This window comes from Urocitellus parryii, chromosome 3 (genome assembly GCF_045843805.1).
Source record: "Urocitellus parryii isolate mUroPar1 chromosome 3, mUroPar1.hap1, whole genome shotgun sequence".
NCBI classification, from domain to species: domain Eukaryota; kingdom Metazoa; phylum Chordata; class Mammalia; order Rodentia; family Sciuridae; genus Urocitellus; species Urocitellus parryii.
In genome coordinates, this window is record NC_135533.1 from 149,530,724 (window position 1) to 149,602,812 (window position 72,089).

Here is a 72,089-nt window from a genome sequence, read left to right on the forward strand (position 1 = left end):
TTCCACTCAGGTGGTGTGGTGAGCGAGGTGGTGTCAGTTAAGGTTGGAGAAGACTAGGGAGGTTTTGAGTTCTTGGTCGACCATGGGAAATCTAAACTGCTGCGGGGAAGGTATGTTGTCAGTGATATTTTCAAGGCTGTTTCTTCAAAGGGCAGTTAATGTTTACTGAATATATTTTCCTCTTGATTTTTTCATCTTCAACACTGAATCTTCTCTCCTGAGATTTAAGTATGTGGTGATATTGTTTTATCACTCAACTCATATATTTGCTTGTTCTATTGACCTGGTTACTGAAAATGTTTTTCTAAATTTAGAAAATGAACCATTCCTAATGCCAATAACATGTGTGCTCTTAAAGTGAATTACAGGAGGAGGACACCCACCTTACTTTCATGAGATGAAGGAATAAAGTGAGAGAGAGTATATGGATGCTAAGTAAGGCAATATATATCCCATGACAGGGCAATTAGAAACCAAACCCATCTCAATGTATATGAACATCTAAAAAGAATGTTAGAGAAGTCTAAATCAAGACATTTGTAAAAGAAAAGAGGACTGAGATTTCAGGAAAAGTTTCCAATTGGTTGATGACTACAGGATCCCAGGTGTTTGGGGACTACTGGGAAGGAGGCAAAAAGGACAGTGCCTTGAGGTCAGTGGAGTGGATGTCTGATAATGGAGGAAATGAGGGCCTCAGTGGTCTACAGGGGGAGGATCCTTTGGGGGAGGTTCACAGGTTAGAGTTAGTGGTGGTTCCATCTAGGCAGATAAGTCTCTGGCCCCTGGCCATGCAGGACCTAGGAAAAGGCTTGGAAAGCCAGGAGCAGGAATATGCCTGATCAGAGCTGGTGCATCTGGAGAAATGACATTTCAACCAGGCGTTGTCTGACTGCTCAGATGATGGCTCAGAATATTAGACTGCAGACATGGGGCAAGCCAGCTTCTGACATGGAAACAACAAAGCATCAGCCCAGAGTATTCATTTCCCTGATTAATCCCCACTAACAGGCCATCCAGGTGGGAAAAGCACAAGGAAACTTCATTCTGGGCACAGCTATCAAGTGGCAGTTGGTTTAGAATGTCCTAAGTTCTCAAAACAGTTGGTGAGCCCCAGAGAACTCTGATGATTTAGATGGTCAACTGCTCATCAGGAAGGCTCACTGGGAGGCAGCTGGCAGTGAGATGACCCTGGGGGAGGATGGCTACAAGTGTGGACTCTACCATTGACCTTCAGATAGGCTTCATTTGCATGAAATCATCATTTTTAAGTCAGTAATTGTAATGAAGAGACAGGAGCCTGGGTTATAACTTGAACATTTTTCATGGTGTCTGCTACTGAAACCTCATGCAAAAGAGGCCCGAAGGAAGGAGTATTTGAAAAGAACTGAGAAGAGTTCTGGCTTCCTGGTTCTAGGATATATGCTAGAGGACTCAATTGCGCAGGGATTTCTGGTCCCAGGTAAATAGCTACATTCCTGTCCCACATCCACTGCTCATCATTCTTGTGAATCTGGGCAAGTCACATTAAATCTCTAAATTACAAACACCTAAACTCAAAATTGTGGTGGACAGACTCTGCTCCACCCATCCCTTTAGGCTGATATGGAGTCACAGGAGGTCACAGATATTCTCCATGAGCTTTACAGATATCCATCTGTAAAGAATGAGGAATAGACTTTCTTGACCCATTGCCCTGGAGGATGAACTCTGTTTGACACCTCTCTGTTCAAACACTGTCAACGATTGAGCTTATTTTTCCACACATTTAATGAAGTGTCCTACTTAATGACAGGACACATTAGCACCCATATGAAGCACTAGTCCTCTTAAAAATGCATGGATGTAATCATTGTCAGCCTTATACCATTAGGTGGATCAGATGCACACTTTTTGCAAACAATTGAGAAGGGGTTTATTTAACTGCACAGGTATTTAATTTTTGAGTTAGAATTTGAACAAAAGCCACATACATAACCACAGCCTCTGCTGATGGTCACTGTTTTCTCTGCCTTTCTATGATTCCGCCTTAGTAATTCTTTTTGACCACACAATATTGTGTTGGGTTATAGACCTCACACATTGCAATGTTATCCTAAAGCTCAATATGACTCGGGTGCTTTGCTGCACCAATGGTGAAAAATGAACTCAGTAGTGTGAAATCTAATAACATTCAAATCCCTCCTTCAAAATTTATTAAACATAATTTTTGTTATTTTTAAAAAAATTTTTATGAGTTATTCGTGGACCTTTATTTATTTATTTATTTAAATGTGGTGCTCGGAATCAAACCCCGTGCCTCACACATGCAAGGCAAGCACTCTCCAAATGAGCCACAACCTGAGACTCAGATTTTATTATTTTTAACTCTGTTAACAGACTGCAAAAAATACATCAGAACTTTTTTTTTCTAATATTCAATTGTAACATTGTCCCCCCTGCTCTGCTAACTAATACTCTACTCTCACCTTCTATGATCAATTTTTCAGTTTCCACAAAACAGTGATATTATACAGCATTTATCTTTGTGTCCTAGGCCTATTTCTGATAACATAATCATCACCTCTTCTTGTTGAAAATGACAGAGCAAAAAAATACAAGAAATATTTAAGTTTCTGGGCATGCTATTAGTGTATAAATATATACTTGAATTCAAAGCTCAAATTATACCCCCAGATATTTACAATGATCACTTATCAATTAAAACTGGTTGAACTGTTATTTGAATTATTATTGATGACCCTGTGTTTTCTTGGTAGCAACTTGTCAACAGCTCTGTTTTATCACATTTCCCAGGCTGTTGCCTCCCATGTTGGAAGAAATCCCCCAAAGCGGAAGACTTACGCAGGCCTTGGTCCAGAGGAGTCCGCCTCTGGCCACCAAACAGTGTTGTGTCAAATGAAAAGTCCAACAAAGGTACTGTGGAAATCCTGAAATTGTGTCCATTCTGCAATAATGATTCTAGTTGATTCAGAGTTCCGATTCTTCTTTTATTTAACATCTACAAATTTACATGCTTTGAGTCATTCAGCAGTGCTATAGCTCCAGAAGTAAAGATCTAGCTACCTTTTAATTTTGTGCACTTGATTCTTTCAACTGTTGATGGACATCTGGGTTGATCATACAATGTATTTATAGTGAATGCTACAAACATTGAAGTGATTGTATCACTATAGTATGCTGACTTGTAGTTCTATAGAATAAGCAGGGAGGGAGTGTAATAGCTGAGTCCTATGAGTTCCACTCTTGTACTTTTCAGGAATCTGCACATTGCTTTCCAGAGTTGTCATAATAATTTACAGACCCACCAACATTGTGTCAGTGTACCTTCTTTCTCCTATCCTTCCTGGTATTTCTATGCTTATCCAGTTTTCCCAGCACTATTGGTTTAAAACATAATCTCCTCTCTAACATATATTTTGGTGCTGTTGTCTGGTATCAGGTGGATGTAAGTATCAGGTGGGTTGTCTCTGTGTGGTTTATTCTATTCAAGGATCTTCATATCTATTTTCAGTTCAATAAGATACTGTTTTTGCTACTCATCTCTGTAGTAAAATATAAGATTGGTTATTACATTTTCTTGCTCAGAATTGCTTTGCCAAATAGTTGTTATTAATATTATAAAATAATAATAAATATAATAATTAATATAATAATATTATTATTATTACTATTGTTATCATCATCATCATCTCAAATGAATTTCAGGGTTGGTTTTTCAATACTGTAAGGAATATCATTTGTAGTTTGAAGGCGATTGTATAGAATTCATTGAACCTGGATATTGCTGTTGATATTATGGCCACTTTGACAATATTAATTTTGCCTATCCAAGAACACAGAACTTCTTTGCCCCTTCTGAGGTCTTCTTCCATTTCTTTTTCAGTGTTCTATAGTTTTTGTTGTAGAGATCTTACATCCTGTTTGGTAGATTTATCCCCAGGGCCTTTTTTATATTATTATAAAGGAAATGGTTTTCTTGAATTCTATATCAGTTGCATCAATGTTGGAGTATAGTGACAATATTGATTTATTTGTGTTGATCTTTTATCCTGCTACATTGCTAAATTTATTAGTTCTAGAATTCTTCTGGTGAAAATTTCTGGGCCTTCTAAATATAGAATCATGTCACCAGGTAATGTGGACAATTTGAATTTTTCTTATTGTATCCTATTAATTTCCTACTTTTGCCTGATTGTGCTGACATTACTTCAGAAAAATACATTGAATAAAATTGGCAAAAGTAGACATTCTTTTCTTGTTCTTGATATTTGAGGAAGACCATTCATTTTTATCTCTGTTCTGTGTGATGTGCTTTGGATATCTCATATATGGCTTTTATAATATTGAAACGAAGTTCCTTCTATTCCAGGTTTCTCCTTTGTTTTTGAAATGAATTGTTTCTCCTTTTTATTCATTAGCTTTCTACATCTATTTTATGAATCTTGTTCTTAATTCCAACTATGGGTGTGCTAGTCAGCTTCCCCCCCACCCACTCTGCTGCCCGTGGAGCAACCTTTCCATGCTTCCTGGGCTTATGGTCTGGGCAGCTATTCACAGCAGCCCATTTTTACACCAGCTCCTTCAAATTCTCAATCCCCTTCAGCTGGTCCTGGGAGGCACCAGACTCAAGGAAAGGACCAGAGCTTTCCTGCCCATCTCTGACTTGAGTTCCCCTGGGGAGAATGCTCTCCATGCCTTTTGCTCTAGCTCAGCCAGGCAAAGCCTAGGTGCTGTGGCAGGTGCCTTTCAGGTCCATGTGTGCCTGCCTGCTCAGATCTCCCAGCTCCTGGCTCCTGCAGTGGCAGCATCAGCTTGGCTGTGTCAAGGTGGCTCCTGCCTTGCTCTCTTGGGACAGCAGGAATCACAGATCTCCCTTCATGTACAGTGTGCAGTGCAAAGAAGCCTCTTCTTCAGCCAAGAAAACGTTGCCTCTGTGATCTCAGGATTTTCACACTGAATCTGTCTGTTTTATTTCTGTGCATTTTCCCTCTTTCTGTGATCTAGCTGTGCCACTATTCCTGCTGCTGCTGCTGCTGCCACAATCAGCTTGGATCCAATGTACTTTCTTTTTTTGTCTTTGTTTAATGTAGCCAAGTTTCTGATTCTCTGAGACTCCCTGAGTGTCCACTATTGAGTTTTAGTGAAACCCCTCTTTTGCCCACCTGAGAGGAAGGAGTATTCACGCTGTTTGCATTACAGGTTGTGGAGCTGCAAGAAATAAAGGTTCTCTCTATCTTAAATTTGCTTCTGTCTTGTAATGTATTATTTCGTTTGCTTGAGTTTTTGACTTTATATGGCTGTATGATTTTTTTCCATTCACTATTAAGTTTTGGTGACTTCCTTTAGTTCCCCTCTCACTGAGAAGCAGTCTTCTTGCCTTCTAAGTCTGGCACTGAAGAACTGTCGTGGGTGCATCCTTCCTCCAATTTGCCAACTTCTCTTCTCCTGACAGCAAATTTGCACAATTTCTCAACATGCCAAGGAATGTTTGGGGCCAAAATATATTTCATCTTGATGAATACCTCATGTAACTTGAAAACAAATTTTATTCTCTCACTGTTGTATGAAGTATTTGTGCAAATGCCAAATAGATCTATGTGATTGATCATGGTTTTGGTAAATTCCTAGGGTTGCCATGTCTAAGTACCAGCTTTCTTGGGTTGAAGTAATGCAAGTGTACTATCTTAGAGCTCTATTCCCTAGGAATCCCACATTGACCTGTTAGCAGAAACATGCTACTTCTGAAAACTTTAAGGAAGGATTTTTTCTGCCCAATCTTAACTGTTACTGGTTTGGTGGCCATCCTTGATCTGCTTGGTTTTCAACTGCAGCACTTTACTCTCTGCTTGCATCATCACATGGCATTAGTCTCTAATGAATGTGCCCCATCTTCATGAGAACAGATGCCCTATTTGGGGAATGGGTGCACCCTGTTCAAAGAGGATACTTTTTAATTGCTAAGATCACAATGACTCTCATTTCAAACCCAGTAAAATTTGTAGGTACTGTTTAAGTTCTAACTTAACCATGTTTAGAACTTAAACATGTATTTGCGTGGAAGTAATTTGACCCATAACAGAAATGATTGATTCAAAAGTATACTTTTTCTTTACTTCCTGATGGATCTGTCAAGTGTTATAAAGGAATACTGAAACCTTCTAGTGTAACAGTAGAATATTTAATTTCTCATTGTAGTTCCTTCCATTTTTTGTCTATTTTGTTTTGTTTCCTGGTATGCTCCTTCTCTTGCCATTCAGAAACAGTCATGTTTCAGCAGTAATTGAGCCTGTGTGTGTTAAACAACCATCTCCATACACTCTAGACCCATGTCCACAGTTAAGAAGCCCCTGGAGTGTTTCTTCAGCAAAACGATATACTGACAGTTACTCTATATTTCCCTAGATTGCTATAAAGTCATCATGGAGGTGGTATCTGTTGATTTGGGAGGAGACCAACAAAATTCTGTTGCTGAGGTAATGTGACCCTTCTTTGTCTAAGATATAAGTGTTGTTTTATTCCTTTTAATTCAAATTCCTGCATGAAAATATGACAGTGTTCATTATAGGTGACTCATAGGTGGTGGAATTACAACTGCTCATCTATTCCCTGTGAGAATGATTCAAGATGACATTCACATATGAGAACAACCATTGTCAAATGATTGTAGTGAGCATTTTCTTCAGTGGCACTTTTCCTTGATAGAAAAAGAATTTTGTGCATGTCATCAAATTGTACCTGAGAAATCCCTCATGCAAAGCTCATGTCTTTTCACAGATGCCCTCTGCCTTACTTTGTGATCTTTGCCCCAACTGCTGTTTCCCATCTAGTTAACTAATGTCACCATAGCCAACAGTAGACTTGTGAAAATGATCTCCTGCTCACACTGTCTTCCTTTCTGTAACTACAGGTAGCCTCTGCAACAAATGACCAAAGTAAGTATTCTCAACTCCCTAACATGCTGAGGAAAACCTCTGTATTTAGATAGGTCAGACATTCCTTCCTGTTTCTATGTAAAAAGTTATCCTGGATTTAGATTTTGTTTGGAAATGAGGATTGGGATATGGTGACAAAGAGATATGCAGTGAAGGATTGTGGCCATCTACCATGATCCTGAAACAGCTGTCTTTTGGGTGGTGTGCATTTATGTGAATGAGCATGGGGCGGTATCTCTGAGCATGTCCATGAGTAATAATTGTGTATGTGTTTGTGAGGCTATGGGAGCTTCCTCAGAAATTCTCTTCTAACATGCCCAGAACAAGCATCTATTTTTCTAAAAATAAAAACCCACACTAATGTATGATTTGTTTGATATAATTTCTTCCCACTTCATGACACCCAAATGTAAAGTTGTGGTTACTAGCCCCTCTCTGTAGATAGAGATGTTGCTGAGCCAAAAGTACAGGTTCTTCACTCTGTAAGTGAAAGAAGCTTTAAGAATTCAGGAAATTATCCTGATGGTGATGCTTTGAGATAGGGAACTGTATACATCACTTAGCTATATAACACATTGCAGGTGATTACAATATATTAGTATTAACTAATCTCCTACAGAGATGTGAAATATTTTGCATACTTTTAAAGTGGCCTCAGTGGTCATCTCTAGAGACAAACATACCTCTAAAGGTACAAAATAAGAAACACACATATCACACCTGGTTCCAATCTACTGCAAACCCAAAGGCTGTGCTTCTCATTCATTCTTGTTCTTATCTATGCTGTATATTTTCACTGATGTCCATATCAAGAAATGCCCTGAACTATTCATAAGCAATAAATCAGTATACTAATCGTTATTCTGCATCCTCCTAGTTTCCCCAAATGGCATGGTGGAGTTCATGCCTGAAGAAAGCGAGAGTAGAGAGACCCCATCAAAAGGCATGGTAAGGTTGCTTATCTTCCTCTGAAATCCAAGTGTTGCTCTTTAGTTTCTCTTTCTCTTATAATATGATATGGATTCCTTGAGATGACATACACAATTTCCTGAGTGTGCAGATTCTCACCGGGGTGTCTGTTGCCAAATGAGACCTCACTGAAGGCAGCATTAACAAGAAACAGTATCAACTACACCCTGTATGATTGCAAGCTTTGTGCCTGGCTGTGGTTTTCCCTCCTGGCCATCGAATTCCTTAATTATCACCTAATATAGACCTGTGACACAAATCCCCTAGAAAAGCTTGTGTCATTTGGTGAGAGTGCATTTGCTATGTGTTCCCTTTATTTGCCCACATTCTCATTGGATTTTCTAATGTCACCAAGTAAACAAAAGACTTGAGCACAAGGTACAGAGCATGGCTTGATCTTCATAGTGACTCCTTTTCGTATTTACAGGAGGATTCAAGAGGATCCACAGTTGGTATGTATCCTGGCCTCACTCTCTTCCTGTTGCAAAATGTAGATGATGCCAAGAGTCAGAGAGTCTTCCTTCCTTTTGAGTGTAGAGTCTCAATGATTCCACTACCTCCTTAAGAATGAGAAGTGAGGGGGTTGCGGTCCAAATTAATTAAAAAAAAATCTATGGCATTCTGCATATTTCCTTGAAGCACCTGTGTGAGTTGAGCAAAGTGGTTAGGTCAATGAGAGTTTTATACATGTGTCTCTGTGTGCATTCATGCAACATGATTCTGAGTGTGCCTTTGTGTTCATTTTTGCACATTTGTTGTTTCTCTAGATATATACATGCCAAGATGCCAATGTCCATATGTTTAAACAAAACAAGCCATCTCCATTAGATCATGATTTTGTATATGTGTAAATAGATCAAACTGTAAACTTTCCATGTGTGCAGTTCATCCACACCAATACCTCAATTAACATGCAAAACATTTCCCATCAAAACCCAGAAAATTTTCATGACACTCTATAAGGAAAAAGCTCGGGTTCATTCCTGTCACTGCACCAGTAGCAACTTCATTTAATAGCAAACCTCACCTGTCAGTAGGCCCTGTATTTAGTCAGTGCATGTGATTTTTCACAACACTTCACTCATGAAAAATTTTCCCATTCATATACATTTTCTGTGAGAGGTGTCAGAATTCATCTTCCAATCCCCATTCTAGGCACAAGTTTCTGTACAGGGCCAATCCTTAACAATGACCCTCAGGTCCACCAATACACTATGCTCCCTTATGGTGAGGGGGTGTCTGAGACAGAGGAGATACACAGGCCAGAGGTTACTGTAGCTAAGGAAGGGCTGCATGTTCCAACTGACACTGAAAGCTACCTTATTGGGTCTTTTTGTAGACATTTCTTTGTAGAAACATGTTTTATCTGGGTGGATTTTCATGGGGCCTGATCAGCACAACTGCAGCTCATCTAGTTACAGAGCAAAAGGTGGGCTCTAGTGAAGATCCAGCTCAGCACAGCAGTGGTGTCCGATCCCTAGTTTGGATCTGTGCTGCCCCCTGTGTGGCCTGCAGGATATCACACTGACAGTATATATGATAGGTCTTCATACTGTCAGTCTCAAATGCTGTCTAGGTCCTTCTATTCATACATACATGGATACTGACACTGACTGGTCACCGTGAGGGTAGAACCTCTGTGGTCATCACTCCTTCTCATCCCTGAACCCCTCCCTGGGCAGAGTGTCTTCATCTTAGTCCATGTCATCATTTGATAAATGCAACTCTATGCTAAGATCTCACTTGTCAGGCATGTGGGGCTCTACAATGAACCAGGTATCCACCTGGGATCTGACCAGGACCAGCCAGAATCAGTAGGTAAATTAGGAAGATAGCATTGTGTCCAAGCTTTTCACACACATATCTCATGAGCTCTAGGTGGGACGTGCTTGACCTTGTGCAGAGCCATCTGGATCTTAATGTTGACTTTGTTTATGTAGATTCCTCAGGCCCTCAGAGAGTTCCTGGCACTTTTCACTTTTGCATGACTCCACAGTCTACTTATAAATGGGGAGTATGAGGAGTGAGAACATGCTGGCAAACTGCTGTCCAAGGAAACCCAGGGGAAGGAAATTATTGCCTGCTTCACCTTTGAACTCCAGATCTTGGCCATCCAAAATAACAGTATTTTAAATTTTATTTTAATTTTAAAACAAAACTTTCAAAGTGGCCAGTAGACCCATGTGCATAAAGCAGAGAACATTTCCTTTTGTCTTGTGAGCAGCTGGTCTGATGCTGGCACAGTATATATTCTGGTGTTTATATTCCTGAAACTGTTGGCATTACAGTTTGCATGTCAGCTTGGTCTGTTTCAAGGAGACAGTGATAATGTTCCAATGGAAGAAAGTAGTTAAAATTTGACTCCTTACAGCTCCACTCTCTCATTAGAAGGTTTGCAATTGTTTGCAGCATCCTTTTTGAGGCCTCTGACTCCCCAGAACTCAGAGAGGGTCTGAGAACCCAGAACAGAGATGAGGATGATCCTGACTATTAATATTAGTATCACTATGTTTTTCTTTCTAATAAGGAAACCCAGAAACTGAATAAATTATACAGTTGGGTGTGTTTAGCTTACAGTTCTGGAGATACAAAAGCATGGCACTGGCAAACACTTGGCTTTAGTCAATACCCTCTTATGTGCATTGCATGATTGGTGGCGTCAGCAGGGATGCAGGTGCAGGAGGGAGACATCACATGGGGAGACAGGAAGCCAGCAAGGATCAGATGATTCATTTGCTCTTCTTATATAACAGGATCTAACAAGGGTTTGAGAAATCTATATTCTTACTTCTGACTCTCATACCGTCAAATGTCCTCAACACCTCCAAGCAGACCCTTCCTCACACAGATTTCACAAATCTCATTGTGGCCATACTGAGAACCAAGCCTCAATCACACAATCCAGTGTGGGATAAAACACATCCAACCCTAGCAACCATCATAAGCTTAATTGTGTAGAAGAAAGCATGAGTCAATCTTAAGTAACTCTGTTGATGGTGTCTGTGTCTCTAAAGGTTGCATATGGAACACTGAATATGATTCTAGCAGTGATGAGGAAGAGCCTGCAGGTAGGAACAGCCCTTGGGGTATGGCAAAATGGGAAAGGTATCCTGGTAGGGTTTGAGTTCACCTACTCATGTGGGAAATGAGAAATGGGAATAAAATAGAAATAAACAGAAATATGTGTTATCTTCATAAAAATAAGAGTTAGTAGACCTTCTGACATCCTGTTCATAAGAAGACAACTTTTGCTTTGCCAGTTACACACAATCTTCCATGTTAAGTCCCATTCTGTCCTAAATTCACCTGTAATAAACATCAAGTAGCTTGGCTTTCGTTATTGATTATTTTTTTGCATCATGCATGAAAGAAATAAGATCTGCACTTTAGGTTTGACCGACAATGGAAAGAATCTAGTGGGACATGCTTTCTTAGAAGCACTTTGAAAACCTGTAATTGAAGCTCTCACTTGTGATAAGCAGTGAGTATGAAGTCACAATTCCACTCTGAATGTTCTCTTTTTAGAGCAGCACTTTCTCTTCTGTGTTTTGTCTATTTCTGGTTGAAAATAAACTCCCAAATGTGGGAGACTTAAAAGAAAATTCTTTCAGTTCTCCTTGAACAGGCCACTGTGTTCTCCTGTAAAAGAATGGAGAGAAGTTCCTCCTTGAACATGTTTCTCACCTCCAGTCTTCATCTAATTCCCAAGCCCTGGGACTAGGAGGAAAATCTGAATTTGCTTGTATTTAAGAGGCCTAAGTCCAGAAAATCAGGGAGACTGTGGCTGCCTCTTGGAGGAACAGGATGACACAGAATCCCTACCAAGTACAGTGGCAGAATGTGAACTGGAAAAGAGCTCTTGGGATGCTAGATCTATTTCTCATTGAAGAGGTGAGGTGATGGAGGCCAGGAGACAGGAATGCAGACAAGAGGAAGAATGGAGAGCTTTGACTGTGGGTTCTAGAACACCAGGAAAAGGAGCAACTCAAGTTCTCACCTTGACTTTAACTCTGCCTTTCCTTTTTCTAAGGCTACATCGTCACCATCATGGCCATGGTCCACAGAGAAGACATAGAGGAGGAGGAGGAGGAGGAAGAGGAGGAGGAGGAGGAGGAGGAGGAGGAGGAGGAGGAGGAGGAGGAGGAGGAAGAGGAGGAGGAGGAGGAGGAGGAGGAGGAGGAGGAGAAGGAGGAAGAAAAGGAGGAGGAGAAAGAGGAGGAGTAAAGGACCAGAAATCTGTACGTAATTGATTTCCTATTGGTTCTCTTATTTATCCTTTCTTATGTATAGCTTTTGTAGCTTTTATATGTTTCATATTTCCCACATTTATGACTTTTCTGAATGTGCTATCCTCATTCAGATCTTTGAGGTCCTTGGACCTTTAATTTCTGTTAAATCTCTCTGCACTAGCATTCTTTGTCTTGCCCTGGTTTTGACCACAGGCCACACCACTGAATCATGCTGAGCAATACTGCATGTCCATGTACTGAGCTTGAGTGCAGGGGGCTTCAGAAATATTGAGTTGTTGCCTGATGCATGAGACATAAACAATCTGGTTCTATTTTACTGACCACTGAATAGCTGGGTTCTCCTGCCTTTGCTGGTTCTGAGCATGCATGAATTTACCCTTCCTTTCCTAGGTCAAGATTACACAGTTGGAAAGTTGTTCCCATAACATGAATTGTTTCCAGGGGCCCTCTCCTGGTTTAAAATGTGGGCTCAATGCAGCAAAAGTGATGAAACAGTTTAGGAAGTGGCAATTTGAGTGTGGAAAAAATGGGAGGGAGAGCAGAGGTCAAAATTAAAATATTCTCCATTGGTTTCTTAAATTTTTTTGTTGTACTTTATGCAGTGAATCAGAAGAAATTAGAGCACTCAAGTGTCCCCAGTTGCATGTGACCATGGCTATGCAAGGGGAGGTACAATTTGGTTAAAATCAGTGCATGGAGCTCTCTGAAGATACAGCTAAAGAGGGTAGGGCTGGAGGAGCCAGGGTCCTTGCTCCACTCTGTGTCATCACAGGTGCTGCTCCTCAGGGTCCCAGGTGTGTGCTACTCAGCCTTTACACCCAAATGTCCTAGAGAACCCTTCCCATTGCCTCCTGTTTACTCTCTATGGGAGCAGCTTCAGAAGAATTTCCTCCTGAGGACATTCATAGACACTCTTCCCACAGACAACACTCTCAGCTGAGGGCAGCATACCAGCCTCAGTGCTCCCTGCCCAGACCCCAGGAGAGATTAGGGCCCAAATTCATCTTGCATTTCCTGAGAACAATTGTGGTCCTGGCCACTCTCTGTGGCCAGCAACTCATCCAAAGTGACCTTTTTACCTGATTCTGTGTTATAGACCCTGTAAAACACCTGGGAGAGAAGTAATTTCGGCCCTGGAACACAGGAGAGTAATTTCGGTCCTGGAACACTATAGTGCACAGCACCTGGAATTAGCAAGACTTGGAGCAGGAGTTGTTTTTATGGTTCCAAAGACATAACAGTCTGTTATGTATAGAATTTACAGTTTTGTGTGTTTGTTAATAATTTTAATATTAGTCCTTCTTGATAAATTTTTATATAGAATTATATTTCCTTGATAAGTGTTGCTTTTTCAACTCATTCTATAAAATAAGACAAACTGAAAAGAGGTAGATATGCCTGAGGTAGATCTCAATGAATTACAAAGTAGTTACCCTGGTGACCCCCATCACCATCAGTACTCTCCTCCCATACCCCTCAGTTTGCTTTTTAGGTTGTTTTTCAGGTTGGTATTATAACATTCACTAAATTAACAATGTGGGTGAGTAGGTGAAATAAAATGAATAATTATATTGCAAGCTAAGTGAAATCCCAACTAAATTTCATAAGTGTTTAATTAATTGATCCATTCATTAGCTAACTGAATCTCAAGACACCCAATATAAGAAAGGGCTGGGAAACAATTGGCAATTTTCATTTATAAATATTGTGGTTTTACATTTTTGTATCCTTTTCTCAAGAAGAATTTTTTTTGTAATATATCACATACATATAAAACAAGTTGGAAATGTACATTATAAACTTGTACCAATGGTGATAAATACATTAAATGACATGTTTCTCATTGGAAATAGGTTGGGTTCTATATAGAGAGAGCATGAAAACTACCAAGATAATAATAAAGTCTAGACAAAATATAAATGTCTGCTCTATGGTAACATATAGGCATCACTCCAATCTAACCATCCTAAAATTACATAATACTGTAAAAAATGTCTTAAAACTATATACTTTAATAAGAAGTAAATTCAATAAAGAATGATGATACAGGGATTGGGATTATAGCTAAGTGGTAGAGTACTTACCTCACATGTGTGTGGCCATGGGTTTTATCGTAAGCACTACATATAATAAATAATATAAAGGCATTGTGTCCATCTGCAACTAAAAATGTTACTTTTTTAAAATGATGGGCTGGGGATATAGCTCAATGATAGAGCACTCACCTAGCCTATGTAAAGCACTGGGTAAGATTCTTAGCACCACATATAAATAAATAAAATAAAGGTTCATTGATAACTAAAAAATATGTAAGAGAAAAAGTACTGAGATCCAATGCATTCAGATTTCAAAATTCATGCTTCTTTTTCATTGATCCAATATTTTGTCAACTAAGTTTTCAAAAATTGTTCAGAGCCAACATTACTCATAAATGTTACTCATCTATTATTTCATAAATATACTTTCCCAATAATAAAACATACAAAATATTTGATAAACATACAAAATATTCAGATTAAATATATTTGACATGAAGATGAAAGAAATCATAGTGTCATTTTTTACTGTCAATGTTACCTGCTGCAATGACCACAGGCAAGGAAAGGCAATAACCATTTAAGTGATCAGCAGGCAGGCATGGTCAGGTCATTACTGGGCAAAGAGTTCAGAGATAAGAAGTTCATAGGTGAGTTGCCAGTGTCAGCTCCACCTTCAGTCACAATCCTTTGGAAAGGACGGACACACACATTGTGCCTTCGAACTTTAGTAGGACACTGCACCTCATACACCATTGGGTTCAAAGGGCACTCAAGAGCTGAAGTGGCTGGTGCCAACGTGTCAGGTATTTGTAGGGTGTGTAGATCAACCCAGCCTCTGGCCCTGGAGGGGCTATCACAGCATCAATGTGAGGAGTTCCTTTGGGCATGACAGAGGTCTGTATTTGTCTGATCAAAGGTATTATGGTAGGGTCAGCTGGAGACGAGTACTCAGGGTCACTGGTGAGAGAAAAGGTGCAGCCCCAGGTGTGATCCTAGGAGCAGCCTGGGCTGTTGCAACAAGAGAAAAGGCAAGGGTAGATGATTTAGTGTTGGCACCTCTGCAGGTGTCATTCAGAATCAGAAGTTTCATCAACTGCATCTTCTTAAGTTTGCCCAACACAGTGACACATCATGGATGTACCTTGTTCTCAAAATTTTATTAAAGATGGATAAAATAAAGGTTCTATAATTTTAACTCAGTTTTAACATTTTTCCCATTCTGCTGCAGGTACCAGTATTTGCTTCAATTCTTCAATGGCCCTCTATAGTTTACTTTGCTCTATTCTGAACAACTTCCACAGTATTAGTACATCTGAATCTTCATGTATATGCTTCCAATTCAGTTTGCTCTATCTTGCTCCTCCTTCTCTTTATCTTTGAGACTTTGCCTATGGCCATTGTTTTACCTCCAGCTTCTGCCTGTAGCTCTTTGGCTGTGAATCCTCCGGGCCAAAGATCCTACCAAGAAAATTAAAATCTAGATATTTTGGATTTTTTTTCCCGAACAGAGCACAGATTTTAATTTCTCTGGTTGTAGATGATGCAGAGTCACTCCATTCATTAAATCATACCTACAAAGGGTAGTAATGTCTTTCTCATTCAACCATCTTGCCCCCATACACCCTCCCCTCCACCTCCTCTCCTCTGCTCAATCCAAAATTTCCCATTATTCTCTTGACTTTCCCCCAGAATATTATGGACCTGATCCACTTATCAGAGAAAATATTTGGGCTTTGGCTTTTGGGGAATGACTTATTTTGTTCCATGATATTCCCAACTCTGTCCACGTATCTGTCAATGCTATATTTCATTCTTCTTTAAGGCTAAGGAATATTCCATTCTGCAAATGTACCACAGTTTGTTTATACATTCAAATGTTTAAGGGCATCTAGATTGTTTCCACAGTTTAGCTACTGTGAATTAAGCTGCTATGAACACTGATATCACTGCATCACTATGGTGTGATTTTAAGTCATTGGTGTATACATCTAAGAGTGGGAATGCTGGGTCAAATGGTGATTCCATTGAAAATTTTCTAAGGAATCTCCAATCTGCTTTCCAAAGTGGTCACACCATTTTGGAGTCGCAAAAATCAGAATATCCTCTACAGACACATTTAGTTTCTCTCATAACTGAATAATAGGCCCCACATAATTAGAAAATTTTGCACTCCTTTTCTTTTTTGTACTGCCATTTAATGTGTGTACGTGACTTTATGTAGTCTGCTAATTCCTTTCTCTGGCAGCCGATGAAGGTGGTGGAAGATCCCTCAGAATTTGGACAGGATGCTCAAGAGCTTCTTGTCTTTCACCAACTGCATCAGGTTATCTGGGATTACCATTTCCCCTGACCATATTCCAGTCTCCACAGATCACATTACCCTATGCCTTGGCACCAATTCCAGAAAGGAGGTATGGGTGGGGGTAAACCTGGGAACTGTCTGCTGAGGACCTAGTGTACCTCTCTGCACGGGGTCCTGCTCTGGGCACAGAGCTGAGGCCCATGGAGGCTTCTATATGAGCTCCAGTGAATGTTGATGAATGTGTATGTATTCCAGTGTGAGGAGACCCTGTGACATATGCCACAGTGGTTCTGGTCCCCAGCTGTATGGACAAATGGACAATCTTAAATTTATCCTCTCTCTCTCTCTCTCTCTCTCTCTCTCTCTCTCTCTCTATATATATATATATATATATATATATATATATATATTGAAAGCCACAGCCAAAGGGGCCCCAGCAAACTTCCAGCTGCCGGCTGATGATTGGCTCACAGCGGCCCCAGCAACATCTAGCTGATTGGCTCCTCCACGGAGATGCTCATTGGGCTGTTTCCCTGCCCTTTCAGACCACGGAGCTGCTCATTGGGGGATTTCTTTGGCTCCGCCCACACAACCCAGCCAATCGGCCTCAAGAGCAGGAGGATTGTGGGAGGTGGTGAGGTTTGTGTGGGTGAGAGGCTTGTGGAAGCCAGTGGTGGCAGTTGGGCTCTGAGGTTTTTTTTTTTTTTTTTTTTTTCCTGAGGAGCTGTTTTGCTTGGCGTTTGTAGTTCTAAAAATAAAGTTAGTTTCTTTTGACAAGTGGCTCCTGAATTGTGCCCAGCCAGACTGCGGCATATATATATATATATATATATATATATATATATATATATATATATATAGAGAGAGAGAGAGAGAGAGAGAGAGAGAGAGAGAGAGAGGACTTGTGATAGGAGACAAAATCTGCTATTTAGGGAAAGGCCCCTAGGAGAATCCCAATGTAGATCATGGGAGTTTGGGAACTGTCATGTCACCTGCTCTAGAGAGTTACACATCTTTTGAAGAACAGCTCATGGTGCAAAGCCTGTTGCTGATAGGCACAAAACAACATCTGTCATCACTATAATATGAAGCCAGAACTGTGTGATTTGCCAGTGAGAAGGTCAACGAGACTTAGCATCATGGATAATTTGCATCTGGGAAGGAGCAAGAGCAGGTCTCCCTCCCAGTACCCTGCATGGGCACATGGTAAAGTCCCCATGTTTCCAACTTCCCAGTACCAGACACTGTCCCAGGAGTCCCATATGTTTGTCCTATGGGAGGAGGTGAGGCTTTGGGTAAAAAGTGAGTGCGACACTACTGCTACCTGAGGACTCTGGTTCAAAAATGTCTAATAATAATACCATGAAAGCAGATTATGCAAAGTCTCTTAACCACTTTAAATTAAAGAGGCATGCATAATTAGTTTAATAATGTTATATAACCCACTAGAGCAAAGAAGTATCATTCTTTTTTTTTTTTGAATTTTGAGAAAAATAATTTTATTTATTTTTTTTTATTGGTCATTCATAACATTACATAGTTCTTAATACATCATATTACACGGTTGATTCACTTGGATTATGAACTCCTGCTTTTACCCCATATACAAATTGCTGTATCACATCCGTTTCCCTTCCATTGATTGACATATTGCCTTTCTAGTGTCTGAAGTATTCTGCCGTCTGTCCTATTCTCTACTATCCCCCCTCCCCTCCCCTCCCCTCCCCCCCTTTTCTCTCTCTACCCCTTCTACTGTAAATCATTTCTTCCATTTGTATTATCTTGTCTTACCCCTCCTTTCCTCTTATATGACATTTTGTATAACCCTGAGGATCGCCTTCCATTTCCATGCAATTTCCCTTCTCACTCCCTTTCCCTCCCACCTCTCATCCCTGTTTAATGTAAATCTTCTTCTCAAGCTCTTCGTCCCTACCCTGTCCTTGTTTACTCCCCTTATGGAACCACCATTTGACCCAGCTATTCCCCTTCTCGGTCTATTCCCTAAAGCCCTAACAAGAGCATGCTACAGGGACACTGCTACATCGATGTCCATAGCAGCTCAATTCACGATAGCAAGACTGTGGAACCAGCCTAGATGCCCTTCAATAGATGAACGGATAAAAAAAATGTGGCATTTATATACTATGGAGTATTACTCTGCATTAAAAAATGACAAAATCATAGAATTTGGAGGGAAATGGATGGCATTAGAGCAGATTATGCTAAGTGAAGCTACTCAATCTTTAAAAAACAAATACCAAATGACTCCTTTGATATAAAGAAGTATCATTCTAACAAAGATTGGATGAACACTTATTTATGATATAATTCATATTCTTTTTCTCATGTCATTTCTTTGAAATAAGTTTTATATATTTATTTTACATGTCAATTTAGACAGTAAATTTTTCTCAGAAATGTTTGATCTGTTTTCTGTTTTCTCATTTACATTTTTTAAGGTAGATTTACTTAATGAAATAACCGAAGTATGAGTGGTAATTTTCTAACCACTGAGTTTTTAACAGAAATAATATTTACCCTTTGATATTTACAACCAGATATGTAAATGTGATTTGTGTTTATTAGAATAAATTTAACATTGAAGAAAATGGATGTTTGTTTCATAATTTAAGTAGTATAGTAACACAACACTTCTAAATCTATATAGTATAATTGTTTAAAATTTTTATTCTTTTTAGATATACATGACAGTAGAGTGGTTTTGGATATATATGGAATATAATTTACCATTCTTGTGGTTAGACATGATGCAGAGTTACACTGGTTGTGTATTCATATATAGAGACAGAAGTTATATAAAGAATCTAATTTAGGGGTATAAAAAAGCAGTCTTTCACTGTTCAATGTTACAAGCTTCTTCTATTTTCACATTTATGTTCACAGAAATTCAGTGTTTCTTTTAAGTGACCGTTTTCACCATCACAGTTTTACCATAAAGAAAATAAACTCTTGTTTGCAAAGTCTAAAGGTATTTTGGTGCCAGGTCATAATCAACACGATGAGGTGGTTCTTGAATTAATTCAATTGGTGTGTCTCAGGTGGCTTCCTTCCCTAGACATGTTTTCCCAAGCAGGTCATGAACACAATGCCCATGCTTTCATGAATCCAGAGTATTCATGTGGTCATGACAACATATTTCCACTCACAGAGGTGACCTGCCTATAACCAGGTGGCAACAGCCTAATCCAACCCTGAGTTCTAACATGAGATTATTTCCTATGGGAAGCAGCCAGGTATCTCAGAGCAGATTGATATGACACTAGACCTTACATCATGGCAGACTGACATTAGTTCTCAGTGAAACATGCATTTACCCTAGAGGGAGCTTGTTTTCCTTGCCTGCAGTGCTTCTGCCAAAACTGTTATCCATGGACTTAGTGAACACCTTAACCACCATTGTGGTATTCAACATGGGGCTTCTGAGCACAATGCTTATGTCACAGCCAATAAAGGGGAGCAATCAAGCCATATTCCTGCCATTACTACTCTTACATTTCCCCAATGTCCTAAAACACCAGGTCTGACAAAAAGGTTGACTGGCTTTTGAGGAGTCAAGATGAATCTTGGTGAGTGGTTACACCCATATCCAATACATGATGTTTGTGGAATAAGCAGTATTCCTGAAGCTAGAATGAGGGCCTGGCACTGGGAATGACTCCACACACTAGTGACTCAGTAGCACAATGTTTGCTTCCCATTTCAGTAATTGAACCCTATTATTGAACTAGTGAAGAGGACTTAGTTCCAAACACAGGACACAAGAATGACTGCTGTAACCTGGGTTTAAGCCTCTATTTTGCTACTCATGACAAGGAATCATTAGACCAAGTTGTGGCTATGAGGTCATGATTGGTCCTGATAATCAGGGGAATTATTTTGCCATTGCTGACTCAAAATAAGGAGGCAATGCATGGAAAGAAGCATGTTCTCTAGTCCTTCCTTGGACTGCAGTTAAGGTCAGAATACCAAGACAATCCAACTCAGCAGGGCTACTGGTACACCTATGTTGTATGGAGTGATGATTTGTGCCTACCACCTGGCACTACTAGCCAAAGATCAACACTAGCCAAAGCATTTTTTTTTTTGGTGGTCATGGGAATTAGAATAGACAAGTGAGAAATTACCAATGATAATCACAGGAATTAGATTCTATGGAAAATATTTATTTTAATGAGAATGTATTTGAATATGTTTTTCTTCCTCTGTCTGATTCTAGTGTCAACTAACATAGGTGTGTTAAAATTATGTAACTATGCAAGCCCGGTGTCACATGCCTGTAATCCCAGCTGCTTGGGAGACTGAAACAGGATCATGTTATGAAAGAAGCCTCAAGAAAAGCAAGGCACTAAACTATTCAGTGAGACCCTGTCTGTAAATAAAACACAAGATAGGCTTGGAGATGTGACTCAGTGGTCTAGTGACCCTGAGTTCAATCCCTGGTTCAAAAGGGAAAAAAAGTTAACATTTTATTTCAATATTTAATTTACAGGATATCATAGGTGGAGGACAAGGAACATACTTGAGGTCAAAAAGTGTATTGTATTCTCTTGCTTGGAAAAGATGCACATTTTGGGGGTGGCAGTTTGATGGGTCATCTTATTTCATGAAGCCTGGATATCATAATTATGTATAGGTGGAGACTGAGTGATCATGGAAGTGGCAATGAGTTTCTGCTTGACACACGTGGAATATGGTGCCATGTTTAGTTAAAAATGTGGTAGCTTCAATGTATTTCTCAAAATTGATCACATGTATATTTCTGGTAGTAGGAGGAATGATTTCTGTTGTACAAGCCATGGAAGCTAGAAGTGAATCCCTTCAATCATGTGACTCATGCCTGCAAATGGGTGTCTGTTAGGCCACTAGATAGAGAGGAGTGGTCCGGTTGTTCACATGTCCTTGGATTCACCTCCAGCATGGTTCTGACGCTTCAACTCTTTCATAACCCAGAATAACTAGGACATCTGGCTCAATTTACAAAACGCAAGGAATGAGGGGTACTAGATGGGGCATCAGGATATTTACCATGGAATTTGGCAGCCTAGAGCAGCTTTCTGAATATAGAATGGCCTTCCTGGTTCATGACTAGTCAGGTAGGTTGTTGCTGTGATCAAAATCTGACAAGAAAAAATGAGAGGAGGAATTTTGTTTCTTGACTCAGGCTCTGAGATTTGTCAGGTCATATATGGCCATTTCAATTGCTGTTTCTAAACTGAGGCAGAACATCATGGCCGAATGACATAGACAAGAAAAACATCTTGAATCATGACAATCACGAAGCAGAGAGACCTCTGTCTCCCAGGGAAACCAGAAACAAAATAGAGACCCCAAAGTCTCATCCCAAAACAACCTCATTCAGCCAGTCTACCTGCATATAGTTAACACCTATATCATTGGATTTAACCTTGGTTAGTTTACACTGCACAACCTTTTCATTTTTTCCTCTCAAGATTCTTGCATTGCCTCCCCCATGGTATTTGTGGCACACCCTATATCCAAACCATAAGAGTCCCTGAGGTGCCTTTGCTGGACAACTTTCTTCATTGGTTTCTTTCCTCAAATGCACAGTACAGCCGGGCTCCCTGAGACCACTCTCGTTCATCTCTAGATTTTTGGGGTAAGTGTGTGTTTGGTCAACATGGAAGTTATGAATCCTCTGGGCATACTACTAATAGGAAGCCCCTCAAATCAGCTGTGGGGACAAAAGAAGAGACTGAGGAGTTGGAGGTTCAGCATTCAACTTGCTTCAAGCTGCTTTGGGCAAAATATCACCTTGACTTCCCTGACCGCCGGATAGAGTCACTTTCCAGGTGTTGACCCCTTTGCCACTTTTCCAATTCTTCTGCGCTGTTTTTGTTGTTGTTGTTGTTTGTTTATTTGTTTGTTTGCTTTTCATCTGGGTCTACTTCAGATGGGCTGCTGCCCTTTCTTGTTCCTGTTCAAGGGTGAGGCAACTCCCTGCTGAGAGACCACTGATGACAAGTGACTCAGCATAAGGTCACCATGGACTCTCACATTCCTCATAGTCCTCTCAGTATCTCCTACATGGACTTTGGTTTCATCTTTGGCATTTCATTTCATATTTCTGTTCTTGTTGACATGCTTTTATGCATTTCACATGTTATACATTTTTTACTTAATCAACTGCCTACTCTTGTGGATTGACCACCAATTTTAGTCTCAAACATTGTGTTTGACACATCTCATTCTGCAGTGTACCATAAGTGGCCACGTTTATTCTTATTTTTTAATCTTCCATGCTTTATGTGACATGTTAAAAAGCACCACAATCCAGTCCTGACAGACAAAACAAATTTAGGTCCCTTATTTTCTGTGAAGTTCATCAGTGTCACAGTTTCCATGGCTGTTCTTTAAAAATGAGTTGTCAAGTATTCCTCAAGCAGAGAGGATCCTGCCTCTGAACTAAGGTGAATTCCAGGTTCAGGGCTATAAACTGAGGCAGGTGAAAGTCAGTGTCAATCTGAGATTCTCCTCAGGGAGCCTGTCCATGTAGGGAGAAGTGACCAAGTGCCCCCTTCCCTCATGCAAGACCACATAGGAAATTCTTCCTGAGGAAAGGTATGTATGGCTGGAGGTGGGAGGAAATGCCAGAGAAGACTGTGCAGGCATCTTTGGAAGACCCTAGGATAGAGAAGCCTTCCCAGCATTGACTTCTGGACAGTGGTAAATAGTTCCCTGAGATTAGCAGGAGGCACATGCAGTCATGCTGGGAGAAGGAAATAGACCCGAGGAGCCCCATCTTCTCACACTGTGCTCCCTCCTACAGCATCTGAGCTTAGTGTGTTCTCCCTTATGAAATTCAACCAGCTGGTCTGCCATGCTTACACATACAATCAGCCTCCTTCAGTGCATTTCCCAGGTGAGGTCCTCTTTGTGCCTTGGCTATTTCCAGTGTCCTGGGGGTGACCCTGTGTTACTCAGACCCTCAGAATATCACTGTAATGTCACTGCAACCCCAGACACAGTTTAAATTCTCCTGATGTGCATTCAGGGACTATAGTTGGACTCCTCCTTTTCACCCCCAGTTCAGGAGTGATCCTCAACTCTGTGCAACCCCAGCTTCTCTTCTGGATTCCTCTGAATGCCCCTCCACTGACACTTGCTGGTTGAGGATTCACAGAGTAGCAGCCCCGCTCCTGAGGACCCCAAATATTCTGTCACCGGAGAGCCTATTTTCAGTATGTCCAGCCTCACTCTGTGCCAGTTGTGCCAAAATGTACCCTGTCCTGTGTCTCAGATTGATGGCATTGACAGTGCATAGGAAGTCATGGCAAGTCAAGTTCACATACCAAATGCTTTGTTTCTGTTAGAAGAGAATCCATCAAACCCAAGCCTATCTCCCCACATACAATAGTGTAGAGAAATTGTGTGAAACTTTGTGTGGATGTATTGAGAAACCAAGAATCATGTGTTCCATTTAATGTCATCACAGATAATGATACACTTCTGTCAATGTGCTGTTTTCTACATGTGTTTTATCCTTTTTTTTAAGATTTCTCACTGGTCCACTAGCAGCTTCCATTGTGATTGGTTTATTTTTCCCATCATACCACTTTTGTTACCTTTCATATCCTTTTATCTCTATTTGAAATTTAATTTTACAGTGGTTTCTATATGCTTTACATCGTTATCAACATAGTTTGCAATGATGCTACCTGAGTTCTATTACCATGTTCCCTCTCCTCCTACCCTCATCTATTCCTTCTTGTTTATGATGCTGTGGTCACAAGTATGATGTGCATACTGGCATTCTTGTGTTCATTTCCATTATTGATTCAAACTGTGAACTTAATTTCTCCTGTCTTTAATTCACATGGTAATATGTTAGAAACTAAAGTACCAAACTATATCATTGTTAGTATTTATGATCAGCTATGTAAGTACCTTTAGCAGAGATATTAATTCTTCAGGTTCTCAAGTTCCCATCTCTTACCCTTTTTACGTCTTAGGACTCCCCTCAGTATTGCATGCTGGGCAGGACTACCAGAACCACAAATGTGCTCTGTAACTGTCCCATTGGTGGTTGTCAGCTCTTTTTCACTGTGACCATTATACCTAACAGGAACAAGTTAGAAGGGAGCATTAATTTTTGGCCCATGGCTTCACAGGTCTCCATGAGCTTCTGACTCTATCACAGAAAAAGCATGGTAGAATATGTAGAAGAATAAAACTAGACCCTTATTTCTCACAATGCACAAAAATTAACTCAAAATATATCAAAGGGCAATGGTGAGCCAGGTCTGAGGATGTGTAGCAGCAGCAGCAGTCTAGGCCACAAGGAGAACAGGGGCGGAGCCTGCTGGGGCACCATCAGGGCAGGACAAAGTCTCTGAGCAGATGCCATTGCTATTGCCTTTGCACTGCTCATTCACTTCTGTGCCAAAGCAAGAATAGTCATGGTGGCCTTGCTCGGGATATGCAGATTGCATGTGCAGGACATGTTCCCCTCTTAAAGGAGCAGGTCACTGAGGTGCAGACAGGTGTGTATAATGAAGCTTCAGCACCAGGCCTGCTGTCAGTTCCGGGGCTGTTATGGGCATAGCTGGCCTTAGGCACCCACTGAGCATCTGGGACCAGGCCTTCTGGCACAAGGGAAAGCTGTTGTCTGCCACTGGGAGCTGTGGTGGGCGGGCTCCTAAACAGAGGTGGTGGAAGCAGCCCCGCAGTCAGAATGGCATGGGCATGACTCCAGGCAAGTTGGCGAGCCTAGCTCTGCTTATTGCCTCAGATCTGACTCCTGCTGGGCTTTGTGCTGGCCTCACAGGTTTGTCATGCCCCATGCTTCAGGGATGAAACCAGTGTTTCTGTGGCGCTGCACCAGACTGGATGACTGTGGGCACAGCAAAAGGATCCCAGGCCTGCAGGGCACAAGAAGATGTCTGGGGCTCAGCTGTGGCCACTAGGCTTGGACCAGTTGGTGGCCTCACATGACAGGAAACTTCTGTGTGTCGTAGTCATGACCACCCAGAAATACTTCAGACTCCTTCTGTGGCCGTCTTCAGAACAGGATCCAAAACAATTCATGGAATAGTGGTGTTTTTCTCTAGTGAGTGTTCAGACACATCTGTAGCAATTCCAGTAGTGCCACTATGAGGCATGGATGGTACTTACTCATCCCACAAGACATTTATGATGCTCAAGTATATGCATGAGCACTGCTTGGACTGTGATCTAGAAGCAGATGATGATCTTTACATCAAAGGAGATCATCTGAAGAGATTCCTGAGGAGCTTGAATATCAGTGAGCCCTGTTTCTCAGGCAGATAGGACTCAGCTCTACAGAAGTGTCATGGGTCTTTTGAGATGCATCAGCTTTTTTTTAATGAGAAAAAAAACAAAAGGGGTACATCTGAGATCTCCAGAACAGTAAGATTCACCAAGCTATCACATACTACCTGAACAAAAACCCAAGCTACAAGTACAAACTGCACGGCTACATTCTCAGTTGCCAAATTGCAGAGCAGCGTCATCACACAATACAGCTCCACTGAGAAATCAGCCTAATGAACAAATACAGAGACACAGAGATGCATAAAGAAGACCAACATCTGGGAATCCTGCTTCCTTCATGAGGTTTCAGGTCTGCCCTCAAGAGGAAATTCTGCAATGGGAATTTCTGAATGGGAAGAATTTGCACTTGGCTGTGGACCATTAGCCAACCTGCATCCCTCCCTTCCAAGGAGAATGGACTCAGCCTAGATGGAAGCCTTGGACGACATCTTCATGTAGGTAGTGGAAATGATCAAGGCCACCATCAAGACCCGGGAATGCATCATGGACTTAAAGGAGATACATTGTGGCTATCATCCTGTGGTGAATCCCATGTATGGGGCAGAGTACATTCTGAACCTTCTGCTTCTATGCAGGAAGTATAAAGGCAAGAAGATGACAGTTCCTATGAGTAGGCATGCATACCTACAGCAGATTTTCAGCAAGATCCAGTTTGTGGAGCATGAAGAACTGGAGACTCAGGAGCTGGCCAGCAGAATCAACCAGAAGTCTGGATACCTATACTTCCTCTCCAATTCCCTGAAGAAGCTTGTTCCTTTCCAGTTCCCTGGATCCATGAACAAAAGCAAAGAGCCCAAAGATGAAAATGTCATATACCGATGCCATTGTCTGGACGTTCTGACATGTTTGTGAGGTTTCTGGGAAACTTGGGGAAGACATGTCCCACCCCAAATCATCATGCCAAATTGGTTGTACCAGTTTTTAATTCTAACTCCAAGCCTGATAAGGCCAAACTAGTGGAACTGATGAGATCATAGCAGTAAGTATCCTAAAGGTGTTATGAAGATTTTGCCTGTATCTGTTGAATTTTAAATTGTTCTGGCCCTCAGAGTGGGCTCTTGCCATTTCATAACAAATATTTTCCCTTCTTCTGTGAAGTTGACCTGGTGTTTACCATGGAATTCGTGCAACAGTGTGGAGCCAATGGAGTTTGGGGCCAATAAACACATTCCCCACTCATCTTTAGACAGTGTGATTAAAAGATTATTCATGGCGGGAAAGTTACCAGGGACAACCATTTTTCCTTTTACTCAAAAACTGGCTTCTGGAGAAACCATGGGTTTGGCATGACTTGTACTTATAAGGGACATCTTGTCCAAGTGGGTGGCAATTTCCATCCATACTAGGGCTGAAGGATGTGGACATCTTCAACAGTGTTCTCAAGCAGGTTAGAAGATGTTCAGAAGCCAGAAAGCAGGTGTAGTGCATGTCCAATGCCCTCCTGTCAGCCATGACCCCAATCTGGATCCCAAACAAAACAAAATGTGCTTGGGGTCCAAAGCATCATCACATGGTCCCATGTAGTAGTTAGCTGAAATGTGACTGGAGAAAAGATGGAAATTGTTAGAATGATGAAAAAGCCAGCCTAATGTCTAGCTCTGCTGAACAAAACATTCTTTAGTTATCTATTTAAAAAAAATTGTAAGATCAGCTTTTGAAGTCCATGCAGGGATATAATTTCTAAGTGAGTTTTTACATAGGACTCATTTAACATTGAGCTTTTTGAACAAAATTGTGGTTAGTGTTTGCCTTTGAATGCATCTTCCTTTGAACATTATGTTTCAGACCACCTTAATTCTGATTTGAAATGTCTTTGATTTTTTTTATTTCTTTCTGGGCCTTTTCTCTACAGTCCTATGGCAAAAAAGAGAAAAAAACATAAACATTCTCATGAAGTATTATTGTAACAAAAAGAAACAAAACACTGTAACATTCTGTTTTGTTAACAATGCACAGTTTCTAACTTTTTTTAACAAGTTTTTTAAAAGCCATCTCAAGTTCTTGAGCTGGAAGTTGAGCAGTGAGTGCAGGCAGAAAGGTCACTGATTTGCAGTCTGGTCGTATGGCAGTGTTGAGATGGTGAAACCTTCAAGATCTGGGGCTTGTGGAAGGTCTCCAGTCATAGATGGTGTGCCCTTCAAGGGGATTATGGAGTCCCTGTTCCCCTCTCTTTTCCTCTTTTCCTTACCACCATGAGGTGGGCAGATCCTCTCTACCATGTGCTGCCCAACGTGGTCGACTTCCTTACTTCAGGAACAAAGTGATGGAGTCAACTGATCATGGACCAAAATGTCCACACCTGACGGGTGGAAGAGATCTTTCATCCACATAAGTTGATTATTTCTGGTGTTTGTTAGAATGATAGAAAGCTAACACTGCAGGAATGCAGAATGAGTAGCATATACATATATCCCTCCTCCTGTAACCACCCCTGCAGCCTTCCACCTGATGTCCAGCTTCCCCCATGAAGAAGAGCTTCATCACTTTCTGGCTCTCAGCTCCATATCACTGGTCTCTGCTGCCCCATATTGGACTGTCCATGTCAGGTTGCACTCTAAGCACTTGGATGGAGAGATTGAAGTTAAGGAATTAAAATCCCCCCCCCAAAAAAAAAACCAACATCCACTTTCAGTGTGGCTTCATCCCAGGTGTTTTAAAATGTCTGGCCCTCCCAGGTCTTGGCTGGTACTGGTCAAGTCCCAGGACACAGACTTTATACAAAGTTGCTGGGTGTCTTAGGCAAGAAAAACTCCCTCTCCCTTCCTACATGAAGTCATCAATAGAAGGAACTAGAATATCCATGTCAGGTCAGTGAGTGTGTGTTACCATATTCTACTAGGGGAGAAGAGTCTCCCAATTCCTAGGGAGAGCTGGGGTAGGGGACACTCTCCTCCCCAAATATTACCAGCAGAGGCACGGTTCTTAAGATCTTGGAGGCCTCTCTAATGGTGCTTGAATACACAGAGCTAGCCCCAAACTGAGAATTCAGAGGGTCAGAACCATTCTTATGTTCCCAGAACAATACTGTCATCCTCTGCCTCAGAATCCCCAATTCCTCACTCTACAGTGGGACAATGACATGACATGAGAAGAACCATTGGGGATGGCATGGAGCAGGAAGCTGAGGACACTTGGGCCTGGGAAGGATGAGTACCCTGTACTCACAGGGAGTCTCTGAGGCCTGTGAGTAAAGGAAGCAGCAGGAAGCTAGGGCAAGTCCTTCTGACAGAGGAGAAACTACAAGGGCATACCTACATGTTTCACCCAAGAGAGAAAATCCAGGCCCCATGAACACTGAAACAAGGGCCAGCTAGACCAAAACTCCTCTGTCACTGCCAGAATTCAGCTCTCAGTGTATGTCAGTCTGGAGCAGGGAGTGCGAGGGCCTCTAGAGCTGCAGCTGCAACAGCTGGGGAGGTCCCCTGCCCAGCCCCCTGAGGATTTCCAGGATCCAGCCAAACCCAAATTTCTGAATTTCTGAGTGTGGCCACCATGTGAGGATATGGTCTGTGGTGAGACATCTGCTGCAGGTGCAGGACCTGGTGGGGGAGGGGATCTGAGGCTGGGCATTGGTATAGCTGGGATGCTATGTGTAGGCACAGTCTCTTTTTTTCTCCCTGAGACCTGGGACAGTCCCTAGGGGGAACCACAGCTTCTGGGACCTGAGTAGTGGGAGAGTCATGCCCATATGGAGGTGCTCTGGAAGGAGCCACTACAGCCCAGACTCCTAAGATGGAACCTGCCACCAGTCCCCAGAATGTGTGGAGTCCAAGGCCAGAGGCAGGAGTGAGACATGCACCCCAACAGGAGAGAAGCAGAACTGTCTCAGGGAACTCCCAGGGGCTCCCCCTGAACCCAGAATGATATCTTTTATGCCATCTTTTTCATCTACAAGGTCATTGACATGGGGGCTTTATTAGCCTTCAGCATCAGGCCTGGCCCTCAGAAAAGGAAGAAAGAACATTGTGGAATGGAAAGATCCAGCCTAGAGATAAGGACAGCTGATCTTATGAGTTGAGGGAAATCATTCAGTCATGATCACCATCCTTGACCTTATCTCATTCTTCCTTCCCATCATGATCATCATTGAGTCATTTGACAGTTATTTGAGATAGAGTGATAAAAATTCATTATCTACATTGGGACTTTTCTGGGAGTGGAGAAGACACTAGTAATAATTATGTGAGTACAACAGGCACAAATTAGGAGGGTCTGAGGAAACCCAGGATCTAGGCCTAGAGCCCTTCTTCATAGAGCTGCTCTGGTCTAGAGTGGTTCTGTGGAACTATTGCCCTAACAGATTAGGTTTCAGATTCGAAGTAACTAGGCAGGTATTCAGGAAAAATCATCCAATCTCATGTGTCTGAGGATCCAGGTTGATTTGGAACTGTTCCTCATGCATATCTCATTGAGGAGCCTCAAGGGGGAGCATTGATTCAAGGCCAAGACATGTGGCTTCTTCAGAGCCATGGAAACCCATCCTGAATGGGGGATGAAGTCTGGGGTTTCTGTGAGATCTCAAGGATTCAGACAGCAGCAGGGAAATGCTCTGGAAATGAGGTGTGAGACAGGAAAACTGTCCCAGGAATGACAGAGACCCTGGTGAAGAAGCTGATGTGTCAGGAAGAAAGGGCCAAGTCCACTAACATTATGCTGTGTCATTAAATGTCAGTGGGCACTACAGTGGACAGTGCCTATGTCATCCATACTTCTAGAAGTTCAAATTTCTAGTTGGCTTGAAAACTTTGTTTTGGACCTGTGTGTTGGGAAGTACATGCTGGGGGCCATGAGTACTGTGGGATGAAGGATATGGGTGTCTCCTGTCCAGACCTGGAGGAGGATATTCTCCTGGTGCCTTTGCAGATCTCACAGGGGGGTTGGAGCAGATGAGAGTGTCACCCAGCTCAATTCAGCAGGAGCTGCTGGCTCTGCTTCTCCCTTCCCCAGGGACCCCAAACAGCCATTTGCTTCCCATCTCCCAGGCCAGAGCAGCCACTTCATTGTCCCTCTTCTACAGCCCCAGAGTCTGCTCCCTAGGGCTTCCCAACAACCACTCATGCCATTCTGGGCTATGACTTTTGCTGTAGAGGAAGCCAGTCTCCCTCCCTCTTCTGACTCTGTGAACTTTGTCTCAGCCCATGGCCATCAGCTACTGGATGCTGACATTCTTCCTTGTACATTGAGGGGCTTGCCCAGCATAGACCTGCCCTGTGTGGTGGGGCTGTTACTCCCTAGGGAAAATATAGGTCTGAGTTGGGCACAGAGATGGGAGCAGATGGGTGGGATTAGGTCTGGATCCACTGCCTTTGGGCTATGTGGAACCTGGATGGACTGTGTATGTCTCTGAGTTCATCTGTGAAATGGCAATCACAGCCCCCACATCTCAGAGTCACTGGAGGGTCACTCAGGGCTTGTTAAATGAATGTGTGGGTGAACTAATGATTAAATGACAATGAGTCACAGGGATGAGGATATGTGGAAAGAGCCTGGGGATAGGTCACCCCACAATTCACTGTGACCCTGACTGGATCATTCACTTATTGTTGGAGCCTCCATCCTCTCATCTCAGAAATAGGCACACAAATATCTTGTTTGCTTTGCTTTGTGGATCCATTGAGCCGGGGTAGACAGAAGAATCCAGGTTCTCCAACTCCACAGAACCACAAATATTCATATGCTCAGAATCTTCTCTTGGCCTTGTATAGGCACAGCCTGCATAGGAGGGAGAGTGACCCAACACACATGTGGTCTTTAACACCTATGCCACCTAAGCTGGCTTGGCCCTTACAGTCAGGCATGGGGGAAGACGTAGTCATCTTGGGTTGCCCTTGGGCTAATGGACCTAGGTGCTCACCATCTGTGTAGTTGTGGGACTCAGACGACCTGTCTTCACTCTTGGAACCTCTATCTCCTCATTCACAAGGTGTGGGAGTACAGACATCTGCCTCCAAGGTGGTCTGAATCACAAAATATAAAACATGTCAGATACCAGCTCAGCATTTCCTTGAAAGCAACCCTCAGCCAAGGTCACTTTGTTGACAGTTGTGGCAGGTGGGATCATATCTGCAGCAGAACTGGGAGCAACGTTACAGTGAAACAGCAAACATGGAGGGCTCAGTAAGGTCCAGTCCAGAACCCAGCTGAACCTCTGAGGGACAAGCTGCTAGAGACACAGCCCTTGTCACAGGGTGCCTGCCTCCAATAGGGACTCAGAATGAATGGTAACCCAATCCTGGGGCAGGGCTGCCACCAGGAAAGCCAAATTACAGCTTCCAGCAGCCTTCAAGCCCCAGCAAGGCTAAGGATTGAACAGGCAAAGAAGCAAAAGGCCCAGAGTACACAGGGAGCCAGTTCCCAATAGTCCTGACAGGGCAGCACCAGCATTGAGGACCAGAGAGGCCCAGCAGGGTGAGGAATTTCAAAATGGTGAGAGTGACATGGAGTGTTCAGGGCCAAGAACAACAGAGGAGGACAGTGAGAGAATCCTTGAGTCAAGCCACCTGAAGGCCATCAGTGCCATGGGAAGTGTACAGAGAGGACATGATTCTGGGCTTAACTTGGAAAGGGAGGACATGGAGTCCAGGAGTCCTTAGAGACATGCTGATAATGGTAGGAGCAGGAAAGTGACAGCCCAGTGATCTACTTCTGACAAATCACTCAGAGTCTCTGGGCCATGGTGTCTTCATTGTAGACTGAAGATCCCCATAAGATCTTCCTCCAAGAGCATCTTGGTGACAGAGAAGCAGACCAGGGGTCATGGGAAGAAAAAATCTCAGCGATATGACTGAAATCATAGTCCCTTCCCTGTGATCCTAGACAAAGTAGGGACTGTGGAAGACCAGACATGTGGGCAGGGTTGAGTCTGGGGTGGTCCCAGAAATACCCAGATTGGGGATGGACAGACATAGAAAGGGAGAGAAATTGGGGAGATGTCTTCCCAGATCTCCATGGAATTAGGATCAAAGCTGAGCTTGAGACTGAATGAGGGGCCCTAAGAATATTACTTCCTAATCCTGGAACCTGTGAATATATTATGGTCTGTAACAAAAGGGACCTTACCCAGGGGATGATGTTAAGGGGCCTGAGATGGAGGATTATGCCAATTTATCTGGGTGTTCCAAGGTAAGAGAAAGAGAGAGGTGGGAGGTCAGAATAAGAGAAGGAATGTGGGATTGGAAGGAGATGAGAGAGAGAGAGAGAGAGAGAGAGAGAGAGAGAGAGAGAGAGAGAGAGAGATTGATTGATTAGGGGAATGGAGAGAAGAGAAGAGGGATGAGGGAGAGAGAAGAGAGGAGAAGGAGAGAGGGAAGAGGGGAAGAGAAAGCCAGAAAGAGAGATTTGTAGGTGCTGCAGAGCTGGCTTTGAAACTGGAGGAAGGGATAGGAGTCCAGGGATGTGGTATCCTCTAGGAGCTGGAAAACATAAGGCAATGGTTTCTTCCTGAGTCCCTCGAAGGAGCCTGGCCTCCCAACACCTTGGTTCTAATCCCCAGGGTGCATTTTGGACTTCTGACCTCCAGACCTGTGAGAAAATAAATGCATGTTGTTCTGAGCCACTGTATTGCAGTGATCTATTTCAGCAGCCACAGAAAACTCCCAGAGGAGCAGGGCACTGATTGTGGCCCCTCCACAGCCCCTGTCCATGGTGACAGAGGCATGATCCTAGGCCCTGAGCCCAACCCTGCTAACTTCCATGGTAGAGTAAAGAGACTGGAGCTCAGGGACTGCATGAGCAGGTAGGGTGGGGCTGGGCCACACACTCACCATTCCTTCATGGTCAGAGAGTGGCTGGATCTCCAACCCTGCTAGTCACTGCCTCACAGAGAAAGTCCCAATACAGGACCTAGTTTTCCTGCTGATGTCCACAACTGAATGAAATACTCACAATAAATAATGGCTTCCCTGTCACCAAAGGAAGATGGCAGGTGACCTTCTGTGCCACACACTTTAAAGGATCACTATGCTCTCAGGCCACAAATTGGTCACCTGTGTGTACATCATAACCCAAGTCCCCTTAGTGTGGAAGCCTCAGGTAAAACACGTCTCCACCTGTAATTGTGGTGCAAGATGCCCTGTCTCATTTCCTTCCAGCAAGGTCTTAGAAATTATGAGCACCTGTTTCCTTGGGCACATGGTTCCCTGGGAGTTAGGAGCTCATTGATTGCACATGTCTGAAGTTCTTGGCAGGCCTTTTGTCTGGCAGTTTCCTTCTTAGCTTCCTCCTATTTCTCTTTTGTACCCACACCTACCATTGGATAAGGAATTGAGGTGAGCTCTGAATTTAAGAATTTGGGAAGCCAATGGCATTGGTGTGCCCTGAACTCTGTGGACAGCCTAGTTCTCAGGAGTGATGGGGAAGGTGAATATGTGTGGGTAGAAGCTGAGTTGGGCAAAGAGGAGGAGGGTATTCCAAGAGTCCATCCCTGAATAGAGGAGCACAATTTATTGCCCTTTATTTTAATTCAAGTGATAAGCTATCTGTGAGGGTCAGGGATTGTGGATACAAGACTTCCAAAACTGTTCAGGCACTGGGCTCACCCTCCCTATGCTACCCAGTCCTGAGCACATCCCCCCCTTCCCTGCTGCTCCTGCCCTGGCTTGAAATTCTGGCTTTGTGGCCTGGATGCCTATGGCAGTCAGTACAGCACCAAGAGGGGTCCAGCTGGCAAAGCCAGGATGGTAGAGAGGCAGAATGAGCCCTCCTGCAGTCCTGGGCCTGTGGCCTAGAATTTCTCCTCAGGGGTTCTCAGTCTGTGCATCTGGAAGAAAGGTCAGTAGAAGGGGGGGAGAGAGAGAGAGAGAGAGAGAGAGAGAGAGAGAGAGAGAGAGAGAGAGAGAGAGAGAATGTGTGTGTGTGTGTGTGTGTGTGCCCTCAGTGGAGGGAGTGTATGAGCAAGTAAAACCTACCCCAACCCTGTCATAGGGTTACTGAGGGCCCTAGGTACTTGGTTGTGCCTGGTCAGTGAAGTTCATGCTTCTAGATACCCAGCCTGGTGAGCCCTGACCTCTGACCCTCAAGCAGGACTGCTCAACCTTCAGTAGCCACCCATGGTATAGGCCCTAAGAACTCTACACCCTACCTCCTCTCCAGCCCCATGAGTACTCTCTCAGGGGCCAATCTCTGCACCTCTTAGTGTCCTTGCCCTGTAGCTAGGTGCACCCATACCTGATCAAGGTCACTAGCATCCTCCTTGTGACCAAATTCTAGATATTGCATTTGCTAACCACCATCTACTTATTCGTTCATTCATTCCTGGTCTGCAGACCCTACTCTGAACCAGACAAATGAAGGAAAGTGATCTTCCCCTAGGGTTAAGTGCTTTAAAGCACAGACAGTTACAGAGCCACCACTGGATGCCCAGCCAGCAGGGTGGGCCCACAGTCCCACACCCCTGTGTCTCTCTACACCATCTCCAGAGTGCATGGGCCTGGCTGGGTCCCACCACACCAGGTGTTTTGTGCTGCAGTTTCTTCTATTGTCACTGTATTTTAAATATTTTGCACATCAGAAACTATTCCTGTTCATCATGCTTTACTGGTATGTGTGGAATCCCTTCCAGAAAATGAAAGATAATTTACTTATTCAAACCTGCCTTGGCCTCTTATACTGGCCACGGCCATGTAGCAGGACTCTAGATGCAGCTCCCCTCTCGTGCACATAACCCAGCAGGTTCTCAGCTCTAAGGATGGCCATCTCTGCAGGGGTTGCTTCAGGGCCCCTTCTCTCCAACCCTCTTTACATAGCTTCCAGCCTCATTAGCTGAGTCTAATAGTCTTCCCTATCTCTGGGTCGAGTCCATGGCCTTGTTCTGCTGTGGTAAGATAGACTGAAATGATGGTGGCACTGACCTGCCTTGTTTGATGGCAGTCTGATGCTTTCTTCTGACTGTCTTGTTCTGATGGAGGCTGTCCATGGACCCTGATGACCCTCCTCAGGGTAGCCAGACCCAGGCAATGGGGCCAGAGGGCAGAGGTTATTGGAAGACCTTCCTAAGCAGCCTTGGAGAGATGCTGAGTGGACCCCAGGTCAGCCCAGTTGGACCTGGCAGGTAGTGAGTCCCATTCCGCACTCTGATACATGGACTTGGGCTGATCTGGGATGTAGGGGTGTTAAGAACTGACTTAGCCTCATTCAGATAGCCTACCTCATGCCCAGGGGTGCTCTTTGGCCCTCCAGTCAATACCTCAATATTCTTAACTGGCCCTCATGAATCACAGTCCATGGATTTGAAGCTTCACAATTGGCAGATGTCAAACAAGGGTTTTATGGTCAAATTTGGGATCAGCTGTGTTAAATCATGCTGAAACCCTTTCTTTTCTTCTTTACTGCAGGGCATCTCAAGGTCTTGTTTTTAGAGTAGGGAAGGTAATATTCTCGCTGATAAACATCCCTATGAGCCCAACTTCAGGGCCTGGTGGGCCCAGGTACCCATTTGGGGACCTGGTGACTGGGTTGCCTTAGAGAAGTGGTGAGATAGGTGGGCCATCCCACACAAACCTCCATCCATGGGGTTCCTGATGGGTGGAGGGACCATAGTTTTTACCATCAGTGCAAGGCACTGTGCAAATTTAACCTTTGGTTTTATGACTCTATTTCTTTGCAGCAAATGTCATGGTAAATGTCAGGCTAAGTCTGAAGCTGGGCAAGGGGCCCATCAAGAAAGAGGGTGGGGATGAGGAGGCTGAAGAACCCAGGGACTTAAGCCAGGGTGAGACTTCAGGCCCCTCACCACCTCCAGGGAGCCCTCTCAGATTGCTCCTTGCTTGCCTAGATCCCCAGCACTGTGTCCTCAATTTGTCCCAGCCATTGTGACCTTCTTAAGATGTTGCTTTTGTTTGCCCTCCTGCCAGCACCCAAATGGGGCAGGCTCTGGGACCTGCCAGAAGTCCCCCCTCCCCCACATCTGTGCAGTCATAGGATCAGCTTGTGCAGTACTGGCTGGCTGTGTGACCTTGGGTAGCACCGCCCTTCCCTGGTCACTGGAGGCCATATAATCCACAGCTGTTGACCAGAGATGGTGTTCCTGGCTCAGTGCCCTCATGAGTAGGAAATACTCCAAGTTCTGGAATTGTCAGGTGTGGGGCTCTGGAGGAGCTAGGTGGGGCTGCATGCAGAGCCAGGATGAAGATTGGCTTGGATCATCCCATAGCAGCCCCAGGGCCTGGAGTAGACCCTGCACCCTGTAGATGCTCAGTAAAAATAGTGAGTAACATGGAAGGCAGAAAAAGTCTTAAGCTGGCTGAGAATCCATGTTCACCATGGTTACTTGGCCCCCTATCCCTCCCCCACCACATACAGCTCAGCCTGTCTTGTCACTGGGCTCTGCACTGGTTCTCAGATCTGGAAGGTCGTTCAGTGAATGCTGACCACCTCCCTGCCTTATGTGGAACCTATGCAGCTGAACAGAGGGTCTCGGATTCCCTTGGCTACTTCCTCCTAACAGCTCCACATCACCCCTGTACACAGCTCACTCCACTGGGCATCCAGGATCCCCAAATTCAGTCTATGTGATATCATATCCTTTGTATTGGACATCCAACCCCACAATCCTGGCCTGCCCACTCTACCTATCCCCAAAGACAGGTTCATTTTACAAAGTCTGACCTTCTCCCTGTCCATTCCCTTTTATTCCTCATGGCAGGCCTGCCTTATTAGATCACCCCCTCCACCTCCTGGCTCAAGACCACAGACACCCCTGCCTACCATCTTATTTCCAATAAGATGGTATTTTCCACCCTTCCTGCCTAAACCCTCTCAAGGCTGCCATTAGGTGAAGCTTTTTCTCCTTACTTTCAGGGCCTGGGCCAGAGGGTCTCATGTAAGAACCTTTTCTTCCACCTTTGCTGGGGGAAACTCCAGGTGCTATTTTCTGTCACCCCATCTCCATGTCTCCCAAACAGTCTAACCGTGGCATGAGGGTGCAGAGAGCCATTAAAATTAGGGTGGATATATCTGCAGCACCCCGTATAGGGAGAGCCCAAGAAACAACTGTCAGTGAGAAGCAGCATTCTCACCAAAAATGCCTGGGTTCCTCTATGCCCCCGAGTCAGCTCTGAGAGATGCCAAAGTCAGGGGCCCTTAGGGCTGGCTGTCTAGCGTGGGCTAGTTGGTGTGCTTCCGTACATGGATGGTATGAAGGTAGATTCACTGGTGAGGGAGTGCTGCCTATAGTGCCTGGACCCTGAGAAATTCTTCTGGATGCTCTGGCCAGTTCCTGGGACTCCTTCCCATGCACTCTAGAAAACCTCCTATACTTCATGCCCTGAGCTTGGGAACTCACTGAGGAAACTGAGACTGTTGATGGCACTTCAGGCCCCTTAGTAGGAAATGAGGCCCCTATTTCCCTGAGCCTCCTTCCTACCTGTCCTGTTCCAAGGAAATCCAGGGTAGAACCCAGGCAGCCAAAGGAGATAGGCATGTGTATCCTACAAAGATTCCTGGAGCAAAAACCTCTGCTGGGCTGTGGAAGGCACATAGAAGGAACTCTTGTCTGGCCTCTCCCACACAGGTTCTTTTCCATCAAGGTCTATGCTGGCCATTCTATGAGGAGTAAAGCATTGGTTCGAGCTGTGGAGAGCCCAAATGGGACCTAAGTCATAGTAGGATGAGGGTGGGGCTGCATAGGTTCCAGGCAGGTCTAGCATCTGGGGATTCCAGAGGAGAGGGGTGTTTCCACTTCTCAGTGAGGAAACTGAGGTTTAGCTCAAGCCCCTGAACAGACTTGAGCCATAGGAACTTTGTGCTTAGAGGGACATTTGAAATTTTCTGTCTTAACAGTTTGGAGGCTTTTGTCCAACCATTCACTTTGAGTTAGTTTGGTTGATGGTGCCATGGGAGGGGCTGCATGTATTCCTGCCTAGTCCTGGTAGGAGGTCTGGGCAGTGGGAGGCTGGCCCACCTGTCCTCTTGGTATGGCCTCAACCCCAGAAGCTCTTTCCTTGGGCTGTGGAGTATGCTGCCTCCCCAGCTTTGGCCAGAATGACTAAGGGAAGATTGTGGGCCATCCCAAGAGGTGCCACACCCAGCTTTCTTGGCCCTACCTGTCTGCATGCTGTACCCAGCCAGGAACCTAGGAGTTGGCCCTAGTGTACCTCCCCTTTCATCAAGCCCAATCAAGTGCCCTCCCCATATGTTCTCAACTATCAGCTTCTCTCATCTACCCTGGTGGAGGCCTCAGTTCTCCCTGGATACATTCAGTCCCCTTTGTCCTCAGAGAGCACACAGCTGGCTAGTCACACCTTGCCCAGCCCCTATCTTCCAGTACTCACTGGCCTACAAGGAATGAGGTATGTGGCCTATGTGCCCGGGACTTGCCTCTCAGGTCTCCTTGAGGGCTAAAAATGAACCCTCCAGGGACATCTAAGGAAGCAACAGGACTATTCATATCCTCTTAGCTGGGAGATTCTCCTGCCCCACCTGCAGAGTCCATGAGGTCTATGATCTGGAGTGTGGCTTAGCAGGTTAATTGGCAGCATCCCCTGGGAGCACACCCCATAATCCTCTGTGGGATTAACAGGTATCATGATGCACATACAGTGGAGAGAGAACAGATCCTGGGCAGGTTCTACCATGAAGGAGTCTCTAGAGTCAATGACCTCTCCCCCTATTCTCTCAGTGAATTATTCCTGGCATCAGTTCTAGGTCAGTCCTGTGCTGGGCAGCAGAGACTCTGAGAATCTTGCAACATAGTCAGCTTTCAAGACTTCCCCAGGTTCCAAAGAGATGCTGCGAAAATCCATGAGAAAGAGCAGTGTTGGTGTGAGTGCCAACAGGGCTTGTGGAGAGAACTCTAGGGCCCCCACCAGGTCTCATGGAGGTACTGAAGCTGCTGGCCAAAGGGGAGTGGTCCCTGGCTGCCAGAATTCCCAGAGCAGAAGGCTAAAAGATGGTGAACAGCCCCCATTCTGAGGGAGTAAGTGAGGCACTGCATGAGGATGTGGAGGATGGGGTAAGCCTGGCCTTAGGTGGGGAGGGGTTGGGGGAGAGCAATAGATGAAGAACTTACCCTCCCACCACCATCCCAGCGGGAGGTCTGCCAGTGATTCTTTGTGCTCCGCGTGATGACACGTGGCCCCTGCACACTGGGCCGTGTCCAGGCTGTCTTTCATCTCCTTGCCTCATCCCCAATTTATGTCAGGCAGAGGCTGACACAGGACAGGTGTGACAAGTGTCTGGCTACCTGTTCAAAAACTGGCAAAAGAAAAACTCTCCCCCAAAAGATATTCCATCTACATGCCTCCCAGATGTCACCGGGAGGACCCGTCACGGCCAAGACAGATGGTGGCCCTAATGGACTCCATTCTTCACCTGCTGCCGGAGCTGCGATCCAGCCCCAAGGCAATGGAGCCCTCCTTGACACTGTGGCCTGCCCATTCCCTCCATACCCACAGAACCTCTGTCACAGTTGGACCCCAGGGTCCCAGCATCTCTACCCCCTGCTTTTAGGACAGAGCACATTTGAGCCTCAGCTTTGGCACAAGGCAGTAACAACTTTGTTCCTTTCTCTGGTTAAACTCCCTTCCAGTTAGTCATCCTAATCACCCCACCTGGGGTACCATCACTGTCCCAGGATGTCCAGGGAACTCTGGAAGTTGGGAACCCAAGCACTGAGGTCACATGACAATCTTCATCATGCTGTCACTGGGTTTCAGCTGTAATAAGGGCCCTTGGGGGTAGCAGGATGTTGCTCTGCAGTGGAAACTACAGGCCTATAAGCTCCCAATCTTAATGACTCATTTCCTGCTAGGTACCAGACATCATGTTCATTTCCCCACCTTGTGTGGGGCTACCAGGTCCAGTGTGTATGTAGACCTCACTCAGCCAGATTGATGCTCTGTCCCCACCAACTACTCCACAGATGGGAATGGATAATGGCCCCAGGCAGGCTTTCCACATCCATGGAGCAAAGCTGTGTTAAGATGAAAAGGGAGTTGGGAAGAGTCCAGCCTCCTGAGGGGTCCAGGAGAAGAGCAGCCTGGGAGGAATATGCCTGAGACTGGGGCAGGCACTGGAGGAGGGGAGTTGCCTGAGCAAAGCAGGCATGAGAAAGCCAGAGCCTCGCAGAACAGTTAGTGTGCCAGAGTTAGGGTTACATCAGATGCCAGCAATGCCCCTTCTAGCTCCAACTTGACCTTGGAATCTGGGTTTGGCTTTCTTCTCTATAGAGCGGGGACAATGGTGAAGGCTGCCAACTCCTGGGCTGATGAGCCAGGCATTTCCTCTTTGCATTTGCCCTGTATATATGTGGCCCTATAGCACCCTGTGAGGCAGATCTTGTGATCTCCATTTTCCATGTGATGGAATGAGCGCAGAGATACTGCAGGGCCTGCCCGAGACAGAGTTCAGGGCCTCCCTGCAGGGTTATAGGAAGGGACCTTGTGCTATAGAGACTCATGAATCACCCACCCTTTCACCTGTTCTAGCATTAGCATGAGACCAGACAGAATAAGCCAAAAGCACCTTTGTGACATTTCACAGCATGCTAGTCAACCATGATACTGCATGCATGGAGCCCACAGATCAGGGACAGTCAACAGAAACAAGCCATGCAGAGGCCTGTTAGGTTGAGCAGCAGGTAGAATGAGGTAGAATAGGCAGCCTGGCAGTAGACAGGAATTAGAGGGTGGATGTCAAGAGGACCCTGGGATTGGTCCACTGATGTGCCCCATCTGTATCCCTAGTCCTCTCATTTCACAGATAAGAAACCCAGGCTCCAGATGGGCCTGAGCTGGGTCACACAGGTGGGCTTGGAGGTATCTGAGTCTCACTGGTTTGCTGCAGCCACAATGAGGGGATGAAGGAATGTTCATAGGAGCAAGTGAGCAGGGCTTGGCTCCCTGAGGGCCTGGCCTGGCAGGGAGGTGTCACCGCTGGTGGGTGGGATATGTTTTAAATGTGCATTCTCAGGACTAGGTACTGAGGCATGGGCTGGGGTGCAGGGCACTACTCCTAGCAGGCTGAGGACTGGGAATCTCTGAAAGTTATAGACATGCAAGGGACATTGGGTGCAGGGAGGATATTGGGTGCATATCTGATCCAGACCTAGGCTTTCCAGGGACCCTTTTGTATTTGGCTAGAGGAGAAAGGGAAGGGATAGGGTGGCTGTGTTCTGAAATCGTTAGGACAATTACTAGGGAAAAGACAGAAGCTCTTCCAGGTTGGATAATTGAGAGCATCTGATGTAACTTGAGCAAGGGGTCCAGGGAGGGCAACTAGGAGGTAGGTGTGTCCTCTGGGGTGAAAAATCAGACAGTATAGATCCTCAGGGGTCACTTGGGAGGAATGAGTACAGTAAGGTCTGGGGATAGCCACTGATTCCTGGTGGCTCAGCTATGGCTACTGGTGCCTGTGATGGTCCCTTGGGCTTAGAGTCTCCTTTCTGAGGCTGGTCCTTCCTCAGCCCTAGGAGCATCTGTGTCCTGGGCCAGTAGACTGGATCAGGCTTCTTTTAAGAACTACAAGGGGGTAAGGTGGGTGGGAGAGGCAGTGCTGGGAGCCTGAGCTGACCCCCTCCTGAGTCCGGGACCAAGGTGCTAAGGAAATGAAGCTGGAAGTTCCCTGCCTCCACCTACTCCACAGCCCTAGGGCATCCCACCCTCTTTCCCTCATTCCTGCAGGAGCACCCAGTACACGTGTCAGCCTCAGGATGTAGGGATATAGCCAAAATACACTGACCTCCTTTTCTAAGGGCAGTGGCGTCTGGGCCTTTCACCTGCACAGATTTGATTTCTAATAAACAGAGTTATCACACACAATCATATAGGAATAATTTATCACTCATTAATAAAAGAGCAATTACTTATTCACATTGTCCTTGCCTGAGCACATAGCAAGCTCTGTTGCAGGAATGCACTGGGGTCTCTCACAGAAGTGGAAGATGCCTCTTCATTTCCAGCCAAGGTCAGGTCTAAGGCCCAGTGGCTGCAGACCCTATTCCAGTGGAAGGTGACCCCTGCTGGGTGACCCACCAGCCTGGTGGGGGAGGTGCCTTGTGACAGAGGACAGGAGCAGGCAAAGATGAGGAGGGGTCCAGGAGTGAGTATTTGTCAGGATGTTAGGGGCTGGGCCAGGTGGCCATGAAGGAACATCAGGCAGATCAAGGAGGAGTGGCAAAGAAAGCTTGAGCATGGAGAATTTTAGGCCAGAAGCTGCCCTTTCAAGTGTCTGGATTGCAGAAGCCTCTGTAACCAAGAGCCCAGAGTGTCCTTGGAGACCTGATGTGTCTTCAACCACACTTGGCTGAGTTGGGGGTCACAGTGTAGTGTGCAGGGCTCAGAAGGTGCCCCAGATGCCAGATACCCAAGGCTGTGTGTGCAGGGGCTTTTTCCTGCTGCACCTCGGAGACAACACTTTCTAACCCACATTTGTCTCCACCTTCTGGAGGATGCACTTTCCTTTCTTTTTTATTATCTATAAAATTTCTGTTATAAACTCCAAATATGCATGCTTTTGTTTTTAAACAACAACATTTTGGTCAACAATATCTTGCACAAGGTTAAAATCTCTACCCAGCTATTGATCTGGAAAATGGGTTTGTTCAACTCCTGCCTGCAGTCCTCCCTGAAGGCAGCCACTGTTACCCCCATTTCCTTTGTAAATGATGACCTTTGCATTTCTGAGGCTCCCACACTAGCCCCTCTCTTGCATGGTCTTTGGTTTTTCCTGGGGTTTATACTTGACTTTGTTTTTGGGTGTTTTGTATTGTTTTCCCTCTTGTCCCATTTCATGAGCTTATTCTTTCCCATGTCAGAGTTTATAGTGGGTTTCTTATTTTCTCCCTGGAAAGATCTCAGGCCCTTTTCCTGCTGCCCCATGAATTCCCTTAACCACTATTAAGGTTTCATCCAACTTTCACTGTATGCAATTTTTTTTCCTCTGGGTTTACAGAGGCTGAAGCACAACTCCAACTAAACATTCTAAGGAAAATATAGTGAAGAACATTCTCTGAATCCTCCCATGGCTACAAGTTTGTTTAGATGGATTTGCTGGCTCGAGAATGCCATTTTGAAAATGGTGACCCCTGAGTTTTGAAGCTATTACACTTTTGTAGTGCTTTGGCATCCAATTTGGTGTGGGGAAGTCTAATGCCACCTTGCATCTTTTGTGATGACTCTTTCTTCCTAGGGCTTCAGGCCTGTCTTGAGTCCTGTGTTATGAATGCACAGTGAAGGACTAGGTTCTCAGATTTTGGAAATTTTCTGGTATTATTTCTTTGACTTTTTTTTAATCTCTATTTTCTCATTTTGCTCTTTATGGAACTACCCTAAGACAGATGTTTGACCTATAGTTGTTTTCTGAATCTCATTCATTTTTTTCTTCCTCTTTTAATTTTTTCTTTCTGAGAGATTTCCTTGACCTTGTTTTCCAACACTTCTATTGATTTTTTTTTAATTTTACCAATTCTATTTTTAATTTCTAGACATTCTTTCTTGTTCTGGTGGCTCCTTGGTCATAGCACATGGTTCTTCTTATAAATCTCCTTCTATCTGAAGGCGGATACTAATTAGATTTTTCTTCTAGTTTGGGGAGAGATCGAGCTTATCCTATGATAAATTTCAAGCATCAGGCAGGAACTATCCAGGGTACCCAAAGATTCTAGTGATGAAGACCCCTTCTCTGAACATTTCCATAGGGGAAACATTTCCATCATCCTGTTTCCTGCCTTTCCAAGGGTGTGCTCTGTGTCACCATCATCTCAGGAAGGGGAACAACACATGTCTCTAACATAGATCACAGTGTCTAACATGGTGGTGGGAAGAGGAAGGGGACCACCAGTGTTGTATGAAAAGCAGGAGCAACTTAATGCTGAGTGAGGGTGGGCATCTCTCAAGGTGAGGCAGGCTATGCTGGGCTCTAGATTTATCTGCCAGGTTCCTTTCTTTGCTGAGACTGAAATTGGAAAGTGACTGTAGGTATGTTTGCCATGCAGCCTGGCCAGCATTACCTCCTCCAACTTAGACACAGCTGAGCTCCTGCCTGCATATAGCAAGACCATGGTCACACCAGAGGGCTACCTATACTGGACTTAGGTACCAGGACCCAGATTGGCCTCTAGATAGGCAGGACACTGTTCACAGAGGCCAGACTTAGGTGAGAATATGTCTGAGATCCTGGGGAAGTGGGTGCTAGCCCATCATCATCCTCATATTGTTGGTGTGAATACAGACAGATGGGGCTGACAACGTCTCCAACTAGTCTTAGAGGGGGTACAAAGGCTGCATCTGAGTCCAGGGCTAAAGAACCATCCCAGGGTCTACCCTCTGCCAGTCCAGGAAAGGAGGCCTGGGTTAAGGAACAAGTGCTTTAGGGCGTCAGGGTGCCCAAAGTGGCTGCTGTTCTCTGCTGTTTGGTCTTTGGGGATCGTAGTTGGCTCTGATCATAATGGAGGGGTACCCTAGGGCCTCAGTTATGTGCCCTATCTCCTGGTCTCTCTGGTGCCCTGCTAGTGATCTTGTCAAGCCTCAAGACTGTTGTTTGAGGAGAGGTGATGATTGTCACCTCTTCACTGTGCTATGGGAGAATACACTGTGGGAATGTCATGAAATTCCAGAAATAAGAAATATCCACACCTTGGACTGTCCCAAAGGAACCAGAGACCCCATCTCCCTCTTCCCTTCCTCAGCCTTTCCCTTGCCCTTCCCTGCTACTGGGCTCTGTGTGAGTCTAGGGGTATGACAGTGTACTGACAGTGCCTACTTAGGAGACAGATGTTCATCCAAAAACCCCTGTATGACCTCAAGGCTCTGATGCTGGAATGGGATGTCCTTGGGCCAAGGCATTTACCCAGGGATGTCTGATGCCTGTATAGAACTTGCCTTTGGGTCTCTCTGCCCTTGAATGACACTGGCTGTGTTCTGTGTGGGTTACAGGTCAAGAGCCTCAGGTTGCCCTTCATCCAAAAGCTTTGCATAAGGTGGTGGTGGTGATGATGGTAGTATTAGTGGTGGTGAGGGGGATGGTGATTGCTAAAGTTTGGATCCTAAATGTACCCCAACGGCCCATGTGTTAAAAGCTTGGTATCTTGCCTGAGGCAGTATTGGAAAGTACAGAATCGTTTTAGAAGATGGAATCTTTCTAGTGGACGGAAGTTAGCTTACTGCAGGCATGGGCTTGAAGCGCATACTGGAATACTGGCCCCTCTTCTCTCTCTCTCTCTCTCTCTCTCTCTCTCTCTCTCTCTCTCTCTCTCTCTCTCCCTAGCTGATGAAATAAGCAGCTTCCCCTGCTATATCTTCCTACCATGATGTGCTGCCTCACCACAGGCCCAAAGGCAACAGGGATGAAAGACCATGGAGTGAAACCATAAGTCAAAATAAACCTTTCCTCCTTGGACGTTTATTTTCTCACATATCTTGTCATAGTGACAGAAAGATGACTAATGCAGTGACAGTGATGATGACGATGATGAAGATAATGATGGTGGTATTGGGGGTGATGATAACAATGCCAAGAATAGAAGACACCTCTACAGCCCACATTCCCTTCATGATGCTGGACATGGGACTTCATATATGGCTGGGCTCATGGCTACCAAAGGTGGTGCAGAACTGCCTGTTTGTAAAGAGGCACTGACCTGCACATGTACACTCCTTCCAAGCCATGCCCAGCCCAAGGACTTACCTTGGTGTCATCAGGTCAGCAAGCATCCTTGATATGACTAGCCAGAGCCCCTGGAACATGGTATAACAGGAGGCCACCCACCCCCAGCAGTATCCTGGGAGTGGTTAGATTGGCATGGAGAAGCCATGGCCCCAGAGGCCTCCCAGCTCAGCTAAACCACTGCCTGCTCAGAAACCATCCCCCCTAGAGTTGTCTCCATGAAGTGCCATCATCCTTTCCTCCCACATGAGGACTGTGTTGCTTTGCACCTCCTCCCAGTGCCTAGGGATAGCTGTCTGGTCCTTATAACTAGTTTTATTCTCTTTCCTGTTTGTTTGTTTGTTTGTTTTGGTAGCAGGGATTGAAACCAGAGGTTTTTAGTCACTGAGCCCATCCCTAGCCCTTTTTACTTATTTATTTATTTATTTATTGAATTTTGAGACACAGTCTCACTAAGTTACTGATGGCCTCGCTAAATTGCTGAGGCTGGCCTTGAACTGGCAATCCTCTTGCCTCAGCTTCCCAAGTTGCTGGGATGATGGATGAGCGCCACCTCACCCAGCTCTTTGCATTTTTAAGTTGACCTTTTATGCATGTTTGGTTACAAGCCATGTTAGGTTACTGCAGGCGTGGGCTGGAAGCGCATGACGAAATAAGCAGCTTCCTCTGCTATATCTTCCCACCATGATGTGCTGCCTAACCACAGGCCCAAAGGCAACAGGACTAAAAGACCATGGACTGAAACCATAAGCCTCTTTATCAAAATAATTGTTTTTCCATGGGCCTGACCAGTATTTCAGAATTTGCTATGTCTCTCCTCATATCCTTCACCCGCAACCCAGTCAGATGCTAACCTTGCCCAGGTCTCCTGGGGGGTTGACTCCACACCAAGTGAGATGCCTCTTGGCTTTTCACATTCAGTCACATGGCCTCAGCAAGACAGTGGTCCTCTCCAGCCCTTGCTTTCCTTTTCATTAGGTGAGGAGTTGAGTGGCTTCTACTGGGCCATTGTGAGAGTGAAGGTGGCAACACCCACATGTGTCAGGGGGTCAGTCAGAAACCAGGTCAGCAAACTGTTTCTGTAAAGGGTATAACACTAGATCACCCCAGTGTTGTGGGCCACATGGTGGTGTGTCTTCACAACTCAACCCTGCCAATGAGTTGTCTCAGACACTACGTGAACACATTGGTGTGACCTGTGCCAAAAACACATTATTTACACAAACAGCAGCCAATTCTTGAGCCAGTTTGCCGAGTGCTTGTAGAAAAGGAGGTAAGAAGCCCCTTGTCTTTGATGAGGGCTTCCCTCTAGCACCCTAGACTGAGTTCTCTGGTCTCACCATTCTGGCCTCAATGGGAATTACTCCAGTGGGGGTCCTACCTGTCCTGGCCAGGCACACTCACCAGCCCTCACAGGGTTTCTTAGTGTGCTGCCAATGTGCCATGTGCTGCTAACTTCCTCAAGTCTTTCAAAGGTCTCTGGGAAGCAGGAGCAGACCCTGGTCAGGAGGATGTGCCAGGCTTGATCTATACTTAGATGGCTCCAGTGGCAGCCTGGCTGGCTGTTCTCCTAACGAGGCTGAGAGGCAGGATGGGCTGATTCCAGAGGGTGGCCTCAAGATCTGCATGTGACTTTTCAGAGAAGAATGAATTCTGCCTGGGCAGAGGCCATCCACCTGCCTGGCTGGTCATGTTTTACAAGTGCTGAGGGCTCAAGAAAACATGGAGAGATTCCTAACCACTTCCTCCCACTACAGTGAAAGGAGACCCTCTACCAGCTCCCTAGATCTTTGTGGCCCCAACCTTAGCAACCCCAGCAGCCCAACGCCTAAGTATACTTACTTTTGTTCTGTGTTCTTAGGATGTTCTCCTATTTTGCATACTAACCATGCTAACAGTGCATTCTATTGTGTGCACCCTCAACATTCACTTCCATTGTTTGCCCCCCCATGCACTCTTATTGTCTGATTTTGTGCCTTTGAATATGTGTTCCTGTTGCACATTCCCCTTGTACACACTTGGGTACTTCAAGAATCCCTGTCAGAGGCTGACACTCTGAGCCTCACAGGCAATGGTCAGCTTGGTGTCAGAAGAAGATCCAGGGTTAGCAGCTCAGGTCAGGGTGCTAGACCTGGGAGTGGGTGTGGGGCATAAGGGAGGGCAAGACCCAGCACTGTGGAGCCTGCCAAGCTGGGTATCCTGGGAAGGGGCAGGGTTGGCAGATGGATATGGGGGCAAGTGTGCAGCAGTGCTGGAGCCCAGGCCAGGCATAGGAGTTCCCATTCTTAGCTATTCCCCTTCTCGGTCTATTCCCTAAAGACCTAATAAGAGCATGCTACAGGGACACTGCTACATCGATGTTCATAGCAGCTCAATTCACGATAGCAAGATTGTGGAATCAGCCTAGATGCCCTTGAATAGATGAATGGATAAAAAAATGTGGCATTTATACACAATGGAGTATTACTCTGCATTAAAAAATGACAAAATCATAGAATTTGGAGGGAAATGGATGGCATTAGAGCAGATTATGCTAAGTGAAGCTAGTCAATCTTTAAAAAACAAATACCAAATGACCCCTTTGATATAAGGGGAATAAACAAGGACAGGGTAGGGACGAAGAGCTTGAGAAGAAGATGTACATTAAACAGGGATGAGAGGTGGGAGGGAAAGGGAGTGAGAAGGGAAATCGCATGGAAATGGAAGGCGATCCTCAGGGTTATACATAAGGACATATAAGAGGAAAGGAGGGGTAAGACAAGATAATAAAATCGAAGAAATGATTTACAGTAGAAGGGGTAGAGAGAGAAAAGGGGAGGGGAGGGGAGGGGAGGGGAGAAAAAAATGCCACTCCCAAGGTAGGGGCATGTGGGCTAGTGGCTAGTTCCTTATTAGTTCTCCTGAGAACACGGGACTGGATCCCAGCCTGCTAGCTGGGACCATATTAGCCACAGGACCATAGTGAAATATTTTGGAGACAGAATCCTTCAGGAAATTAGACAGTGGGTGTTTGCTGCCACCTGAAGAAGGAGGCACAGGAGTGGCTACTAGCCACCACTCAAGGACACATTGACTGAATCCATGGAATTGGGGAAGCCTGAACTATCTGTGTCCTAGGGCAGTATGGGGCTTTAGAGAGAGCCTCCAGGTACTTTTGGACCTCCAGTGTAAGGCTCACTAGTTGGGACCAGCAAGATGGGCATCAGATGGGAGGTTCTGGAGCCCTTGGATTGGCAGCCCAGCCTTAACCATGAATGAATCCCTGAGGTCTGGATCCTGAGTTGTGAACTCTACACACCAAAGGGTCTGCTGACAGTGGACTCTGCCCAACACCCTCATGCTGACTGTGGCCACTAACACCCCCCAATCTGCCCCCCCCCCCCGTGTATGGTACCTGCTATTATACTTCTTCCATCTGCAACACACAGGACAGTCCCTGGGGCAGGGACCTCCTGACTTATGTTTGAGGGAAACAGGGAGGAGTGAGTGAGTGGATGGCCCCTGTTGCAGTGTTTCTCTTTGTGAAGGGCCCTCAAGCCAGTGCCCTCCCCTGCCAGCCTCCTTAGCTTGTAAAGGGCTCAAGGTAGACACTAAGGGTGCTGTGTTGGCTGAAAACTTTTCTTCGGTGGGGGGAGGATAGAACTTGGGTTAGGGGTGTGTAGGGTAATAGTCTTTCAGTGCCCCTGTTGTCATGGGGTTGGGTAGGAATTCTAGCTTCCCTCTAACCAGCAAACTTCATTTTCTTCATCTATAAAGTGAGTCAACAAAATTTGACCCTTAGGAGTCATCAGCAGACTTAGGGACTTAGCCCCAGGCCTAGGTCTAAAGGCACCCTATTCTCTCAGGTAATCCCAATGTCACAAAGCAGACAGGCTGGGCAAGAGCAAGGCCTATGGCCAGAGGGGCAGAGGGAACACCTAGCAGAGTCAAGTTGGTCCCAGCAGCTCTGTCCCAGTCATAGGAGAATTGCAGATAGGTTTCTGCCCAAACTAGTCCGTTTCCCCACTGCACATGGCTGGACCTGAAGCATCTCAACTTGTGTCAGGTGCTCTCCTGCCATGGTTGGTGGTTTTGCCCATTATTGACCTGACCTGTATGCCATCCCTGCAGCCAAGATCAATAATGATGGGCCCTCTGGGACCCCTGGACAGTGTAGCAGGGGCTGGGAGCCACAACCCTTGGAGACACAGAGTGATTTGACCCCCTCTAGAGCCACTGTTACCCTCTGTCTCTAGCACTTGGGGTTTGGGAAGGGCACAGGAAGCTCCATGGGAATTTGAATTGCCCCTTCACATGTCTTCAGGCCTGAGAATGGATGGAGGATGGGTAGTTTATGTGAGAAGTGAGGATGAGGGGAACAGGTGGTTGGTAGGGGGTGGTGAATCAGTGATGGGGAGCTGGCAAGAGTCAGCATCAGGCAGAGTATGGGGTGCCCTGACCCTTTCCAGTGTGGGGATGACTCTGGGCCACAGCCAAAGGGGCCCCAGCAAACTTCCAGCTGCCAGCAAACTTCCAGCTGCCGGCTGATGATTGGCTCACAGCGGCCCCAGCAACATCTAGCTGATTGGCTCCTCTGCGGTGATGTTCATTGGGCTGTTTCCCTGCCCTTCAGACTGCCAGCTGATGATTGGCTCACAGCGGCCCCAGAAACTTCTAGCTGATTGGCTCCTCTACAGAGCTGCTCATTGGGCTGTTTCCCTGCCCTTTCAGACCATGGAACTGCTCATTGGGGGACTTCTTTGGCTCCACCCATGCAACCCAGCCAATCGGCCTCAAGAGCAGGAGGATTGTGGGAGGTGGTGAGGTTTCTGTGGGTGAGAGGCTTGTGGAAGCCAGTGGTGGCAGTTGGACTCTGAGGGTTTTTCCTGAGGAGCTGTTTTGTTTGGCGTTTGTAGTTCTAAAAATAAAGTTAGTTTCTTTTGACAAGTGGCTCCTGAATTGTGCCTAGCCAGACTGTGGCATTTGGTGGCTCGCACGGGGAGCGACTGAGGGTAAGTAAACTGCTTGCCCCTGAGGGCAGGGTGAGAGGATGGGTGGCCATTCTAAGTTTACTCTTTTGTTTTGCTTCATTTTTGTTTTAACTTGCCTGTCCCTGGAGATGAGTGAGAGGGAAGAAAAACTGCTCACAACTGAGGAAAAACTATTTGCGTGTTAGGAACAGATAGGGAGAAAGGACGGATGCACATGTCAGGAGGATAGAAAGGCTACAATGAATTTTTGTTGTTCCATTTTTATTGGATTTTGTCTGGGTTTGGTTTGGTGTTATCTTGCTGGGTTGTATTATAGTAGAAATACGGGATCAGCAATTAGTAAAAAACAAACCGAAAGAGTGTTAAGTAAATTGTTAGAGCAAGGAGGCTTCCCCGTAAAATCAAGAGCAGTCAGGGCATATGTTGATATAATACAAAAATATAGCCCATGGCTTTTTAAGGAGGAGTTGTTAGATATATCACAATGGAACCATCATGGTGAGGATTTAAAAAGAATAGAAAAGAACAACCCAGGGACTCTGCCAGTTGGCACATTGCCATTGTGGACGAACGTATCTGGTTTGCTTAGTCCAAAGCCTTCAGTTCAGACAAAGGTAGAGGAAGGAGAAGACATATTGATTCAAGTAAAAGAGAAGGTCTCTCAAGTTAGTCAGAAAGAGGAAAAGATTCAAGTACAAGAGAAGGTCTTTCGAGCTAGTGAGACAGAGGAAGGAAGTTTAGAGCAGAAAAAGCCATCAGGGGAAAAGTTACAACAGGAGACTGCTAATAACACCTCTCTATCAGAGAGCGAAAGTCTCCAACCAACAGCACCACCTCTACAGGAGACTGCTGCTAACAGCATTCTATCACCAGAGGGCATAAGTGTCCAATCAACAGCACCACCTCCATATGCTAGGAGACTCCCAACCCCCGCAGTTGATAGTTGGGATCCTGAGAGAGGATCTCAAGTATGCCCTGTATTTGAGGTAGGAGGGCAGCGAATTTACCAGGGTTTAAATTTCAAATCAGTGAAGGAGCTAAAAGAGGCTGTAACAACCTACGGTCCTCAAGCACCCTTCACTGTAAGCTTGGTCGAATCCATTACCAACTTAAACATGACACCAGCAGATTGGGCTAATATTTGTAAAGCTGTGTTAACTGGAGGACAATACCTGTTATGGAAGGTTGCCAATGAGGAATTTTGCAAGGAGGCGGCTAGGCGAAGTGCAGCAGCTGGTTATCCTCAGAGAAATCTAGATATGTTGTTAGGAAAGGGACCTTATGAGGATCGGCAGCAACAACTTGCATATGATCCTGGTGTATATTTACAAATTGCTGTAGATGCAGTTAAGGCATGGAAGACTTTACAAGGACATGGAGGTTTACAAGGTCAATTATCTAAGATAATACAAGGAGCTAATGAACCTCACGCTGAATTTGTAGATAGGCTTATTCAAACAGCTACCAGAGTTTTTGGGAATACAGAACAAGCAATGCCATTAATAAAACAACTGGCTTATGACCAAGTAAATCGTTGGTGCAGAGATATCATTAGACCATGGAAACAGGAAGATTTAAACACATATATTAAATTATGTAGAGACATTAATGAACAAGAGCAAGTCATGGCAGCTGCAGTAAAACAGGCTTTAGATGCCAGAGACATTAATGAACAAGGGCAAATTGTGGCAGCTGCAGTAAAACAGGCTTTAGATTCCAGGCCAAGAACATGCTACAATTGTGAACAAACAGGACATTTTAAAAGAAATTGCCCCATAGGAGGACGGTTTAACAAAACTAGGTATCAAAGGAGTAGAATACTGGGTATTTGCCCACGATGCCATAGAGGGAGACATTGGGCTAATGAATGCCGTTCTCAAACCACCATAGAGGGTACTCCATTATCAAAAAACGAACAAGGACAAGGTGTTTATCCACAATATCGTGGACAAAGGCATCGGGCTCCATTGCCAAAAAATGGACATGGGGCCCCAATGCTCTGGGGCCCCAAACCACAAATATACGGAGCACTGGAGGAAACCAGTAACCCCAGCAACCCCATCAGGGTAGTGCCCAGGACATCAGATCTCTCATCAGACAAACCAGAGGGAGCACAGGGTTGGACATCTGCGCCTCCGCCAGATCAGTACTAACTCCAGAGATGGGAGTTCAAATCATTCCCACAGGGATGAAAGGACCTCTTCCCAAAGGAACAGTAGGCTTATTATTGGGACGCAGCTCTTCTACTCTAAAAGGACTTTTGATAAGTCCTGGGGTAATTGATCCTGATTATGAAGGTGAAATAAAAATTATAGCCAGTTCTCCAAAGGGTATATCAGTAATTTCACCAGGAGATAGAATAGCACAGTTACTAATAATACCAAGCCTACATGATAAATTTTCCAGTCATGCTGTAGAAAGAGGTTCCAAGGGATTAGGCTCCACAGGTGCAGATTGGGCTATGCTTTCTTTAAATTTAGATTCTCGCCCCATGCTAAAACTAAATATTCAAGGACATGAATTTAATGGGCTACTGGATACAGGTGCAGACCTTAGCATCATCTCTCGTCAAGAATGGCCAAAACATTGGCCATTACAACAAGCCACTCAAATGCTTCGAGGCCTAGGAGTGGCGACTAATCCCAATAGAAGTGCAATGGTATTAGATTGGAAGGATCCTGAAGGATGTGAAGGAACTATACAGCCATATGTATTGGATCATCTTCCTGTAAATTTATGGGGACGAGATGTCTTAGATCAATTAGGTTTGACATTAACAAATAATATCAATCAAAATGCACCCACTATTATGGCTAGACAAGGTTTTAGGAAAGGGAAAAGATTAGAAAAACAAGAACAAGGTATAGCAGCACCAATACAAATAAATCAAGGAACAGAGAGACATGGGTTGGATTTTCACAAAGGGCCACTGAGACAATAAAAATTACATGGAAATCAGAAAGACCAGTATGGGTTCCTCAGTGGCCCTTGACTAAAGAAAAGATACAAGTAGCCCATGATCTGGTCAAACAACAATTAGCGGAAGGACATATACAACCTTCTGTATCTCCCCATAATACTCCAATTTTTTTCATCAAAAAGAAATCTGGTAAATGGAGATTATTGCAAGATTTAAGAGCCATTAATAATGAAATGGTCATTATGGGACCTGCTCAATCGGGGATTCCTCAATTGTCTGCTTTGCCAAAAACTTGGTATGTTTTAGTTATAGATATTAAAGATTGTTTTTTTTTTCAATTCCAATTCATCCTGAGGATAGTCCACGTTTTGCATTTACTATCCCTGCACTAAATCATGAAGGTCCTGATCAGAGATATGAATGGAAAGTACTCCCTCAAGGGATGGCTAACAGCCCAACTATGTGTCAAATTTATGTTAACAAAGTAATCCAGCCACTTAGAAATCAAAATCCTGAGCTACAAATATTTCACTATATGGATGATATATTATTAGCACACAAAGCTAAAAACACATTGCTAGAATGTTATGCCACACTTACAAACTTATTAAAAAATTATAATCTAGAGATAGCAATAGACAAAGTACAATTAAATTTTCCAATTAATTATTTGGGAGTTCTATTATCCTCAACCATGGTCCATCCACCAAAAATTCAAATACGAGTAGATCAACTCAAATCACTTAACAACTTTCAAAAGTTATTAGGAGACATAAATTGGATAAGGCCTTATCTAGGTATTCCAACAGGAGAATTGGGACCTTTATTTGATATCCTAAAAGGTCCATCAGATCCAAATTCACCCCGAATGTTCACGCCTGAAGTAAGAAAGGCATTAAAAATCATTGAAACATATATGGAAAATATGCATTTGGATAGAATTGATATAAGTTTGCCTTTATTATTTATTGTACTACCAACAGAAAATATTCCTACAGGAGTATTTTGGCAAGAAGGTCCATTATTATGGATACATTTATCTTATTCTCCTAACACTATTCTTACTAGGTATCCTGAGGCTGTAGGACAATTAATACTCAAAGGAATAAAAACAGCAAAGGCAGTGTTTGGAATTTCTCCTAATAAAATTATTACTCCATATACTATGAATCAAATTGATGAATTAGCTAATGAGTTAAATACTTGGGCAATAATCATGTGCAAATCTAATGTTTCATTTGATAACCACTTACCATCTAATCCTTTATTGTCTTTTTGGTCATTGCATCCTGTAATTTTTCAAAAAATGACAAGAAAAACACCTATCATGAATGCTCCAAATATATTCACTGATGGGTCAAATAATGGTACAGCAGCAATAGTTACACCTGATCGAACTTTTACATTTTTAGTACCCAAACAATCAGCTCAAAAGGTAGAGCTTAATGCAGTATTACAAACTTTTGTGATGTTTAAAGATTATGTATTTAATTTATTTTCTGATAGTCAGTATATAGTTAATGCTATAGTATCCCTTGAAGATGCTGGTAGGATTTTGCCTTCTTCTACTGTTTTTTCTTTGTTTTCCACTATACAAAGTTTAATCTGGGACAGAAAAGATCCATTCTTTATAGGACACATCAGGGCACATACAGGATTGCCTGGAGCCCTTAGTTTGGGCAATGATTTAGCAGATAAAACTACACATGACATACATATTTTCTCTATACTAGAAGAAGCTATGAATTTTCATAAAAGGTTCCATGTCAATGCTAATACTTTACAAAAGCGTTTTAAAATAACTAAGGAACAAGCTAGACAAATAATAAAACAGTGTCAAAATTGTGTGACCTTTTTACCACAAGTTAATCTTGGAGTCAATCCTAGAGGACTGATACCTAACCATGTTTGGCAGATGGACGTCACACACTTGCCAGAATTTGGAAAATTAAAATATTTGCATGTTACAGTTGATACTTCTTCTGGATTTTTGATGGGCTCCCTTCATGCCAGAGAAAAAACTAAAGATGTTATAGCTCATTGCTTACAAAATTTTGCCACTGTGGGCATTCCAAAACAGTTAAAAACAGATAATGCCCCTGGTTATACGTCTACTTCTTTTAAACAATTTTGCTCATCATTTGGCATTACTCATATAACAGGAATCCCATACAATCCACAGGGACAAGGCATAGTTGAAAGAGCTCATCAAACTATTAAAATGTACTTATTAAAGCAAAAAGACGGAATTGGGAAGGGGTATATATTCCCCAAAGATAAACTTAAAATAACCCTTTTTACTCTAAACTTTTTAAATTTGGATTCATCAGGACTTAGTGCTGCAGAAAGGCATATGTGTCCAAAAAATGTACATAAGCCCAAGGTACTTTGGAAAGATATTCTAACAGGACAATGGAAAGGTCCTGACCCAGTGATTGTCTGGAGTCGGGGGCCTGTTTGTGTGTTTCCACAGGGAGAACAGCAGCCGATTTGGATTCCAGAGAGATTAACTAAAGCGATTTCTACAGACCAAAAAGAAGATGATTTGGCTCAAATCCATAACAGCTGATATCCAAAACTCCAATTTGGCTATCCTTACATCTGGGACAGAACCAGGATGCTTTTTTCAATATCTGTTTTATTATTGCCCTTTCCCATATCATGAAGTTCTATTTTGTTTTTTGAGCTCATACAGACCTAGGTTAATGTTTTGCTGATCAGTTCTATTTTTTTTTGACTATAGAGTTTTTAAACATTGCAATGGAGATTTCACCTGTAAAAAGTTATAAGGCCTTTACTATTATGTTATGTGTTGTATGTATTATATTATGTGTGCACACTTGTGTTTTGTGTTATATGTTTGAATGTACGTATGTCTATATGATGAGCGCTCATGAAAAAATGGATCCAAATATTTTTTTTTATTCACGTGATTTAAATGGTTTAATTTAAATTGGGTAAATAACTGTTAAGAATTGTTTTAATATGTAAACAAAAAAGGAGGTTAACAGATCTATTTACTTTCACCTATCCTTTTCATTATATTTACTAATTCTCTTCAAGATAATGTAAATTGTTAAGAAAATTGTTTTCTTTTAGTGCCTTCTGGAATGTTACACAATTATTAATATTAACCATTATTGCCAGAATTCCTATCTTCATCCCAGTGCCGGTGAAGACAATGTAAATTGTTAAGAAAATTGTTTTCTTTTAGTACCTTCTGGAATGTTACATAATTTTTTCTTTAGCCATTATTGCCAGAATTCCTATCTTCATCCCTGTGCTGGTGAAGACAAAGATAAAACTAATCTACAGTTTCTGCAATAGCCATCACTGAACCGCTTACAGAACTTGCCTAAACTATGTGTCACTTGTATGCATTGTGAACTCACTTGTATGCATTGTGAACTATCTGTTCGTGCAGTGACTTGTGGTAGTGTTGGGATATTTTTGCTGATGATGTCATCGGTGGTACAATTTTCCCAAAAGGAGCCATCAATTGGCTTGGTATATCTTCCTCCCTTCTGCTTGTCATGATCGTTCAGCTAAAATTTGGGGGCCAACAGAGGTGAGGCAAAGAACCTCACCCCCCCACTGGTACCTCTCCACAGGTGTGGCTGTATACTGGACAGGTAGTCAATGACGGGTAAGATCCAATTACAATGGTACCAACCTAAGACAGGAGGCTGAAACCCTGAGGTCAGCTCATCCGAAGATGGGTAAGGACCATATGTAGTATTGGACAACCTAAGGCAGGCACAGTCCCTAAGCCACATGCTTGTTGTTTAAACAGAGAGGGGGAGATGTTGAGAGCCACAGCCAAAGGGGCCCCAGCAAACTTCCAGCTGCCGGCTGATGATTGGCTCACAGCTGCCCCAGCAACATCTAGCTGATTGGCTCCTCTGCGGTGATGTTCATTGGGCTGTTTCCCTGCCCTTCAGACTACGGAACTGCTCATTGGGGGACTTCTTTGGCTCCGCCCACACAACCCAGCCAATCGGCCTCAAGAGCAGGAGGATTGTGGGAGGTGGTGAGGTTTGTGTGGGTGAGAGGCTTGTGGAAGCCGGTGGTGGCAGTTGGGCTCTGAGGGGTTTTTTTTTCCTGAGGAGCTGTTTTGCTTGGCGTTTGTATTTCTAAAAATAAAGTTAGTTTCTTTTGACAAGTGGCTCCTGAATTGTGCCCAGCCAGACTGCGGCACACCCCCACCTGGATCTATTTCTGGTCTTAGTGTGCTGAGCCATTCTGCCTTGTAACTGTGGTCTGTGACGTGACCACTTCACAGGGACATTGTTGGTATCTGTTAGATCTATGAATCCTGAGCTGACCGATGTCCCAACCCTCTATAGCCTTCTGACACCAGCTTCTAGAATAGGGGACCCCAGCTCAGGACCTCCCTGAAAATGTCCCCTTCCAGCCACTAATGGCACCAGAGAAAATCATGTGCTCCCAGTACCTACCCAACAGGCTTGCATCCTGGACCCCAGCATCCTCACGGCCACTGTTCCTGCCCAGGCCACACAGAAGCCAAGCTTAGTGTGTGGGCTGGACTCTCTTAGAGGTCACCTTCAGGCAGCAGTGTGACTCCTGCCCTTCCCTTTCCTTCCTACTGGATGGTCTTGTGATAAGAGCAGGACAGGCCTTAACCATTCACTGCCTTAGTTTCCTAATCGGAAAACAGACTGGTAATATTGATCAGAAAACTGATTCTTATTAGTGCCTGCTACCTCAAGCTAGTCAGATGTCCCAATGATTTTTTGGGTGTTTCTCTTGGGGCAGGTATGAAGACACTAGGGAACTGAGCTGGTGGTTGATGCTCTGGACTTGTAATACTGTCAGCCCTGAACTGTCTCTTGGCCTTGTCAGGTAAGGACAGAGGTGTCCCCATGGGTCCTCAGCCCATGTTAGGGACAGTCCAGAGTAGGGGGTGCTGGGAACAGAAGGTCCCTGGGGAAGACACCAAAGATGGCAATCCCACCTCAGCTCTGTGGGCTGCTGAGGTGAGCTGCTGACCTCAGCAGCAGCCGGCCTGCTGGCTCCTGTGCTCCTGCAGTTGCTGGGTGAGTCCTGAAAACTCCTTCCTCTTTCCCTCCTTCCCTCAGCACATCCTTCTATCCCCCTTGACCCCTCCCCTCTGCCCCTGCCCTCCTCTTCCTGGCTCCTCCCATCTCATTCCCCTCTTCTCTTTCCCTCCTCCCTCTCCCCCCTCCTCCCATCCTTCTTCCCCTTCTGCACTCTCCTCCCTATTCTCCCTCTTTTCTCTCCTCCTCCCCTCTGTCTCCCTCCTCCCTCCTTCTATCCTCCCACCTAGAGGGGCAAGTCCTCTCTGCCCTGGCTGCCACACAACAAGAGGAACTTGGTCCAGGGCTCATGCAAGTATCCAGGCCCAGAAACTGGAGCAGGAAATATCAGGATTAGGGAGGGCTGGGTTGGGGCAAGGGCATCCTGCAAGGCTAGATGGTAGGGGAGGGAAGGGAGATGAGTGCTCAGGGCAAGGTCAGCGGAAGGCCCAAGTCCACTGCCAGGTGTTAAGGTTTGGAAGGTGAAGGGGGTCCAGGAGAGGGGCAGGGCTGGGTTTCCCATAGGGAGACTTCAGGGCCCAGAAGCCAGCCAATTCCACTCCTCTGCCCCAGGGGAGTAGAACCTCACAAAGACCAGGACCAAAGGAGGGCCAAAGGAGGGCACTGTGAGGGGATACCTTTCGTCTGGATTTGGGGCAGGGTCGCTAGGGAGCCAGGACCCCTTTTAGGAGCCCAGGGTAGGGAGAAACAGGGGGAGGGTCCAGGTAGGGCCAGGATACCACAATACAAGGGGAACAGAGGGGTAGCGCAGGAGGAGGCCAGGAAAATGGGCCTGAAATCACAGGAGAGGGTCAGGATCCTTGAGAAGGGCAGCCAGGGCTTCAAGGGAGGGATGAGGCCAAGGAAAGGAGAGCCAAGTGGCGGGAACTAGGCAGGTGTCTCATGAAAACGAACAGTGCTGATGAGGAGAGGGAGAATAAAAATGGGAGCTGGTGGCACAGGAAGAGGAGGGCTCAAAGACCAGGTCCATTGCTGGGTGAGAGGGTTGGGGAGCAGGGCCCAGGCAGAGGGCGGCCAAAGGGCCCAGGCAAGGCAGGGCTACATTTTCCCAAAGGGATCCCAAAGAGATAAAAGACCAGGTCAAGTCCCCAGCCCTAGTGTGCATCCTAGTAAAGGGATCAGGAAAAGGGGCAGGGCAGGGACAGGGACAACAGGAGTTCCAAAGGAGGGCACAGAGGAATAGGCCAAAGGATGGATGTGGTAGGGTTGGGGGCCAGGACCCCTGCAAGGAGACCAGGCTAGGGATCTAGATGTGGTCCTATGCCAGGGCAGAGCAGGGAAGGGCAGGACTGGGCAGGCAGGTAGTACTAGGGTTCTGCAGGGAAGGGAAGTCAAGGGAAGCAGAAAATAGGCCCAAGCGAGGGGTGCAAAGTCAAAGCCCAGGGACACAAGGAGCAAGAAGGGGCACTGGAGGCTCCAGGGAGGAGCCAGGCCAGGGAATGGAGAGCCAATGTAGAGGGGACTCACCAGTCTAGGCAAGTGACCCCTCCCACCTGGGTGTGGGGAGGGGGCTTTTATACCACCACAGTCAGGGTAACAGGGACTCTCCTCTCCAGGGGAGACACCCTTCCCACCTGGGTGTCAGGGGAGCTCCTATACCTCCTCAGCCAAGGTAGAGGGGACTCACCCCTCCAGTCGGAAGACCACTCCCACCTGGTTGTCAGGGGGAGATCAAATACCAATGCAGCCAGGGTAGAGGGGACTCGCCCCTAGAGGAGGGAGACCCCTCCAACCTGGGTGTCGTGGGGAGATCCTATACTGCCACAGCCAGGGTAGAGTGTACTTGCCACTCCAGGCGCGATACCCCTCCCACTTGGGTGTCGGGAGGAGCTCCTATACCATTGCAGACAGGGTACGGGGGACTCGCCCCTACAGGAATGAGACCCCTCCCACCAGGGTGTCCAGGCCAACTCTTAAGTTTCCCAACCAGGGAAGAGGGGTTCAGCCCTGCAGGCGAAAGACACCTCCCACCTGGGGGTCCAGGGAGCTCTTATAAGGCACCAGCCAAAGTAGAGGGGACTCTCCCCTCGGGATGGGAGACCCCTCCCACCTGGTTGTCAGGGGGAGCTTGTATACCACAGAAGCCAGGGTAGAGGGGACTCGCCCTCCAGGGGAGAAACCCCTGCCATCTGGGTTCAGGGGAACTCCTATACCTCCACAGCCAGGGTAGAGGGGAATCGCTCCTACAGGCGGGAGACCCCTCCCACCAGGGTTCTGGGGGAGCTTGTATACTGCCTTAGCCAGGGTAAAGAGGACTTGCCCCTCCATGCGGAAGACCCCCTCCCTCCTGGGGGTCTGGGAGAGCTTGTATACCTTGACAGCCAGTGTAGAAGGGACTAGCCACTCCAGGCGAAAGACCCTTTCCACCTGGGTGTCAGTGGAGCTCCTATACTGCATCAGCCAGGGTAGCGGTGACTCGCCCCTCCAGGCAGTAGACCCCTCTTTCCTGGGTGTCCAGGAGAGGTTGTATACCGCTTTAGCTAGGGTGGAGTGGACTCACCCCTACAGGCAGGAGACCTTCTCATCTGACTATTGGGGTGGGGGAGCTCGTATACAACCAAGCAAGTATAGAGGGGACTCGCCCCACTAAGCGGCAGACTCCTCACATCTGGTTGTCAGTAGAGCTTATATACCGCTGAAGGCAGGGTAGAGGGGACTCACCCCTCAAGTTGGGAGACTCCTCCCACCTGGGTGTCAGGAGGGAGTTCCTATACCTTGGAAGCCAGGGTATAGGTATATGTCACTCCAGTGGGGGACCCATTACACCTGGGTGTTAGAGGGAGCTCTTATACAGCTGCAGCCAGGGTACAGGGGACCCACCCCTCCAGGCTGAAAACCCCTCCCACCTGGGTATCCTGGGGAGACTGTATACCATCTTAGCCAGGGTAGAGAAAAAAATTGCCCCTCCAGGCAGGTGACTCCTCCCACCAGTGTGTCAGGGGAAGCTCTTATAGCACAGCAGCCAGGGTAGACAGGACTCTCCTCACCAGGCGGGAGATTCTTCCCACCTGGGTGTCAAGGAAGCCTCTATACTGCAGCAGCCAGTGTAGAGGGGACTCGCCCCTCCAGGTGGTAGACCCCTCCACTTGGGTGTTAGGAAATGCTACTAAACCACTGCAGCTAGGGAAGAGGGGACTGGAGGTGCGAGTCCCCTCTACCCTGGCTGTGGTCATATATGAGCTCCCCCTGAAAATCAGGTGGGAGGGGACTCCCACCTGGAGGGGAGATTCACCTCTGTCGTGGCTGTGGCTGTTTTGAGCTTCCCCCCACACCCAGGTGTGAGGGGTCTCCTGCAATAGGGTCAAGTTCCCTCTACCCTGACTGCAGTGGTATAGGAGCTCTGCCCACACCCAGGTGGGAGGGGTCTACCCTGTGGAGGGGGGAGTCCCTTCTACCCTGGCTGCTGGGGTAGAGGAGCTCCCTGGACACCCTGGTGGGAGGAGTCTCCTGTCTGGAAGGGCGAGTCCCCTCTCCTGGCTGCGATGGTATATGAGGAGAAAGGGGAGTAAGGCGAGCAGGTAGCGCAGGGAGAGGAGGGCTCAAGGTCCAGGTTCACTGATGGATGTCAGGATTGAGGAGCAGGGCCTGGGCTGAGGGAGGCCAAAGTGCCCAAGCAAGGGGCAAGACTACCTTTTCCCAAAGGATGCCCACAGGGCCAAATTCCCAGTTCTAGTCCCTTGGCCCAAGTGAGCATCCTGAGAAAGGGATCTTGAAAAGGTACCTAGCAGGGACAGGGACAACAGGAGGGATGAAGGAGGGTAAAGCTTGAAGAGCCAGAGGAAGGTTGTTGTTGGGGTGTGGGCCAGGACTCCAGGAAAGAGACCAGGCTAGAGACCTAGAGGAATGCCCAGGCTAGGGGAGAGTAGGGAAGGGCGGGGCTGGGCAGAGGTCTAGGGAAGCCAAGGGGAGCAGGGTCCTGGCCTCAGCAAGGCCCGCAGTCTAAGCCCAGGGAAGCACGGAGAAAGATGGGCCCCCAGAAGCTCGAGTGAAGATGCAGACCAGGGAATGGAGAGCCAAGGGCCAGGCTTGGGCAGGGGACTCAGGATAGTGGACAAGGTTTTGGAGGGATGGCAGGGGATCTAGCAGGGAGCAGACAGGCTCCTGGACCAGGGCCACCTGCACTTGTAAGGGTTCCCGGTGCAGGACCAAAGGACCAGAGAGAGCAAGGGGCCTAGGCAAGGGGCAGGGCTCAGTTTTCCATAAGGTGCCTTGGCCCAGATGAGAATCAAGGGCCAAGGACCTGGCAAAGTAGGCCTGGCAAGTGAAGGAGGCCAGGAGGAGGTCGATGGGAGGGCACAGCAGGGGTTCTTGTTGGGTGTGAGGGGGGCAAGATCCAGGACCCAAGCCAGGTGCCCAGGCAAAGGACCCACCTGACTGACAGTGAGTGAGGGATCCAAGGAGCAGGACTGCAAACGCCAGAGGAAAGTGCAAGGGAAGGGGAGGAGGGGCTGCACGAGTACCAGGATACAGAGAAAAGTGGAAGGAGCACCTAGGGGAGCATGCTGGCAGTCCCAAGCAAGGGGCCCACAGGTCAGATCCAACAGGAAGAGACTCCATGCTAAGCCAAGTGACATGAGGATCACTGTCAGGGGCTCAGATGTGTGCCCAGGCCAGGGACTGGAGCAAAAAGGGTGAGGGTTAGGGAGGGCAGGGTGTAGGCATGGGCAGCATGCAATGCAAGACAGCAGGGTTGGGAAGGGAGGGGATCTCTCAGGGCTGGTTGGAGCAAATCTCATGTTAACTGCCAGCCTTCAAGGTTCAGGCATTGAAAGGGACTCAGGCGAGGGGCAGAGCTGTTTCCCATAGGGAACCTTGAGGGCACAGAGACCAGCCAATTCCTCTCCTCTGCCCAGGTGAGTAGATCCTCAGAGAGGGACCTGGACCAAAGTAGGATCAAAAGAAGGCACTGTGAGGAGATACCTGGCATACAAAGGTTGTGGGGGTGGTCGGTTGGCAGCCAGGACCCATTCGAGGAGCCCAGGCTAGGGAGAAGCAGGGAAAGTGAAGGGTCCCAGCCATTCCAGGATACCACAGCACCAGTAAAATCAGAGGGGAGGCACAGGATGGGGCCTCTAAAAGGAGGCCTGAAACCAAGGGAAGGGAAGGGTCTTTGAGAAGGGCAGCCAGGGGCTCAAGCAAGGAGCCAGACCCAGTAATGGAGAGCCAAGAGCTAGCACCTGTGGCTGGGTGAATGAAAATGGATATGGATGGGGACAGGAGGGAGGGGAGCAATTGGAGCAGCTGGGGCAGTGGGATAAGGCTCAAGGTCCAGGTCCACTGCAGGGTATCAGTGTTCAAGAGTATAGGGCCGAGGCTGAGGGAGGCCAAAGGGCCCAGGCAAAGGGCAGGACTACATTTTCCCAAAGGGAGCCCACAGAACCAAGAGGCCAGATCAAGTCCCCTGGCCTGGGTGAGCGTCCTGGGAAGGGGATCAGGAAAGTGGGCCTGTCAGAGACAGAAACGACAGGAGACCCGAAGGAGGAAGCAGCCTGAAGGGCCACAGGACAGCTGTGGGTGGAGTGGGGACAAGGACCCCAGCAAGGAGCCCAGGTTAGGGACCTAGAGGAGGGCCCAGGCCAGGGGAGAGCAGGAAAGGGCGGGGCTGGTAAGTGGGGGCTGCACTGGTGTACTGCAGTACAGGGAAGCCAAGGGAGCAGGGACGTGGTCCCAGCGAGGGGCCCTCAGACAAAGCCCAGAAAAGCATGGAGCAAGATGGGCCACCAGAGGCTCAAGTGAGGAGCCAGGCCAGGGAATGGAGAGACAAGGACCAGGGCTTGGGCAGGGGCCTCAGGACAGTGGACAAGACTTGTGAGGGAAGGCAGGGGGTACAGCAGCGGGCAGGCAGGCTCCAGACCCAGAGCCACTGCCAGGGGTCAGGGTTCCAGGTGCAGGACCAAGCACCCAGGGAGAGCAAGGGTTCCAGGTAACAGGCTGGGCTCTGTTTCCTATAGGTGCAGTGGTCCACATGAAAATCCAGGGACAGGGACCTGGCAAAGGAGATCTGGAAAGAGAAGGGGGCCAGGAGGAGGGCGACGGGAGGGCTTGGCCTGGGTTCACGGTGGGTGCATGGAGGGGCGAGAGCCAGACCCAAGCTAGGTGCCCAGGCAAGGAACCCACCTGACCGTTCGAGGATGAGGGACCCAAGGAGCAGGATACCAGCTAGCACCAGGGAAAAGTGCAAGGGGAAGGGGAGGAAAGGCTTAGCGAGGACCAGAAGACAGAGGGAAGCACAAGGGGCACCTAGGGGAGCCCACTGGTGGGCCCCAGCAAGGAGCTCCCAGGTCAGAACCAACATGATGACATTCCACGCTTTGCCAATGGACATGAGGAACTGGGAAAGGGGCTCAGGCTCATAGGGGCAGCATACACTGCAAGAGGGCAAGGGAGGGAAGGGAGGGGATCTCTCAGGGCTGGGTTCAAGCAAGTCACATATTAACTGCCAGGTCTCAAGTTTCAGGCAGTGAAGGGGATGCAGTCAAGGTCAGGGCAGTGTTTCCCATAGGGAACATTAGGGTGCAGAGGCAACCCAGTTCCGCTCCTCTGCCCCAGGTGAGTAGATCCTCAGAGAGGGACCTGGACCAAACGAGGGGCAATAGAGGGCACTGTGAGGGGATACCTGGCATGCAGAGGATGGAAATGGGGACAGTGGGCATCCATGACCCATTCGAGGAGCCCAGGCTAGGGAGAAGCAGGTTGAGTGGAGGGTCCAGGCAGTACCAGGATACCCCAGCACCAGTGGAACAGAGGGGAGGCACAGGATGGGGCCAGTAAAAGGGGCCTGAAACCAAGGGACAGGGACAGAGTCCTCAAGAAGGGAAGCTAGGGGCTCAAGAAAGGACCCGGGCCTAGAAATGGAAACCTAGTGCTAGCACCTGGGGCTGGGTGAATGAAAAGGGACATGGATAGGGAGAGGAGGGAGAGCGCGGGTGACACAGGTGAGCAGGCGGCTTAGGGGGAGGAAGACAGAGGGCCCAGGTCCACTATAGGGTGACAGCGATCAGGAACAGGGCCCAGGCTGAGGGAGGTTGAAGGGCCCAGGCAAGGGGCAGGGCTAAGTTTTCCCAAAGAGAGGCCGCAGGACCAGGATACCAGGTGGAGTCCCCTGGCCTGGGTGAGCATCCTGGGAGGGGATTAGGAAAGCGGGCCTGTCAGAGACAGAAATGACAGGAGGGCTGAAGGAGGGAACAGCCTGAAGGGCCACAGGATGGGGGTGGGTGGGATGGGGGCTAGGACCCCCGCAAGGAGCCCACTCAAGGGACCTAGAGGAGGGCCTAGGCCAGGGGAGAGCAGGTAAGTGTGGGCTGGTAAGGCAGGGCTGCACTGGTGTACTGCAATACAGGGAAGCCAAGAGGAGCAGGGAAGTGGCCCCAACAAGTTGCCGTCAGACAAAGCCAAGAAAAACACGGAGCAAGAAGGGCCACCAGAGGCTCAAGCATGGAGCCAGTCCAGGGAATGGAGAGCCAAGGGCCAGGCCTTGGGCAGGGGGCTCATGACAGTGGACAACAAGACTTGAGAGGGAAGGCAGGGGATCCAGCAGGGGGCAGGCAGGCTCCAGGCCCAGGGCCACTGCCAGGTATCAGGGTTCTGGGTGCAAGGCCAAGCACCCAGGGAGAGCAAGGGGCCCAGGTGACAGGCAGGGCTCTGTTTCCCATAAGGCACAGTGGCCCAGAAGAGAATCTAGGGACAGGGACCTGTCAAAGGAGGCCTGACAAGGGAAGGGGGCCAGGAGGAGGATGATGGGAAGGCACGGCAGGGGGTTGTGGGGGGTGCATGGAGGGGCACGAGCCAGGACCCAAGCCAGGTGCCCAGACAAGGGACCCAAGGAGCAGGAGACCCCCTAGCACCAGGGAAAAGCACTATGTTAAGGGAAGGAATGGCTTCACGAGGACCTGGAGACAGAGGGGAGTACTAGGGGCACCTGGGAAAGCCCGCTGGCAGGCCCATGCAAGGGGCCCCAGGTCATACCCAACATAGATTCCACAATAAGCCAGGGGACATGAGGAACTGGGTCGGGGCTCAGGCTTGCGGGCAGGGAAGGGAAAGGAGGGGATCGCTGAGGGCTGGGTTAAAGCAAGTCTCCTGATAACAGTCAGCCCTCCATGTTCAGACACTGAAAGGGACACAGGCTAAGGGAAGGGCAGTGTTTCCCATTAGGGAACATTCACGGCGCAGAGGCCAACCAATTCTGCTCTTCTGACCCTGGTGAGTGAATCCTCAGGGAGGTACCAGGACAAAAAGAGGGGCAAAAGAGGGCACTGTGAGGAGATACCTGGTGAGTGGAGGTTGGGGGTGGGGTCAGTGGGCAGCCAGGATGCATTCGAGAAGCCCAAGTTAGGGAGAAGCAGGGGGAATGGAAGGTCCAGGCAGTGCCAGGATACCACAGCACCAGTGGAACAGAGGGTAGGCTCAGGAGGGGGCCAGTAAAATGGGCCTGAAACCAGGGGACAGGGACAGGGACAGGGTCCTCAAGAAGGGTGGCCAGGGGCTCAAGAAAGGAGCTGTGCCTAGTAATGGAGAGCCAAGTGCTCGCACCTGGGGCTGGGTGAATGAAAAGGGACATGGATGGGGAGGGGAGGTGGGGGGAGAAAGGGGAGCTGGTGGTGCAGGGGGAGGAAGGCTGAAGGCCCAGGTCCAATGTAGGGTGTCAGGGTTCAGGAGCAGGGCCTGGGCTGAGGGAGGCCAAAGGGCCCAGGCAAGAGGAAGGGCTATGTTTCCAAAAGGGAGCCTACAGGGCCACAAGGCCAGGTGGAGTCTCCTGGCCTGGGTGAGCATCCTGGGAAAGGGATCAGGAAAAGGGGCCCAACATGGACAGGTGCTACAGGAGGGCTGAAGAAGGCACAGCGTGAAGGGTCCAAGGACTTTTGTTGGTGGAGTGGGGGCCAGGACCCCAGAAAGCTAGAGACCTAGAAGAGGGCCCAGGCCATGGGACAGCAGGAAATGGGGGGCCCTGGCAGTAGGGCGGCACTAGGGTTCTGCAGTGCAGGGAAGCCAAGGGAGCAGGGAAGCTGCGCAAGTGAGAGGCCTGCATTCAAACCCAGTGCAGCATGGAGAAGGAAGGAACACCAGAAGCTCAAGCAAGGAGACAGGCCAGGAAATGGAGAGCCAAAGGACAGGGCTGGGGCAGGGGGCTCAGGACAGTGGGCAGGGCTGCGGAGGAGAGGGAGCTGATGCAGCAGGGGAGAGGCAGGCTCCAGTGCCAGTGCCACTGCCAGGTGTCAGGGTTCAAGTGCAGGACCTAGGGCCCAGGGAGAGCAAGGGGACCAGGTGAGGGCCTGGGCTCTGTTTCCTGTAAGTCACCCTGGCCCAGATGAAATTCAAGGGCCAGGGACTGGGCCAAGGTGGCCTGGCAAAGGACAAGGGCCAGGAGGACATAGCACCAGGTTGCGTTGGGTGTGGAGAAGGGCAAGAGCCAGGAATCAAGACAGGGGCCCAGGCAAGGGATGGACCTGAACAACAGTGGATTATGGACCCAAGAAGGAGGAGACCCATGCTCCAGGGGAAAGCAAGACAGGAAGGAGAGGAAGGGGTGGCGCTAGGATAGGAGACAGAGGGGGCGCAGAGGGCAAGGAGGGGAGTGTGCAAGGGGACGCAATCAACTGGTCCCCAGGTCAGACCAACACCAAGAGATGCCATGCGAAGCCATGCAACAGAAGGAATGTGGTCAGGTCTCAGGTGAGTGGCCAGGCCCAGGGACAGGAGCACGAACATTCAGGGTTAGGGAGGGCTGGGTTGGGGTAGGGGCAGCATGCAAGGCTAGAGGGTAGGGGATGGAAGGCGGGTATCACATAGGGCCAAGTCAGCCTAGGCCCAAGTCCACTGTCAGGTGTCAGGGTTCCAGTGACCCAGTGGCCCAGGAGTGGGGCAGGGCTCTGTTTCCCACAGGGAGCCTTCAGGGTGCAGAAGCCAGCCAATTCCAGTCCTCTGCCCCAGGTGAGTAGATCCTCAGAGAGAGACTGGACCAAGGAGTGCCAAAGGAGGGCATTATGAATGGATGTTTTTCTTCTGGAATTGGGAGGTGGTCAGGAGGAGTCAGAACTCATTAGAAAGCCCAGGATAGGGAGAAGCAGGGGAAGGGGAGGTTTCGTAAAATGCCAGGATACTATAGGACAAGGGGTATTGAGGGAGGCACAGCAGGAACTCAAAAATGGAGCCTGAAATCAAGGGACAGTGACAGGGTTCTTGAGAAGGATGACAGGATGCTTCTGCAAGGAACCAGGCCCAGGAATGGAGAGCCAAGTGCCTTGACCCTGACCAGGGTTGCATGAAAATGGACAGGGCTGAGAAAGGGAGGGAGAGGAGAAAGGTGATCAGGTGGCACAGGTATTGGAGGTCTCAAGGCCCAAGTCCACAGCTGGGTGTCAGAGTTGGGGAGCAGGGCCATGGAAGAGGAAGGCCAAAGAGCCCAGACAAGCGGCAGGGCTACATTTTCCCAAAGGGAAATGCAGCAGTTCCCTGTCCCTAGTGAGAATCCTGGAAAAAGGATCAGGAAAAGGGGCATGACAGGGACAGGAAAGACAGGATGGCCACAGAAAGGTACAGCGTGAAGGGCCGGAGGACTGGTGTTGGTGGGGAGGGGACCAGGACCCCAGAAAGAAGCCCAGGCTAGGGACCTAGAGCAGGGCCCAGGCCAAGGGAGAGCAGGAAAGGGTGAGTCCATGTAGGAGGGCGGTACTAGGGTTCTGCAGTGCATGGAACCCAAGGGAAACCGGGAAGCAGCCCAAGCAAGGGGCCTGCAGTTCAAGCTCAGGGACACACAGAGCAAGATGGTCAAGCAAGGAGCCAGGCCAGGGACTGGAGAAGTAAGGGCCAAGGCTGGAGCAGGGGGCTCAGGACAGTGGACAGGGCTAGGGAGAAAAGGCTGGTGATCCAGTAGCAGGGAGCTGGGCTCAAGTGCCAGCACCACTGCCAGGTATCATGGTTCTGGGTACAGGACCAAGGGCCCAGGGAGAGCAAGAGGCCCACGTGAACCAGCCCTTTGAGATCTTAGGAGGAAACTCACCAGGGTTGCATGAGGGAAAGGGCTCTGTTTCCCACAAGATGCCCTGGTGCAGATGAGAATCAAGGGCATGGGGCCAGGCCAAGGGGTCCTGGCAAGCAACAAGTTCCAGGAGCACGGCGACAGGAAGGCATGGCACAGGGTTGCGGTGGGTATGGAGAACGACAAGAACCAGGACCCAAACAAGGAATCCAGGCAAGGGACCAACCAGCCCAAAAGAGGATTAGGAATCCAAGGAGCAGGAGGCCCACTCTCCAGGGGAAAACGCTAGGGAAAGGAGAGGAAGGAGCAGTGCTAGGATAAAGAGATAGAAGGTGGCACCAAGGGCAAGGAGGGGAGCTCACTAGGGAGCCCAAGCAAGGAGCCCCCAGGTCAGACTGGACAACAAGAGACCCCACGGGAAGCCATGCGACACAAGGTACGTGTTCAGGGGCTCAGGTGAGTGGTCAGGCCTGGGAATTGGAGCACAAACTGTTGTGGTTAGGAGGGCTGTGTTGGGGTAGGGGCAGTATGCAAGGCTAGAGGGCGGGGGATTGAAGGGAGGGAATCAGGAAGCGCAAGGTCAGCACTAGGCCTTCAGTGGGCAGAGACCAGCCAATTCCACTCCACTGTCCTAGACGTGTAGATCCTCAGAGAGGGACCTGGACCAAAGGAGTGCCAAAGGAGGGCACTGTGAGGGGATACCTTGTGTTCGGAATTGGGTGGGTCAGTGGGAGCCAGGACCCTTCTTGTAGCCCCGACTAGGGATAAGCAGTAGGAAGGGAGAGTCCGGGCAATGTCCGGATACCACAGTACTGTTGTAGGGTCAAATGAGGCAAGGCACCGAACATAGCAGGAAATAGATTTATTTGGCTGCAGGCAGGCTCAGAGGGCACAGCTTTTGCTGTAATCAATCAATCCTCAGGCAGTTTCTGAATTTAATACCCAGCATGTAAGGGTAGGGGCTCAGAATTTCACAGTCTGCAGAGTTCACACAAAAGCAGCTTTTACTTTCACTATTTTGGGCAAATTAACTCTTCAAGGACAACATCTGAGAAGGGGAGAGCTTCTTTTCCCCATTTTTTCTCTCCCTGCCAGTCATTACCATAGAACCCAGTTGGTAACATATCTTAAAAATGTAGACATCTCTGTGAAGCCCATCACAAGGCCAGTGGCCTTGTTGCACATTGATACAAACTACTATACAGGATATGTTTGTTAAAAACTAGTAAGGGGGTGCCCAGCAGCTGGAATGCTGGTATCTTCTCGGCCAGTGGCCAAGTAAAACAGGGCGACAGGAAAATAGGAAGTTTTTCTACATTGGATTCTTTTGCAGAGACTCTTTTGCTGACAGTCCTAAAAACAGCCATGGTGAAGATTTCTGGAGAAGCCCAGGTGAGACGTTTTTGTGGAGAAAGGGGGTGACACTTCAATGCAAAGGGAACAGAGGGGAGGCACAGGAGGGGGACTGATAAAGGGGCTTGAAGTCAAGGGAAAGTAACAGAGTCCTGGAGAAGGGTGGTCTCAAGCAAGGAGCCAGGCCCAGGAATGGAGAGCCAAGTTTGTTGTTCAATATAGAGTTCCCATGAAAAGATACAGGGATAGGGAGGGGAGGGCGGGAAGAAAGGGCAGTAGGTGGTGCAGGGAGAGGTGGGCTCAAGGCCCAGGTCCACAGATGGGTGTCAGGGTTGTGGAGCAGGGCCCGAGATGAGGGAGGCCAAAG

General features: G+C 46.8%; 3 pseudogenes; 2 read left to right on the top strand and 1 right to left on the bottom strand.

The window, feature by feature from the left end:
• Positions 1–14,775: 14,775 nt before the first annotated feature.
• Positions 14,776–16,531, bottom strand: LOC144253770 (KH domain-containing RNA-binding protein QKI pseudogene; annotated as a pseudogene).
• A 1,178-nt stretch (positions 16,532–17,709) lies between these two features.
• Positions 17,710–27,349, top strand: LOC144253771 (chondroitin sulfate synthase 1 pseudogene; annotated as a pseudogene).
• A 43,444-nt stretch (positions 27,350–70,793) lies between these two features.
• The window catches only part of LOC144253772 (carnosine N-methyltransferase-like), a 7,862-nt pseudogene continuing 6,566 nt past the window's right edge, over positions 70,794–72,089 (top strand).